At 50.3% G+C, this 51689-nt stretch overlaps 3 protein-coding genes and 2 pseudogenes across 3 annotated transcripts in view; 1 reads left to right on the top strand and 4 right to left on the bottom strand.

Moving 5' to 3' along the window:
- Positions 1-2786, bottom strand: part of FCMR (Fc fragment of IgM receptor) — a 15455-nt gene extending 12669 nt beyond the window's left edge. The window contains exon 1 of the mRNA XM_023758997.1: positions 1906-2786. Coding sequence (XP_023614765.1) covers positions 1906-1945 — 40 coding nt within the window. The 5' untranslated portion in view covers positions 1946-2786. The remainder of the gene's footprint in view (positions 1-1905) is intronic.
- Positions 2787-6158: 3372 nt separating this feature from the next.
- PIGR (polymeric immunoglobulin receptor) lies at positions 6159-22223 on the bottom strand. The gene is made up of 11 exons (XM_014460947.2): positions 22073-22223; positions 17316-17411; positions 16156-16497; positions 14162-14815; positions 12599-12937; positions 11557-11880; positions 10414-10654; positions 9891-10012; positions 9137-9274; positions 8717-8775; positions 6159-7706 (listed from the first exon to the last, which is right to left on the bottom strand). Exons 2-11 carry the CDS (start codon positions 17356-17358, stop codon positions 7611-7613), a joined length of 2358 nt encoding a protein of 785 aa, XP_014316433.1. The 5' UTR covers positions 17359-17411; positions 22073-22223; the 3' UTR covers positions 6159-7610.
- An 11998-nt stretch (positions 22224-34221) lies between these two features.
- LOC111827269 lies at positions 34222-34364 on the top strand (annotated as a pseudogene).
- Positions 34365-35386: 1022 nt separating this feature from the next.
- On the bottom strand, positions 35387-41396 carry FCAMR (Fc fragment of IgA and IgM receptor). The gene is made up of 4 exons (XM_023758998.1): positions 41358-41396; positions 38598-38658; positions 36455-36799; positions 35387-35690 (listed from the first exon to the last, which is right to left on the bottom strand). Exons 1-4 carry the CDS (start codon positions 41394-41396, stop codon positions 35521-35523), a joined length of 615 nt encoding a protein of 204 aa, XP_023614766.1. The 3' UTR covers positions 35387-35520.
- Positions 41397-45287: 3891 nt separating this feature from the next.
- On the bottom strand, positions 45288-48515 carry LOC111827253 (annotated as a pseudogene).
- Positions 48516-51689: the final 3174 nt, after the last annotated feature.

Raw genomic sequence — 51689 nt, forward strand, 5'->3', positions numbered from 1 at the left:
ATGTTTTAAGATATAAATAAAGCTAATAAACTGTTAAATAAACGGGGTTCTATCCCCTTCTCTTTACAAATTCACACATTCCTTGGATGTTCGCTCTAAAACATGGCTATAAGGAAAGAAAGCCCCCACGTCCCTGCCCCAGCCTCTTGCTTATCTCCCTGCTTCTCTCATCCCTGGCTTCTGCCAACACCACAAGGGTGCTGGTATATACATGATGGATTCCCCAGCTGGCAGGTATAATAAGCTCCATCTATCTCCGACCCAGGCAGACTCCTGTGCCACCCTTTCATAGGCCAACGGATAGAAGACCCTGGGATGGAAGTGCACACAGTCATTGAAAATGGGCCTGCAGACACTTGGACAAAGAATTCAAGGTCTAGAAGAGGGGGTTGGGGGTGGGGCTTGGCATGGTCACATCCCATTGGGCTTGTGAATTCCTCACCCTGTGGGTATGGGCACAAATGGAGAAGAACCAGGCCCAGAGCCTGGACTCCTCTGGCTCAGATAGAATGACGGTGTTGCTTAGAAGATATGACCGTGGTACAATTTAGGCACCCTTCACTCCTGGAGACCTTCCTTTCCCACCCAACCCCTTTTCCCCCCGAGGTCTGAGTTTAATTTTACTCACATTGTGTTCACTTATGCCTCACTACCTCTCACCCAGTCTGACGCTTCATTAAAACTCTGTTCCCTTGGGCTTTTTAGGGGTTTTTGATCTTCAACTTGACAAACATTTGACTTTCTTCCATACTCAAGCCATCAGAAAGAAAGCAAGTATGAATAAAACATCCATTTAGACCCTCAAGGAGATTACCATTTAATCAACAAAATGAGGTGGGCAACACCCCAAACCACAATACAAGGCAGAATGGGATCTGCTATTGGGTTTCAAAAGAGAAGGTTCTAGAAAGTGTATAGAAAGGAGGCGATGGTTGAAGGACCCATAGAAGGTAGAGGTGAGCAGAAGAATGTTCCAGGCAGAAGAAATGGAATGATCAAGGGCTGGTGGCAGTAAGTCTAGCACATACTCAAGAAGTCCTGTTTAGCTGGAGGTTAGGGAAGTGCTGGGGCAATGTACCGGCTCAGAAATACAGAGAAGCACAAGGGAGAGGTATATAATTCAGTAGGCAGTGGGAGGGCAATCCTATGATTGGAGTCAAGCTTTTAGGAAAATCAATCTGGAACTATAGGTAGGTTAAATTGCAGGAAGAGGGAAAAATAGGTACGAGATGACTGTGTGTTCTTTTCTTTTCCATTCCCCCCCCCCCCCCGTTACATCTCTAGTAGAGGCTGCCATTGCTTCTTATCCTGGTAGATGGAAATCTAGAAAGCACACGAATTGGCTATTGATTGAATCAAAGTATGGCTGGGGACAAATGGAAAGAGGTTGTGAAGAGCTGTTCTAACATTTTGCAGCTCATCTCAGTGATAGTCTAGAGAGATTAGCTGGTTTGGATGGTGACCAATGAGATAGCTGTAAACTGAGATACCGAGTTTGGGAAATGGACTAGGGCTACTGAATGGATTGGGGAGTCTTCATTTAGTGTTGAAAGTTGAAGATCAGGAGTGAGGGAGATCCAAAGAAAAAGAGTGTAGAGGTAAGAAGAAAGAACTTTGGTGGCACTTGCTTTAAGGTTCCAAATTAATAGGCTCTACATCTGGGCGAAGTGACACTTTCAGTCCTTGTGAACCCCACAGGAGATGTGTCTGGAGTGGAGAGAGGAGCACTAGCAAGGAGTGGGGAGGTTCTCCAGTGCCTCGTCTGGCTCCATCCATGTCCTGCCCTAGTATAGGCTGCACCTCATTCTGTCTAGAAACCTCAGAGCTGGAGACACCAGCCACTTCTCTACCCGTGGCCAATTCAAACCTCATCAGACATGTAAGCTCTTTCCCCACAGCACTTACCTGTGGGCAGGAAGTAAATTAACCAAAGCCAGAGGTCCATGGCTCCTTCCAGGACAAGGTCCCATTCAAGAGCCTCAGGAGCGGGGGACAAAGATCCACTGCTCACCCAGGAACTGTCACAATCTGGGGTTTGAAAGAGATTTCTGGCCCATGTGGGGATGAAGACTTGAAAATGAGGAAATGACTGCCCCTCTTATTTGCTTGCTAGTCTTAGACCAAAAAAGAAAACATCAGCAAACCACAACGGAAGTCAGGAGTTGAGAAAACATGTATTGCACGAGATTGGGTCATCAGGGTTCAAAGGGCTTCTACGCAGATCCTAAAGACCACCAGAAACTACCAGGCATGATATTTCTTTGTCTTGGGCACTTTCTCTTGGAGGGGCCTCCCATGCCTTATGTGTATTCATTGATGTCTTAGCCAGAGTCCTTCTACTTTTTTCTTGTCTTCAGGGTATAAGAGCCTCATCACCACTTTTCTTGGTCTGAGGGAGGCTGTGTGTACAGAAGCTTGTGCCTGAGTCAGAGGTGCTGGTTGTAGCCCTTGAACTTATTTGACAATTATTTGAGCATCTGCTATATGGGAATACTATGGGTTTTGAACCTCGATTTCTTTATCTAGAAATGAAGGTGGGAATAGATGATCCCTGGCATTCCCTCTTACAAAACATTGTTCCTGGGGTCTTAACCTCACATCAGCCACCCTTCATATCTCCTATATCTCCCTAAGGGGCTGGCTCTGGCAGGAGCCCAGGTAACTGTCCAATGACCTCAAGGGTGATGACAGGAGAGGGTGTGACAGGTCACACAGAACTCTGCCTAAAGTCACAGCAACTTAGTACAGCTATATCTTCCAGACCTCAAGTGTCCAAGGGCACAGCCCAGGAGCTGAAGGGAGAGACACTGAGGTGATCAGTCACGAGGTATCATGGGTTCCAGTCAGAAGTCCTGGGTTCTGGTCCTGCCTTGGCACTTTCTAGCTTTGAGCCTCAGTTTTGTCATTGATAAAATAGGGATGGTCCCTGCCCTGCCTACCTCACAAGCTTTCATGAGACCCAGCAGGAACCAAACTCATGGAAGTGCTTTAAGAGCCCTTGAACATGGCGATGTGCGGGCTGTCACTTATCAGAGAATTTCCAAAACTTCATTTCTGGATGTTGCATCCCAGGTCGGTTCCCAGGGCCACACCTCTGGGCGCTGCTGCCTCTGGTGCCCACGGGGGACTGAGGCTTCTTCCCACATCCTTCTGGGTGGATGTGGCTCACGGGCCTCCAGGCTCCTCAGTGGTCCTGTGCGCACCCCTCCCCCTGGCCCCTACACACCAGATTTATCACAAGCTCCTCCAAACACAAAACAATGACGTCCGCAGTGGAAATCGAGAGTGAGGCTCAGAGCAGGTGCAGAGGAAGCGTGTGTGGGGGCGGGCAACCTGCCCTGCCCACCCTATCTGTGTCTCTACCAGCCCGGAGCAGCTGTACTCGTGACTTCCTGCAACCACACTCGGCCAACGGGTCAGTGGGCAGCCTCAGGCTCTGATTAGAGTGAGTGAAGGCCAGAGGCCACAGGTCCCCTTAGCCTCCATCCTTCCTGACTTCGAGGGCTTTGCCACATAGCTGGGCAGCTATGGGTTCCATGTCTGGGATTGCCTTGGAAAGAGAGAGAACAAATGAAGGAATGTGTCATAGGTGTGATTGTGGGCGTGAGTGTGTGTGAGCGTGAATGTGTAGTGTGTAATGGGTGAGAGTTGAGTGACATATAGCTGTAATGTGTAAGTGTGTGACAGTGTGAGGTGTGCGGTGGAATGTTATGTGTGATGTTAGTGTGTGCATATATGATGTGTGGCATAATGATGTGTGTGTGTGTGTGTGTGATATGTGAATATGTGACGTGTGGCTGAGTGTGCATATTGTGTTGTATGATACGTGAATGTGTGCTGTGTAGTTTGAGTGTGTGATGTGTGAACATGTGGTGTGTGAAGATGAGAATTGTCTTTGCTGTGGCTGGGGCCTGCCAGGAGGTGCTGAGGATGTGTGGGATGAGTGGGTAGGAGAGATTTTCACATCTTGTGTGGCCCAAATAAAACCCTCAGAAAAACCACATTGGGTTGTTAAGAGCAAGAATTAGGGGTCTGAGGACATGTAGACAGGAAGTGAATGTTTCGAGTCTCAAAGCTTCAAGACCTTGGCTTGTCCAGTCTCTGCCTCCACGTTGCTGCCCCAGGGTCTCAGGGTTGAGCCCCAGGGAAGGCTGATGCCTGGCTAAATTGCAAAGTGGAAAACACTTACTGTTTTTCTCTTTACCCTCTCTTATTTGTCTCTCATTTAACCTCATTTCTCCTTCCTGATTCAGGGCTGCTGTATTGCCCTGGTGCTCCTGCTCCCAGGAGAAGATCTGATCAGCTGAAATACACTAATGGAAGGAGGCTCGATGGTCAAACATCCTCTAGGAGCAATGAGTGATCAGAAGGGATGGACAGGATGGAAACATTCAGAGCCCGATGACTGGTAGGTGGAGGCAATAAATATACCACATACACTGGTACCGAGGACTTAGAACACTTCTCCTCTGGTCAAATTTAATCTCTAGTAACTTAGGCTTCATTGTCCTCCCTATGTTACAGATGGGAGAAGAAGAATATTTCTCAGAAGGTTGTTGTGAGGATTGCATGGGTCAGCATTGCAAAGGGCTTCACACAGGGTCTGGAGTAATGTCTGAGAGCAGGGGAGAGTAGCCATTGTCATTAGGTGGAGATGGTCGTTATTGGTTCTGCTTGACTAATGCATCACCCTGCTTTGACCTCCCTGTGACCAGGCTCCCAAGGGCCATCTTCTGGGCCTTTTCAGACTGAAGGCTGAGATCCTCAAGTGGCCCTTTCCATGACCCAGTCAGAAGTCCTGGGTTCTGGTCCTGCCTTGGCACTTTCTAGCTTTGAGCCTTATTAGTATCCCATGTTGGCTATTAACCCACTTTCTTCTTCATTGAAGGGTTTCTCTGTCCAATAAGCTGCATAGAACCAGGTGCACTTTGGGGAGTACATTGTTGTACTTGCTATCACCTATTGACAGTATCAGTCAAGAATAATATAGGATTGTCTGCAGCTTTAGTGACATATCTTGGCTTTTGATTGTAAGGACTGATATAGGCTGCACAAGCTTAGGATTGGCTGCAGGTTGTTGGCATTAATATGGAAGCTGCACCTTAAGCCTCTGCCCCAAGCATGACCCTTTGGTGAGTCAGAGAGCAGTTTCCCAGGGGTAAAACTGTGATAGGGTTTGATACACACCTGTAGTGTTGGGGCTCCTGGACTGATTTGCTCTCATTCCGGAGAAGCTAGGTATGTATCCCCGTTGTAGAGGACAGAGAAATATTCCAGACAACCACCCCTCCCGGCCAGGGAGGAGCCCAAGGCTCAGGACTGGGCACTGGGGTTGGTGGGGCTGGAGGGGAGACGAGGAGGACTGATGTCTGAGTCCTGTCAAGGGCAGGCTTAGGAAGCATGTGGCATCAGAAGCATCATGTTCAAGGCCTGGGTGGAAGTGAAGGTTGTGCCCCACCCCAGGCAGGAGAGAAGGCTGGGAAGAACTCTCTCCCAGAGAGAACTCTCCATACACAGAGCCCGGAGGAGGAGTCTGGGCTGGGGTGGGCGCTTATAGGTTCTGACAAGTTTCAGTGCTAGAACCTAGGAATGGCCTTAGCAGACAATGGTGGTTTTTTGGTGTGTTTTTTAATCTAATCACTGTCCTCCAAGTGACTTTGGATCAACTATTCTAAAAGCCAAGCTATTCTTTAAGTAGCTTCTAGGTGATATTCCTGTGGAGGGAGTTTATTTATTTGGTAACTTGAGTTTTGATGAACAGTTTCTTGATCTTGGAGGATACCCCATTAAGGTATGAAATTCAAGGTCAAGTATTTTATGGATCCTTCACCAAGATTTTTTTTAATGCCTAAGAGGAGCACCGATTGTACCTGCTTTCAGTTTGTTCTGTTATAAACAGTCTTAATTATGTTCTATTACACAGAGGTTTGGGGTCTTGACCACTGGTGGTGACCAAATTATTCTTGTATTGAATATAATCTTGGTCCCATTTGGAGGGAATTTCATAGCTCTCCTCAGCCCAGTGATGGAGATAGAAGAGACTTTGTTTTAGATACATGTTATGGGGTGCCTGAAAGTGGGGTCCAAGCAAACTTCTCTGAAAGGGTTGTCTGGGAAACAGAATGCATGGGGGACAGATGCAGTCTAAGCCTCTTTGGTGGAAATCATAGTCTTTAATTATTAATTAAGTCACATTTTTATTTGGTAGCAAGTGCCAGCTGGTGGAGGTACAGAGCTCAGAGGGAGAAAGACCTTAAACCTTAGTTCTTTGGAGACCAGACCCTCCCTTGGCACCATCACATACCCTCTTATCTTCCCTTCCACTTGGTACTCTTCTAATACAGGGGCTGTGAGTGTTGGACCATTCTCTTATCCTCTTAGATTCATGTGAGTGACAGAAAGGGAACCGGTTGTCTTACCAGAGGTGGGGCTTGGGAAAGACCAGCCTCCATTTGCAATTTTGTCTTCCTCTCCCCCTCCCTCCCCTTCTGCTTGTTCTAGAATCCTGTTTTCACCAGGAGAGCAGGGGCTCTTGTAGAGAGATCCCTGGCCAAGAAAACAGGAGTCACCAAATCAGTGTAACTCATTTGGTGCCCCTAAGCAAACCTCTTCACCTCTCAGGACCTCAATTTTCTACCCTGTAAAGTGTTAAGAACGTGTATTTAAGGTTCATTGTATATATGCCCATGTTACAGGATCCCTAAGACCTCAGGACTCTAGACATTTTCTGATTTGTCCCAAGGTGGACAGAGAGGTGAGTATACCTGATGAGGATTTCAGGTCGTAGTGAGTACAATACACTGAGAGGAGCTGTGGCTTCCAAGGACTCAGTGATGTTTACACAAAGGCTGCATGCAGGCTGGGTGTGCAGCATCTCTGTTCATTCTGCTAGATGCCTGGGTTCTGGTGAGGATTAATGTGTGTGTGTGTGTGTGTGTGTGTGTGTGTGTGTGTTTCATTTTTATTTATTGATCGATTTGAGAGAGAAAGAGAGAAACGTTGATTTATTGTTCCACTTATTTATGCATTCATGGTTGCGTCCTATATGTGTCCTGTCCAGGGATGGAACCTGCAACCTTGTAGTATCAGGATGACGCTCTAACCAATTGAGCTATCTGGCCAGAGTTCGTATATGTATTTTCAATGAAGGAAAGAAGAAGAGAGGATGGATGGGAGGGAGGGGATAAGAGATGAAGGGATGGAGTAAAGAGGAGAATCCCATTGCCATCCCATAATAAGGGTACAGAGAAGCCCTGAATGGCCCTCCTTTCTAAAATTACCTCCCACCCTTCCTGAGCTCTTTTTTTCTTTTTTCTTTTCTTTTCTTTTCTTTTTTTTTTTTTGAGGAGGCCTTTCTAAAAATTCCTTCTCCTTCCACACCTTAGTTGTCGCATTAGAAAGAAGTTCCCTCAGGCAGGAACTCCTCACATCACCTGGCCCCCAACAGGAACAATGAAGCCAGGATTGGATGCCACTGAAGAGGGACTAGGTAGGAAAAGCCTGGGTGGGGTTGCGTGCAGGCAGCGAGCCCCCCGAGCTGAGGGCCCTAAGGATCAACGTGATTCTGAAGGTGATTGTCAAGGGTGGAAGGAGGAGGCAGGGCGCTTGGCCTAGGCTTCGCTGGGGCCATCTTGGACGTTGGTCGCCATGTTGTTGGCCTGGAGCAGGAAGGCAGTGTGGGCCATGTCAGCTTCCTCCTTGGAGGACTGAAGGGGAACGAGAGAGGAGTCAGTGTTTGGAGCATTCGCTCAGCAAGTGGGGTCGGAAGGAGAGGATACACTAAATATCCTGAATTCATAACCCTGGCCCCGCAACCCAAGCCTGTGTTGACTACCTGTGCTTACGCCAGCCCCCATGCTTACCAACAAGAAACGGAAAGTCACAGCTTCTAAAAATATCTCCCTCTGGTCTCACTACCTCCTTCCGACACATGGAGTGGAACCCTCTGCTGCCTGGGCCTGTCCCCGGAAGCTCTGCCCACACAGTTCATGAGGGCAAGGGGTCGAGGCGGGCAGCAGCCACATTGGGTGAGTGGTCCAGGCTTCCTCTACCCGCCCAGGGACACAGCACAAGACTGGAGGGGAAAGGCTGTCTCCAGAACTAACTGGTTCCCCTAATCGTTCCAAATGCTGGGCTTGGCTGCTGTGAGGGAGAGCAGACCTGATAAACGCTATCACCTTGGGATCAGGGAGGCCGAGGGGAGGGTGATAGTGACCCAAAGGCAGGAGTCCCCTCTGGTAGGGGAGTCGCACTTGGTTGGGGTGGGGAGGGACATCTAGTGACTATCAAATTGCCCACCAGCCTCAAATGTCTTCCAGGCCCAGGCGAAAGGCCCGTCATGAGCAAACTCTCAAGGGAGGGTGGGTGACATGAAGTCCATGGGCCCCCAGCCCAGGAGGAGCACCTGCCTAACCACTAGCCTTTCATATTTGACCTTCCCACGCTGGGGCCAAACTTCATGCACTTGCCTTGCTCCTCCCCAGCCTCCCTCCCTCCTGTGTGCGTTCAGCCTATACACATAGTGCATCTACCTGCCCAGCGCCACGCCAGTAAAATGCGTCTCAGCCTCAGACATTTCTCCTGAACACTGCTCATCCCGCCGCCCCTGCTGACACAGCCCTACTCTGAGGTAGTTATTCCTAATGTCTAACTGCAGTCCCTCATACTGTGTTTCTTTGTCACCGAAGGAGGCCTCCTTCCCCCTCCTCACCCTTACCCTCTTGGCCTTCTTGGGCTCTTGGGTCTCCACAGTGTCCTCGGTGGTGGCCGTGAGCTCTGTGTGAAGAGAAGGGGGTGAATTAGCCCTCACTAGCCTCCCATTCCCACCCCACGCAGAGTCAGCTCTAGTTCTTTTTTAAAAAAAATGTTTTCATTGATTTTTAGAAAGGGAGGAAGGGAGAGGGAGAGAGAGGTAGAAACATCAATGGTGAGCGAGAATCATTGATTGGCTGTCTCCTGCACACCCCATACTGGGGACCGAGTCTGCAACCTGGGCATGTGCCCTGACTGGGAATCGAACCGGCGACCTCCTGGTGCATAGGTCTATGCTCAACCACTGAGCCACACCTGCCGGGTAGAATCAGCTCTAATTCTTGCTCTCCTAGGGGTCAGGCATCCTCTCAAGTGAGGGACGTACCATCTTCTCCTCCGAGAGATGTCTCCTGAGTGATAGTGATCGTAGAGGCTCCCATGTTGTCATTGGTTCCAAAATCCCTGGAGTTCTCCAAGTCCGTCATGCTGAAGTCTGTCCTGTAGCTTCCAATCGAAACCCGGTCTGTCAGGGGAAAGAGGAGTTGGTGTAGGGATGGGATTGAGGACATATGAGAGCAGGGCGTGCTGCTTCTCTCAGAGGGAGCCTCCCAGGACAGCTGGGGGGTGGAGGGGGCAGGGTCTCTGGCTGCTCATCTCTATGACCCAAAGCAGAATGGAAGTGTTCTGAGTCCCCTCCCAGTCTTGGTTCATGAATAATCAATGCTCACTAATCCCTGGTCTGTTTGTCACTTTGAGACCTTTCCGTGCACAGCGCCTCGTGTTGTTCTCTCCTCTGCCCTCTGAGGTGGTATGATGATCCCTTTCCTGAACCGTGAGGTGTGAAATGGGACACCCAAAGTCACACATCCAATCAGTTCTCAGATTAGGCTGGAAGTGCAGGTGCCCGAGCACCCTGCTGTCCTCTTTAGCAGCTCTGCCTCTGAACTTGGACCTGAGCCAGCGGGGGGTGGCCTTCCAGAGATAGCAGCACTTCATGTAAGTTTGGGGCACCTGCGGGTTTATCTTTCCCCACCCTGCTTCCCCAGAACGTCTTCTTGAGTTGATGAAAGAGCAGAGAACATGGCAGCCCCCCACCCAAGGGGTGGGAGGTGGGGGGCAGGGAGCATCCCGGGACTCACCAACGTTCCTCCTATGCCGGGCTCTAACCACCGCCACCGCCATGGCCCCCAGTGCTAGCACCAGGGCCAGGGGCACCAGCGTGGAGACCAGCACTGTGGAGCTCCCTCCTTGTCCGGCAGAGCTGGAAGAGAGATTGGGTGCGTTCGTCATGGAAAAGGAAACCTGGGCGCCCTGCGTTGTGCTGGCTTTGGCTAGATCTTCCTCTCAGGTGGACCCAGTCCCTCCTCCTGATAGAACCCTCCAGCTCCATTGTGCTAAGAAACCTTCCCAGACACGGCAAAGGCAAGGGCTGGGCCTTCTCTGCATCCCAGGCCTGGGAAATTGACCTGGGCGGTAAACACTGCCCCAGCCCCTGGAGAAGGGCCGAGAGCACCAATGGCCTCTCCCAGTCACCACAGTGGCAGTGAGGGCTGCCCCATGATCAGGAAGTAGACAGGCTCTCCTGCTCAGACCTGGGGGCCCAGCCTCACTTCCTTGGCCTCTGAGATGCTCTCTGAGTGGGAGCCCCAAATCCTTCCTCACCTGCCAGTGTCTGCAGATGCTTTGCTCCTGTCCTCTGGTTTTCCACTATCCTTCACTGGTTTGTCCTCTGCAAAAAGGCTGGGATCTTTAATGACTTGGTTCTCGATCACCTTGACACGTGGCTCTATCACCTTAACAGGTGGCTCCATCACCTTGACAGGTGGCTCTATCACCTTGACAGGTGGCTCTATCACCTCCTTGCCCGGAGCCGCTGCGTTCACTTGGCTGACATCGTGGGATGCTGGAGAGAGCAGAGTGGGGCTGAATTGTGGCTCTTTCTCTACGTTTGCACTTCTGAGGCTAGGGAGTCTGAGGAGTGGGACTTTATTGTGACTCACAGGGTCAGAGTGAGATTTCAAAGCTGTTAGGGTAGGGACCAGGATGACACTAGACGTAGAGGAGTGATGGTCTCGTGTTTGTCACAAATGACCTCTGCCCCATTAATACCAAATTCATTCTTTATTCTCATCTACAAGGCTCCGTATCATAGATCCAACTGTGCATAAGGGCTGACCCACCCATCATTTGAGGACAAGGAGATTTTTCACAGCTTTAAAACCCTGCCCAACGCCTCCTGACTGTAGGGCTGGGTGCGATAGTGCTGCCCCCTGGTGGGAGCATGGCGCTTGGTTCCTCAGTGAGGCAGAACAGTAGGCCCCAGACAATTGCATTTCTAGAGGGACTAAAAATACCCGCATTAGGGATAAAACATTTCAGGTGACATTTAAGAAAGAGGAGTAAAAGGCCAACTTACTAGAAGAGGTTGCCTTAGCTTTCTTTCTCAGACCTTGCAGGAGAAGGCATCTGGCTGTCTATAGAGACCCGGCTTTGGCAGAGTGTATTGCATAGGACAATGACTTAGAAATTTCTATATAAAAAGGAAGATCTCTACATATAGAAAGGTTTTCAAATGGCCCAGAGGGGCAACCATGGGACTTGTCTTGAAGCTGAGGTTAAATGGCAGGCCTGCTATTTTTTTCTTGGTTTGTGTGTTTATTTGGGATGCCCCTTTTGGAGGGCTGAGACTCTGTGGGGGCTAAACCTCTTCTATCCCAGCCTCTTGGAGCCAAACCTGGGCCCCCACCCAGCAGGAGCCTTTCTCTGGGGTCCCGGGGGAAGCAGGCCTTGGCCTTGAAGACTCACCCTTCGCCTTCTCCTTGACCTCCACGTAGACAGCCACGGTGTCTCCGAATTGGGGCCCATCCTTCACCCCACACCAGTACCAGCCTGCATCCTCCTTGGTGACTGGGTTCAGGATCAGGGAGGTGAGCTGGTTGTTCGGGTCGCAGTTCACAGAGGCCTGCCTGGAGGCCTCGTTTTGGCTGGGCAGGACCTTGCAACCTTTGTTGCTCCACTTGCACCAGTATTTCTCGTAGGAGAAGAACTTGCATGGCGAGTGGCAGGGCACCTTGAGAGTGTCTCCCAGCCACGCAATGGCTTTCTCGGGTGCCTTGAGGTTTGGCTCTCCTGGAGCAGGAAGGGAGGGAGGGAGGGAGGGAGAAATAGGCACAGAAGTTGGCACTGGTGACGATGCTGCAGGGAAATGGCTGTGGTGGGGACCTTGGTCCACAGCTCATTTCCTTTTTGGACAGCATTATAAAGAATGGCATTATAAGACATGTAATTACATGTAATTATGCACCCAGGTAATAATTTTTAGGAGTGACCACCAGGAAGCAATCAGTCTATCACAGAACAGAGAACCTTGCACACTAGCTTCAGTTGGCTTTCCTTGCTCTTCTTTCCTGGACTCAATACAAAGGCTGGGCTCACGTCAGATAGGATGGATGAAGTGAGCCCAAGTGAAGGATGCTTGCTGCAGGTCTGAAAGCATGACCTCTCCATAGGCAGGCTCTCTCCTGAGGTCTGTCCCACCAGCATGGAGGTGGGTGAAGTAGAAGAGTGGTAGGGGGTGATGCTGTTGCTGACTGGAGGAGCCCTGGGCTGCCTCCCTTCCCACTTTTCCAGTTCAGCTCCTTTTTTTTTTAAATCCTCATCTGAGAATATGTTTTTCTATTGATTTTTTAGAGAGAAAGAAAAACATTGATAGGTTGCCTCCTATATATGCCCCAACCAGGGATTGAACTGGCAACGTGGGTATATACCCTGACCAGGAATCGAACCCACTACCTTTTGGTGCCCGGGCTGATGCTCCAATCAATCGAGCCACCCGACCAGGGCTTACCTTCCACAATCTTGAGCTCCACCGTGAACCACCAGCGAGTATCACCGCTGGTCAGACACCAGTAGAAGCCAGCATCCTTGGTGGTGAGCTGGTTGAGAATGACCGTGTAGGTGCCATTGCCTGGCTCTTCGTGCAGGACGAGCCTGCCCTCGTAGGGTTTGCTCTGCTCCTTAACCAGCCCCTCGTTGCTCACCAGCTGTGGGCAGCCACTGTTTTGCTCATCCCAGCGACACCAGTACTTCTGGCTATTTTTATCCTTAGGCTGGTAGGGGCAGGGCATGGCCACAGAGCCTCCTACCACACCTTTCATCACAGAGACAATACGCGGAATCGTCGTCTCTAGAAGGACAGAGATGGCATGGAAGAAAGTCAACATGGTCTGAGCAGGCTCTTCCCTGGTCTCATTCAGGGTGAGGTTCATACTAATGACCTCACCTGCCCCAGAAAGTGAGAAAGACTTTCCTAACGTCACCGAGCCTGTAGCTGGAGCTGCCCAAACAGACCCCTGTAATCGTCACCGCTAGTCGGGACATCTTGCTCCTTCCCCCACCTTATTCTGAGCAGGAAGGAATTTAAGGAGAGACTACCAGCTCCTCTCTTTGCCTTCTTACAAAATCTTCCTGTATATAACTTTTTGCCTGTTTATTAGCTTGTTCCACAAAAATAGCCTGACGCATTTTCTCCAAATTAAGAAATTATATTTAGAACGGTGTGATTTAAAATACAAACTCTGTAGCACAGATACGTTTAATTGTTGGGGACCCCAAGGGCCCTCCCAAAGAGAAGGACAGCCCTTCTCCAAGAAGTTCATGCTGAGGTTCAGCGAGATCCTGGGTGACTGGAGTGGATGAGGAATTTGGTAAGGACCCCACGCCGGACAGAGAAATGATGCCCAGGGGGTGTGAGCCCCTTAAAAGGCACAAGGGCAGTAAGTACTGGTTTGTTGTTTCTTATGAGGGTAACTCCATGCAGAGTGCTCTGGGGTGAGAAAGAGCAGGGATTTAAGTATTTCGCCATATTGGTGGCTCACCAAAGTAGAGCTTAGTAAGCCAGATCTTGCTGAATAACAATCAATCCTAAGAGATGTTGGAGCGGAACATTTAGAGGCAGGGTGTTGCCTTCCTGGGAAAGCTTTGAGAGCAACACAAGCCACTGATTCTATCATCTGAGTGTAAGTCAGAAGGAGCCATCCGCTAAGAGTTAGGGAGAAAGGACAGATGGGCCTGCAAGTCCTGGGATGCCATGTGGTGTCCTCACTGTGGCTCTCTGAAGCCCAGCCAATCTACAAGTCTTGCTTCAAGCAGGAGCTTCACTCTCCGCATGTCTATTAACCAGGGACAGCCATCAGAATGATGACAGAGAAGAACTAAAAGATAACACGAGGCAGAGGCTGTGTTTCCTAGCTGTCCTGTACAGCTGCCCACATAGCATCCAGTTCAGGGCTCGTCCGTGAACAGATATTGTTGACTGACAGATGAAGACTGAATAGACTCACCGGGAGTGAGCTAGGCTCTCACCTGCCAGAGCGCCCCACCTCTTCCCTCCCCCGCTCTCAAGTCTCACCTTCATTGACGAAGAGTTGCCATGCCTGCATGGGCCAGCCTTCCTGAGGTTCCCCATCAGAGTGGGCTCCACACAGGTAGCTCCCAGCATCCTCTTTCCTCAGGCCAGTAATATGCACACTGAAGGAGCCCTGGTTCTTGAGAGTAATCAGGATCCTTCCATCAAAGGCCTGAGCCCTTGTCCCCAGGGTGTTGATGACCACTTCACAGGCTTTATCTTTGTTCACCCGGCACAGAAATTTGGGCAGACGTGCCATTTCGGGGTCCACGGTGCAGTCAAAGGTCGCTGAGCCCCTCAGGTCTCCATAAAGTAGCTCAGGCTCAGGCTTCAGCACTTTGAGGTCGACATTGCTTTTGTCACCCCTAGAATCATCCCCAGCCTGGCAGACATACTTCCCGGCATCGCTGAGCCTGACTCGGTTGATGATGAAGCTGAACGATAGCTGGCTGGTGTCCTGAATAGTGATTTCAGCTCTGTTGCTGTAGTCAGGGCTCACATACCCAGTGGAGTCGGTGACTAGAACACACTGCTTGCCTGTCTTCTTGCACACAGACTTCCTCTGCATAGCATTCTCGGACGTGAAAGGGCAGTTGATGATCACTTTTTTGCCCACGTCTGCTGTATAGACTCGAATGCCGTTTTGGAGCCCGGGACCTGCAGGATGAGGAGCAGGAAGTGAGTTGTGGTTTCACTTTCTGGAGACATAGGACTACTCAGTGTTCCCAGTGAAGGTCTGGGTGAGCCCGTTACCTTTACTGCTGTTTCCTCCATGAAGTCCACCCCCTCCCCCCACCCCCCGCCCCACAAGCTGGCATTAATCTTTCCATCTTCTGTGTTCTCCTTTTACTTACATCTGTATCACATACATCCAGTCTTGTGTTTAGTTAATTATGTTCCCCACAGACTGGAAGTCCCTCGAGGGCAGATGCTTTACACATGTTCAACTCCCATGCAGGACCTAGCATGATGCCTCTACACAGTCAGTGTCCAAATTAACGTGCATTAAAATGAGCAGAATGAATGTCAGCACAAGGGCATGGATTTCAGTGTATTGTGAGAGAGTTTCTAAACTGTACAACAGTCTAAACATGGAATGCACTTCTTTGTGAAGTAATGAATTTCTGCCATTTATACTGTTTGACCGGTGGCTGCATCCCCATCATCTCCAATGTTCTCCTGGATGTCCTATATAGGGCCAACTTTAAGCTCTCCTTAGCCCTTAAGACTCTGATTTTATGAATCTCCACAATCACCTGAATTAACTCTTTATTGGGTCCACAGATAATACTAAGCACACCCCCAAAACAGAAAAACATATCTTTGGGAATCCCTCAAAATTTCCTCCCTTAAGACCTTTCTCTTTTAATTTCCCTTCATTATCTAAAATGCCCTTGTCATTGAAACCTTGTCACAAAAATCTTTATTTATTTTTTTTATTTTCTCAATTAGAACGGGCTTGTTCAAAGGCCCGTCCTTTCAGAGCCCTGGTCTTTGGAAAAGAACTGGCCATATAGTTTATGCTGAGAGTGTTGATGGACTAATGGGTCCTGGATAAAAAATGCATTTTCAAAGAAGCCTTCTGGTGACCTGAAGTCTTGATCTAAAGGGTGCACTAGTAGCAGGAATTTAAGGATCCCTCTACATCTCTCCCTGCCTTTTCTACATCCCTCAGCACATAGACCTCCCGTCCCACCTCACCAAACACTAGAGTTGTTCTCCTAATGCGCTTAGAAGCTAGGGCCTCAGTAAAACCCTAAAATGTAATAGGCCCCAAAGATCTAGAAAAGTCCATCTGCCACTCCCAGATAGGTGCCATCTGTCTCATTCTCATGTTTTGTTACCAAAGGTCCTTGCCTCCAGAGGGAGGAGGACGCACAGCCTTCCCCACCTCATACTAGGCTCCCTTTCCCTCTCATCACATTCTTCCTCTAGCCCTCCCATTGCACCTGGGATGATTCCCTCTCACTCTCCCACAGAAGCCCAAGGATCCTCACCTTGGATGACCTCCAGGTTCACATCAAAGTACAGGCCTTGGTTAACAATGCCTACACCACACTTGTAGTGCCCAGTGTCATTCTGGGTGAGATGGCCAATGTCTACCACAAACATGTTGTGCTCTGGAAAATCGGTGATGTTGGCTCTGCCCTCATAGTCCTTGGAGAAGTAGATGTCCGAGATGAGGGTAGTGCAACGGCCCCTGGCTCCCTGCTTGCACCAGTACTTCCGGGAATGCCGGTTGACAGAGGTGGCTGGGTAGAAGCATTTGATGGACACTGAGCTGCCTTCCACTCTGCTCACCTCCTGGGGGCCGAAGATGGGACTCTTCATGGAGACCACTGTGGGGACAGAGAACAGAGGCTTTCTGAGGTCGTGGGAGGTAAAACCTGCTGAAAGAATGCCGATAGCCCACCTTAAGGAGATGACATTTCCACCCAACTCACGGGCCTTCAGTGGATTATTTGCCTGTACTACAGCTAGACAATTGCTGCTATTGGGTAAAAGAAGTGATTAATCATTAAATTCCAATGATAATTTATTAATGATAATCATTCGAAGGACAATGAAATGTGAACTTATTTAATGACTAGAGACCCGATGCATGAAATTCGTGTAAGAGTAGGCCTTCCTTCCCCTGGCTGCCGGCACCAGCTTCCCTCTGGCACCCCGGACCCGGGCTTCCCTTGCAGCCCCAGCTTCGTCCGAAAGGACATCCGGTCTAATTAGCATATTATGCTTTAATTATAGATATCCCTTGGTTATTTAAAAAAAAACACTTTTGTAGGGTGCTAAACTTTTGCATTTACTGTCTGTATTTTCCTAAAAACACATTCTAGATTATTTTTTTTTCTAGATAAAAATATTGAGAGCCAGGAAGGATAAGTCATTTTTTCCCAAACCCCATTCATCTCATAGAGATGTTTGGCTCAAGGTCTAGGTCTTTTTTAAAATTCCCAGTGAAGAGCAGACCCCTGGCCTTGAAATGAGAAACTTCCATTTCTGTTCCTGATCCGCAATCTATTTTCCCCATCACCTGTGTGATCCCTTCTTGAGGGAATATACTTTTTGAGAGGGGCATCCCTGGGGATGGGCCTGATCTCAGTGTCCCCAGGGAACTGGATCCTGCAGGGGGTGGGCTGGGACCTGGCATACACACCTGGGAGGACAGCCAGCAGGCAGGCGAGGAAGAAGAGCGACATCGTTGGTGGCTCCCTCTGGGCTGCGGGGCCCAGGCCAATTTCTTGCTTGGATGCTGAAAGACAATGGCATGAGGGGATGAAGCTCCTATGCCTTCCAAGTCTACATGACCTTAGAGTTCCTGTAACACCAGTTTGGTGTTGTATCTCCAGTAATGGACATAAATCCTATTGAAAGAATGAATGACTCCGCCTTTCCCATTAGAACTCAAAGTCTTGTCACCTCACAGTACTTTTCGTTCCTCAAAAGTCATCATGTATATTTTTATCTTCTCAACTCATCTGCAACTTTCTCTGGGACAGGACACAAGTGCCATTTCTTCGGTATTTCCGCCTGGGAGGCACAGTCCTGAGCATGATCTGCAAGATCTCAGGAACGGCTCGCTGGATGGTTGGTTACTACCAACATGTGGTCCCATCTCTCCGTCTCAGCTGCCGTCCTGGGAGGTGGAGGGGGGCTGCCATATTTTATGGTGTGTTCATATGAGTAAACCAAGACCCATAGAGAAAGCTTAGTAAGGATTAAAGTTTCAAATGTAACAACGATGGGCATAACCACCATCAACTGTTTTCTTACATGTTCCAGGCACTGTGTGAAATAATGTAGGTGTATTGTCTCATTGAAACTTGATATCAGCCCTTATGAGGTAGGGATTCTTATCCACATCTTACATAGGAAGAAATGAAAGCTTAAAGATTAAGTGCCTTTCTCAAGGTCGCACAAGGATCAAGTGTGTGGGTGGGGAAGGTGGGCGAGATTTGAACTCAGCTTTGCCGGACTCTCAAATCCAAACTCATAATCTCTCCCACTGCACTGTAATTACACCTCAAATACAGCAGTGTGCTTAGCCCATGAGCTTGTTCCTGTTATTTATTTATTTATTTTGGTTAATCCTCACCCGAGGATATTTTCCCATTGATTTTTAGAGAGAGTGGAAGGGAGAGGGAAAGACAGAGAGACACATTAATGTGAGAGGGACACATGGGTTGACTGCCTCCTGACCAGGGCCGGGGAACCTGAAATCGAGGTATGTGCCCTTGACCAGAATCTAACCCGGGACCCGTCAGTCCGAGGGCCGACGCTATATCCACTGAGCCAAGCCTGCTAGGCCTACGGCCTTATTCCTGTTATTTTAGACTCCTCGTTGCTCTAAAACCCTGTCCTTTACACTATTTCTCTGAAGCTTCATAACTTCCCTTTAAATAAGACAAAACAGATAGAATTATAGCCATCTTATGCAGAAGAAAATCAAGATCTTGAGATGCTGAATGATACGCCCCTGATTCCCCCAGAGACTTGGTTCTTGCTATCCTGCCTGGAGCGCCTGGGCAGACGAAAGCCTCTCAGAGAGTGCAGCGCAGGTGGACCTTGTCGAGTCTGTGGACACAGCCCAGAGCTGGGGAGAGTTGAGGGTCCCAGGGCCCAGTCTGACCACAGCTGTTTTTAGGACACAAGCTGCAGCCCAGGGGAGGAGAGGGGAGTCCCTGCTTTCCCACAGACTCTGGCAGGCTTTAAACTTGCCAATGAACTTGAAAGCAAGAGTGTTGAAGGAGAGACGCATGTTAACTGAGCTTGGGCAATAATGAGCCACCCCAAACATAAGGAAGCTCAAAGCAGTAGGGAGTCGGACGGCTCTCCCAGGCTCCCCTTACTGCCCAGCCCTCGCTGCCCAGCAGCGACTCCCTTCGCTAGCCTGAGCCAAAGGCAATAGAGCTGTTTATCTTGGTTATTTCTTTTTCTTGGGGGAATTTCCCAGCAAGGAACCTTTCTATTTCCTTGTGTAGATAAAGGTACTCTGTTTCTCCAGTTCTTTGGAAGAGGAAGGGGAGCAGGATGGGGTGTTGGGGGGGCGGGGGGTGGGGACAGATATGGGTGTCAGGTGGCAATTTGAGGCTCTTGATTCTGGTTAATTGCCCTGGACCGTTCACACCAGGCCAATGATTAACTTCTGGAGTGGGGCCTTCGCCAAACGCCACATCAGCCTCACCCTGGAGGGGCTCAGGGGACGCTGGCTGGGGAACCACCTGTTTGAGCAACTGGAGTCACCGTGAGGGAGGCTCCCAGGTGGGAGCAAGTGTCAGAAGGCTGAGAAGTCTGTGTCCTCTGGGACACATGGCTGCAGAGTCTGGGGGAATCTACCACCTGCCATTTGCACTGGCCTTGGGTTCAGTGGCAGGTAGGAGGGCAAAATGCCACTTGCCGTTTTAAGAGCCACCAGCAGTGGCTCTCCGTGGTTCTGGTTCTCTATTTAGATAAGCCAGCTTCTTAATATTTCTGTGAGACTGAAGTGAGTCTTCCCATGGGCTGAGCTGGGGATGCAGCCCTCCTCGAATGGGTAAAAGCGATTCGCCCTGGTCACAGAGAGTCAGATGCCAGGGTTTGCAACAGGCATCCCGATGTTCAGCACAGGCTTCCTCTCATGTGTGACATGTTTGGATGGCTGTGGGTGTCCGGGTTTGGGGAAGATACACGCGTGTACCCGTGACTCTTTGCACAGCCATGGGCCAGAGATGCAAGCAGCAGGCATGCACAGCTGCAAGGGCAAATCTGGCAGAGGGTGGTCTTGGAGAGGAAACACAGTCTAGTCCAGCCGTGGACAAACTACGGCCCGCGGGCTGGATCTGGCCCGTTTGAAATGAATAAAACTAAAAAAAAAAAAAAGACCGTACCCTTTTATGTAATGATGTTTACTTTAAATTTATATTAGTTCACACAAACACTCCATCCATGCTTTTGTTCCGGCCCTCCGGTCCAGTTTAAGAACCCATTGTGGCCCTCAAGTCAAAAAGTTTGCCCACCCCTGGTCTAAGCTCTCTGTCACTATGCTATTCTGCGGGGCCTTGAGGTAGAGGGGAAACAGTTGGGAGAAGGAAATCCAATCGTGGAGAAGTTAGTTTCGTTCTCTGCCCTCCACCTTTCACAGAAGACTTAGTTCCAGCAGAGGGACACCTGAACCCAGAGGTAGCTGCCAACAAGATGTTTCTTCCTGGAAATAATAATGGCTGCTATTTATTGGGCACCTACCATGTGCAGGGCATGTTACAGTTGTTTCCTGTAACCAGACACTTGCCTCCAAAGCTTCTCTCTACCACGTCCTACTGTGTCAAGGCCAGGGTCTGGGCGACCGTGGCCTCAGCCCACTCAGAAGGGCGAGACACAGATTCGGGGAGTCCCTGCTGAGCACGTGCCTGGGTCATACTACTTTTCAAAAGTTGGTTATTTCGTTTCTCAGGTGATGTCAACATGTCCCCATGACCACATCAAATGACTGCGCCAAAATGTCATCGTTCGTACATGTGGGTGACCTGACACCACTCGCACTAGCTCATGGAGTCTTAGTTTCCCGACTATAAGATGCGATTGTGACACCCACCCTGCCTACCACCCAGGTGTGTTTCAGGCGGGAATGAGATTAGAGGCCGGGTAGGTGGATTCATTACGTGGAAGTTGCTGCTGTCACTCTCTTTATAAAACAAAGCCACCAAGAGCGAGGGCTGCCCAGGGACAGACAATGACCGCAGAGCTCAGATGCTCTCCTGACTCCTGGTGCATGGCTCTTTCTGCAGCAGCCCCACATCCAGGCCAGAAGGAGGCATGCAGAGCGCAGAGCTGCTCCGGGCAGACCAGACAGCGGCCTTCTACCTTATCCCAGGAATCCGCGCGTCCCCTCTCCAGATGCTAAGGAACCTGTAATTCCCCTCATGAAGGGGAGAGGGACGGCTGTGTCCAAAACAGAGCCAGCAGCTCGGGCGACCCCAGGCCTCAGACAGTTGCAGGAAGGGAACTGGGGCGGCGAGGATGGAGCTTGTGCTGGAGGCGCAGGGCTGGCTTGGGGACCCTGTCAGGATGGGCAAGAGGAAGGGCGTGGAGGAGAGGACTATGTCTGCAGAGCCAGGAATAGCATCAGGACGCCAGAACGCCAGCTGTCCTGGGGAGCGGGTTCTGTCCACCTTACTCGCTCACCCTGGGAGGATCTCATTTTCCCCACCTTAGCAAAGGCAGAACAATATGGTGCTACACCTCATGGAGCAAAGCTGGGTTGAAATTAGGCTCTCAGAGCTTCCTCGAAGCCCCGGAAAAGGGGCTGCATGAGCCCTCACCAGGAAGCTGGAGGAGGAGAAAGCGCCAAAGGCTAGAAGAGTCGCTGCTATGTGCGGGGCACTTTATACGCATTATCTTATCCAGGTCTGTCTGATGCTCACAAGTCCTTGAGTAACTGAACTAAATAAAAAAAAACACCCAACAGTTGTTACTTTTGCTCAGGAGTTTTCAAAGCAATTTCACACATATTTGAACCTCACATTTCAACCTCACATCCACCCAGGTGATGGGTGTTATTTTTATCCATATTTTACAGAGGAAGACACTAAGGCTTAGAGAGCCATGAGGGGACTTGCCTAAGGCCACACACTGCACCTGTGGAGGGGTTAGCAGGGAACTCAGGGCTCAAACTTGGAGAACAACCACATGTGCTGAGCACAGACATCCTTCTTCCCACCTGCAAAATTCCACAGACAAGGGGTGGGGGCTTCCACACTCCTGCGCCCCTACCCATCTCTCTGGGATCTGCACCTCTACTCCCCAAGCATGTGCTCAGTCCTCCTCGCCTGGCGCTGGGAGGCTGAGAGCCTGTGAATGTAGGGGGTTGCCTATGCCACCATCCCAGGCCCTTCCAGATGGTATCCCATCTGGGGATCCCAGAGCAGCCACACTTACTTTTAGAGACTTGCTTCTCTCGCGTCGAGTCAGTTTCGGGGGAACAGCCTGCTGGCGAGTCCACAACCCCTGCCTTCCTAGGAGTTGCCAGCAGGACACTGGGTGCTGCTGCCAAAACTGAAACTATGCACAGTGCTTGGCCCACACCTGGGTTCTTAAAGGGACACTCTCCCACGGGTGTGGCAGCCAGCCAGGGCCACGTGACTCCCACAGATCCTTGCTTTCCTTCCCCTTCAGCTTTCTGGGCTGCCTCCACTGCTTCCCCTTGACCTTGGGGCGACTGTTACTTGGGAAGCCCCACATCATTGCAGCTATAGGGTTTGAGAGCATGAAGGGCCCTTCTGCCACTTTCTAGCTGCGGGGCCCCAGGCACGTCACCTTCATATTTCTTTTCAGGTGGGAAGTAGGGACAGGAACACCAAACCTGAAGGTTGAGGGTATAACCCGATGTTAGATGTAAGACACCAGGCCCAGGCCGTGGTATGATATTGACATGCATTGGATGGAGCGCAGGTGGCAGGGATCGGTCTCAGCCCCCACTCACTCGGGAACACTGCCCCCCAGCCCCTAGGACACGGCCTGGATTGAGCGCCCTCTACACATCTTCTGCGGAGCCCCCTGACCAGTGCCAGTGCTTCCGGGATCTAGAGGGACCGCGGCTCTCTCCTTTCCACTCCTAGAGGAATGAAGACGCTGGCTGCCGCCGGGCTCCCCTGAAATGGTGAACCTCCGAGTCTTGTCAAGACCTGGGCTTGGGGCCACATCAAAGAAGGTGCCGATCTGTGAGCTGGAGTAGAAACCTCCTTCTCCACCTCAGCGAGTCCCTCGTGGCCTTCTGGTCATGACCTGGTCAGGACTCCCAGGTGTTCCCCAAATGACCTTGGCAGTCCTGGGTCACACAGTGAAGCCCCCTCCCCAACACACACACACACACACACACACACACACACACACACACACATGCCTCCCCCTTACCCCATGCCACACAGAATCCTGCCCCTTTCTACCTGTGCAGGGTTGGCCCGTGCTCTCACTCCAGTGTCCTGTAGGCCAAGCCTAGAGGGGAAGGAGAAATAGAGTCCCGGAAAGCACAGGGCGGTCAGAGCCCGGGGGCTTATTTTAGCTCACCACTCACTCACAGGTGGGAACCCACCCACCGTCATGAATTTGGATGGCAAGTAAAGAAATTGTATTTTCTATTATGGAGCTTAATTTCCGACCCTAAATGCACAGCTTGACTAATGTAAGACTTAAATGACCTAGTCACTTCCAAGCAAACTGGGTCCAGTTCAACGGTATCTCAGTTACTTCGTTCCCAATTTAAAACTCACTCTCATTCTAGATGTTCTTTCCCTTTTGTCTCCGTCTCTCCTCTGGGACTCATGTTAAGTCTGGGGTAAGTGGGCCCACTGAATACTAGGACAGAGACTAGGTGAGTGAGGAGGGGAGGACTAGAGGGGAGGGCAGGAAGCTTATCCATGAAACGATTGCTTCTCATGCTGTTTCGGGGGCCCCAGACCTTCTTCCATGTGCTTGTACTCTATGATGGTGGGGTTTCCTAGGTCATGACCCAGCGTGTGTTCCCAGGAGTCCCCAAAACTATCTTAGCAGACCGTGTCAGACACATATGCATGTGCACACACACACACACACACATAGATACTCACACACAAACACATAAAAGCACACACGTGTGAACACACACATGCACAGATACACACACATAAAAGTACACATGTGTGCACACATACACATACACACATGCATAGATACACTTCTAAAGCCCACCTGTTCTATGACCCAGCTTAGGGAAAGGGAAAATGAGAAGTAGAACCCAGGTAAGAACCAGGAAGTCAAAACCCTGCATCTTATTTTGGGCTCAGCCACATGCTGTGGTGTGATTGGAGTCCCCCAGCTTCCCCTCTCTCGTGGTGGTTTCCCCATCTGGGACTCGGTGCCCCTAAAAGTAACCCCTGCATCCCATTCCTGGGGGTGGAGGAACTGGCCAAGAGGCCCAACTGCCCAACTCAATAATAAGGATGGTAACAGCAGTCATTTACCTTCCAAAACTTACTTCACGTGCTTAAGCACTTCCTTCTCTTTTAAAATAATAGTATGAGGAGCATATAATAAGAAGTACAGCCTCTCAATTGACTTTCATGACTCGGGACTTGGCATGAGTCAGTGTGGGGACACGCAGAGCCCTGGCCTGGGGTCAGAACTCCTGGGTCCTGGTTCTGGCTCTGCCTGCAGTTTGCTGAGTGGCCGCTGCCAATTGCGTCCTCCTTTAGGGCTGTGATTATTCCAGCTGCTAAATGGGAGGGCTGGGCCAAATGGTTTCCCGGGGTTTCCTATTTCTAGGATTCTGTTTTCACTGAGCACCGCTTTAGGGTCCTGGAGCTGCTGCAACAAGTCACCATAACCACCGTGGCTTAAAACAACAGAAATGTATTCTCTCTCCGTTCCGGAGGACAAAAGTCAGAAACCAAGGTGTGGGTCGTGACCCCTTTGGGGGTCGAATGACCCTTTCACAGGGGTCGCCTAAGACCATCGGAAAACACATATATAATTACATATTGTTTTTGTGATGAATCACTATGCTTTAATTATGTTCAATTTGTAACAGTGAAAATACATCCTGCATATCAGATATTTACATTTTGATTCATAACAGTAGCAAAATTACAGTTATGAAGTAGCAACGAAAATAATTTTATGGTTGGGGGTCACCACAACATGAGGAACTGTATTAAAGGGTCTCGGCATTAGGAAGTTGAGAACCACTGCTCTGGAGGCTCCATGGAGAATCTGCCCGCCCCCCCTGCCCCTGGCTTCTGGCGGCTGCTGGCATCCCTTGGCATTCTTTGCCTGGTAGCTGCTTGTTCCAATCTCTGCCCTGGTGCTCCTACTGCCTTCTCTGTGGCTGAGAGGTTTCTCTGCCTCTCTCTTCTAAGGATGGTATTTGGGGTCCACCTGGATAATCCGAGGTGATCTTATCTCACGATCCTGAACTGAATCACATCTGCAAAGACCCTTTTCCCAAATAAGGTCACATGTACAGATTCCAGGTTTCATGAGATAAACATGTTTTGGGGGGTGGCATTTTTCAGCCTAGCATGGCATCTATTATGTTCAAGACCAGTTCAAGGTCCGGGCAGATTTGAGACATACAGGAATGGGCATCCCTGTTCCCCAAGGGCATATGGTCTAATTGAGGAGTCATCACATCGCTGCCACCACCAAGGAGAGCAGTCAGGTGGCAGCCAGTGTGGAGAGGCAGGGCAGCCTGTGGAAAGCTCACAGGCTCCAGGCCCAGCACGCCCAGGTTCACATCCAAGCCTGCCACCTGCTAGCTAAGGGACCCTGGACACGTTATTTATAAAACGGGGCTAATTATATTTACCCTGTATGTATGTTAAAAAGATTAAGTATAACGTGCATTAGCTGGCATCTGCTAGGTGCTTATCGATCAGCTTCAATAAATGGGACAGCATAGGCTTCCAAAGCAAAGAGTTATTCCCCACTGATCCATGAAGAACCAAGGGCAGAGAAGTGGAATGACTTGCCCAAGTTTACACAATGAGGCAATGGTGTAGATGAGGGGGGGGGGGGGCGGGGTGGAGCACCAAGGCCTCCCAGCATTGGGCATTTCCCCCGCTTCTAAAACTTTTGAATTGTGTGTTCACAGGCAGCAAAGGACTCCCTTTTGCCCCTTTGATTGATCTTGGGAAGGTTGGAGAGGACCAAACACACAGGCCCACACAGCATCAACCCTTCAGGGTGGCATCCTTAGTTTGATGCTTCAAGACCCTGGGTTGACCCAGCAACCAACAGAAGGGGAGACCACAGTCATACAGTTCCTCCCCACGTCCCCACTGCCCTCCCGGCACCCTTCACTGGGGATGGTTCCTGTGAATGTGGTATGTGAATGAGGTAAGAGGACGGATGAAATGCCTATCACTGCTGTTTACTGCCAGCTCTCTGCTCCCACATGCACATCTCTGGCTGAGTCGATGTTAAACCCCAGCCTGGGCTCAATGTTTAACCTCTGTCGGGAGTCAATGTTTAATCTCTGGCCAGTGAGCCCTGAAACCCAGCATTCCTCAGTAAGCTAATGCTATAGAGTCATTTTAGTATCAACCACTGTAAGACAGAAGTGTGACAGTGAATCTACCAAAGCTAACTAGCCAGCCCCCTCCTCCTTTCTTTTTTTTTTTTTTTAAAGGATATTGACTGTTTGGGATAATCCATGCCCAAGTAGTTTCACCCTTGTTGTCAACAGATAATGATCTGGTATTTCCTCACTCTAGTTGTCATCCATTGGCGGGAGTACAGCATCTACTCCTCCTGTTCTAGTGTCAACTTTTGGGCTGGGGGAGGGCATGGAATGGGGACTACTGCCCTTGTTGCTCAACTCAGTGCTGCTGGTTGGCTTTGTGGTCCCTCGTGTGGTTGCTGTTTAGAATCCACCTGAGAGAGTGGGGATGGGAATAGCACATTTGGTTGGCTGGACTTGGGTAAACTTTTAGGGAGTTTCTGACTCCAGACTTATGTTCAAAGGCGGGAGCCTTTTGTCAGGTGAGCTTCCCTGTTAGGGGGTAGGTAGGAAGACAACTGGCAGCATGTGTCAATGCCAAGAGCAACCTTAGTGAGGGACAAGGCAGAGGAAGACAGGCTGGTGGTGGGCATGTGGGGGTGTGAAAGAGGGGAGAGGGCTTGGCCAGATGAGCAGTTCTAGTCACTGGATAGTGTTGGAGAGCATGACATAGTGGCCAAATGTATGCATCTGAGCCTTAAACCATTTTTTTTTTACATGAACTCACTGCATCACCTCCTTCTCCCTGACCACCTGCCTCCCTGTGTCACAGCCCAGATGTCCAATCCCTCATCTGTTTTCCTAGCTCTGTTGACTCCCAACCAGAGAGTGAAAACTACATTTTTTTCTGGGGCTTCCAGGATGGGGAGGTGTCTGTACTGTCTATCCTTTTGGCTGGTGGAGGAGTAAAGGCAGAGATGGCTGTGTCTTGTCCTGAGGAGGCTGCTATTTGTGGAGAGCAAGGAGCGAGGGGTGGAACTTGAGAGCCTAGCAGTGGAGAGCTGGCCTTGGTCCACGGCTCTCCCAATTCCCCCGAAGCCAGAGAGAGCTTTCGAGACTCTGGTTCTAAGAGGTAAGAGCAGATGAAGCAACCCTTTCTGAGGTTACCAAACCACCCTTTTGCCCTCTCCTACCTCCATCCCTGGCCGGGGAGGGGAAGAAGGAGGAAGATTTTTGGAGCAGACATCCAAAGTCAACGAGTGGAGTGTCAGGTGACAGGGCCCACAGCCCCGCTCATAAGCCCTCAATATCTTCTAAAGACTTGCTGTTTCCTTGTTCCTGGTCTAAACCTGGCCTCTAGCCCAAGGTTTGCTTGGCAGGCAGAATATTGAAAATATCCCATGATCCCCTGCAGCCAGTGGCCGTCTGAGCTGCAGCATTCCCATCTGTACAATGGTGTGCAATCCACTTCTTTCTGGGGATGTATACCGTAATGAATTTTGAGTTGTCTGCACCACACACGTGAAAGAGAGTGCTGGCAAAATGAAGAGCGTCGACCCTTGCAGTCCTCCCCATGCCAGGCTCCGGAGAAACACACTCCCTGATGCCCCTTTCCTGAACATGAAGTACAGACGTGAAGTACATCCTCTTCAGACAAATTGTGGGGCAACTTAGAAAACAGCTTGGGTCATGGCCGTCCTGCTTCTCTTCCGCCTCCCTAAGATATTCAGGGCTGGGGAGCCAGAAACTTATAACATCAGGGAAAGAAGTGGCCCTTAACTGAGCCTCTTTACTCAGAGCAGAACTGTAGATCTAGGTCCAAGCAGCACATAAACGAAGGGTGGGGACTCGGCCAGAGGCTAGGAGAAGCAGGACACAGAAGACTCCTGCGACAATTAAGGAATGAGTGCGTGTCTGCAACAAAATGGGACCCGGGGGCAAACGGTGGCCTCCTGGCCCAGAGCCTCAGTGCTCCCTAGTGTGGCATTGGATCCTCCCTCTCTGCTGCCTGTTTGGGTTTCAGCGAAGCCCTTGAGAGTGGACCATAGGCGCCAGCTCACCCTCTTGCTGACAATAGAGGGAACAGGTTGGCCTGGGAGGGCCCGTGTGAGACAAGCTATGTCACTTTATGAGGGGTGGAGAGCTTTGTGGTGCTGGACGCTTCACGCAGGGTCGCCCACAGAATCTGTTTCCTTTGGTGTAGAATCTCCATTCTCTAGTCAATATTTGTCAAGCGCTTTGTCTTGGAATAGCTGTACCAATGAGAAACAATCACCTAATCCATATTTACTTGGCTGAAGTACACAATGGGTCTTTCCGTGGAAATACCTTCCTCTTTGCATCTGACTGAAGCGGCCATTAAACTGAGTCTGTATTTCCTGGCGTCGCTGGCTGCTGGAGGAGAGGAAGAACCCACCCCCAAGGTCTAAGTGGAGAACAAGGAACCATTGTCTGGGGGTCGGGCATCGGCCCTGAGTTACCTGAGAAAGATGGACCCCCGCAGGGAATGAAGATCTGAGCTCGGTTTGTACAAATGCAGGAAGGACCTCAGGGCTGGTGACTGAATTGTTAGCTGTCAGTTCCAGCTCCCTCAGCTTTTACACGCCACTTGGCCAAGACAGGAATATGCCAGTTAGGTGACTGAAGAGAACAAATTACTGGAAATGCCTATGAATCTTTCTACACCTGGGTCTAAAAGGGGAAAGCAAAGGGGGCTTTGGAAAGCTGAACAGGAAAGGACCTGACCAGATACCCAGACCATACCCACAATGGAGGAAGGCAGTGCGGCCTACTGATCAAAGATTTAAGCCGTGGGGTCTATCACTCATGTTGTGTTCAATTCCCAGCTTGCCCTTTCACTAGGAGTGGAACTAGTTAATGTCTCTGGATTCAGTTTTCTCATCTGTAAAATGAGAATTATTACACTTACCTTACAGAAATGTTGCATTCAATACAATAAGGGAATGTGAAAATACCTACGGTGGTACCTGCTGTGTGGACTCACTATAACAAGTGGTGGTGGCATTAAACATAGAGGGGAGAATGGAAGAGCTGTGCCCTGAGTCAAAGAACCTGCTGGATCATAGAGAAGTCAGTGGTTCCTGAGCCTGGGATTAGAAATCGCCATGGACATGTCCTGACTCCAGCCTGGTGGTGGATGTCTCCCTGCCCCATGTCCCCGTGTTGTGGCATCATGCCAGCAGGAGATATACAACGAAAAACAAACCACTGATAGTACCAAGTAGTGGCATTGGCTGGCTTTGCCTATTCTGAGTCTGATCCTTTAAGTCAACCACTCCTGCCCCATTCCATGCATCGATTAGTCCATAAAAAAGAAGCTATAAACACTCGGGGCTGCCCCACTTCCGTCCTGGCAAAGCTTTCACGCAGATCTTATCTCTGCCCAGTTCCATACTCGGCCCTGAGACTCTGATCTTGGCTCTGTTCTGGCCCTTTGAACTTGTACTGGCTCCCAACCACCCGTGGACCTCGGCGTTCCCTATCACACCTTACCTTGGCAGCCTTTTCTACTTCTGGGAGCTGCTCCTGACTTCAGCCACCTGGCCAACACCTTTGCCGGGCTGGTCGCCTTCTTCCCCCATAAGACAGGTGGTCAGGCAAGGTGTGCTAACTGCTGAGTCCCAGGCAGAAAGTATTAGAGGAGTTGGGAGGAAGGGGAAGTTCCTATGGAGCTTTTGAGGAAGAGTGGGGTCTGGTCCTTCCCACTGGAGTAGGTAGGAGTAGGAGAGTCTTGTTGGTTTTATGGCTTAGTGCAGGAACTGGCAAATTCCTGTTACTTGTGTCTGCAAATAAAATGTTGTTGGAAGACAAAGTCAGCCCTTCATGTATTGTCTCTGGCCACTTCCTGTGCGACAACAGCAGAGCTGAGTGGTTGTGATAGAGGCTGACTGCCTACAAAGTCTAAAATATTTACTGGTTGGCCTTTGTTAAAAAACAAAATTCAACTGAGTAAATTTTAAAGATCTTGGCGCTACTCAACAATTCATGAGTCGGGCAGGATCCTATCCAGCAAACAGAAAGGAGCTCCAAGGGACTGTGCAAAAATGACAGACTTTTATAGGCAGAAGGGAGAGGGACAGGTAAGTCATCCCAGCAAAAAGTGAATTGGCTATGGCAAGGCCATTGTCCTAAGGGGAACGGCAGGGATCTAGCAGGCAGATACCCTCACTACTGTTGACAGGCGATTCCTGATTGACTGATTTAAGACTCCATTTCTGGGAGAGGCTGAAACTATCATTAAGTCTCTTTTTGGTGATATGGGCCTTAGCATAAGTGACTCCATCTTGGGCCTGCTGTTTTGTTTTTAACACACTTAACTTTTTTTTTGAGAGCAATCTTATTTATAATAACCAGACCCTGGAAACAATACAAATGTCCACAATAGGTGAATGAATAGTCCAAATCGGGTATATGCATACAATGAAATATTCTTCAGCAATAAAACAGAATCAACTATTGGTACACACAACAACCTGGGTGAATCTCAAAAACATGTTGAGTAAAAGAAGTCGGACACAAACAAATACATATTATATAATGGAGGCATAAAGATAGGCATAATGATGGAAATCTGATGAATAGGAAGAAGGAGAAGAGGGGTTGCTGGTCATTGTTGACTGTCAAGGAGACTGGGGGTGAGGGAAGTGGTCTACCCACTTTTATTTATTTTTATTGAATTTATTGGGGTGACATTGGTGTGCTAGGGTGAGGGACTGAGGCATGGAAGGGTTACAGAATGTGCTAGGGTGAGGGACTGAGGCATGGAAGGGTTACCTATTGTATTAGGGTCCGGGATTGTGACAGAGAAAAATTGCTAGATTGTCTCAGAAAACAATGTATTATGATTCAACCCAGCCAGGTGTGACTCCGTTTACCTCCCCATTCGTACTTGTTAACTTTGTGTGAACCCTACCAGTGCCAGGAAATGCTTTCTAGTGTTGCAGATAAAAGGCTTTGCTGTGCCCTCGGTCGGCACTACAAGCTGCGAGGCTCCCGGGGAAGGGGGGGGGGGGGGACGAGGCTGTAGTCAGCTGGCCAGCTTAATAAAGGCTCCTAAATTTAAATTCTGAGTCGGTGGTCTATCTCGCTGATTGAACCCATAACAATTGGCTAATAAAATTATATAGGTTTTAGGTGTACAATTCTATATTATAACACATCAGCTGTATATGGTTGTGTGTGTTCACCACCCCAAGTCAAGTCTTCTTCTATCACCATTTATCCTCCCTTTACCCTCTTCTACCTCCCCTTACCCCCTTTACCTCTGGTAATTACCATATTGTTTTCTGTGTCTATGAGTTTTTGTTAGATTTTTTTTTTAATCCTAAACCTAACCCTAACCTTTTTCACCCAGCTCCACAACCCCCTCCCTTCTGACAGCTGTACAAAAAAGTTTTGCAGATCCCTGCTTTAGTGCATTAAGCTTTCCCTCAAAAGGGGTGATCAGAGGAACCCAGTTTTGTAAGATTACTTCATCAAAATGCAGCAGTCCAAAATGTTGGGGAAACAGATATAATGCTCCCACCTCCTGGGGCTATTCACAGTGCACTTTGGTGTATTGGAAGCTCTAAAATATCCTATGCAGAAGAAACGGTTTATTGTTTAACCCTCATTTGCCAAACTTCGTTGAGTTTCCAAATCTGCTTTTCCTCAGAATATCTCTTAACAATCCTGAGAAGCTAGCATTCTGTGGAAAGCCTGATAAATGCTAATTAGGTAAAATGATTTTATATTACCTGGTTCTCAGCCCGTCCCTGCCTCTAACGAGCTAAGTGACCTTGGCTCAATTACATATCCCTCAGGGCCTGCTTCCTCATTGGCCGAGTGGGATAATGTTGGCTGCTCTATCTCTCTTACAGATTTTTTTTAAGCAGGTCACTGAGATAGTGTGCATGAGAATGGCCTGGAACAAGACAACTTGGTGTAATTGGTTTTTTGATTAGTTTTGTTTTGATATATTGTTAATCATGGTGATGGTGGAGCAGGCACTAAATTAAGGTTCTGAGTTCCCTTTTCTGGTTCTCCCTCTGCTATTACTAACTGGGTTAACTGAGTGACTTTGAACAAGTCGCTCCCCCCACAGGGCTTCAGTTAGCTCCCGGGAGGCTGAGGGTTTTAGAGAGGTTAATCTCTAAGGACCTATTAGCTTAGAAATGCAATGATTCCCTTTGGTTACATGCATACAACTTCCCTACTTATCCAAAAACAATGGGTCTCTCTCTTTCACAAACCAGGAAGACAGCATCTCCTTGATTTTCTTAAGAAGGTGTCCGGGTTCAGACTCAGCAATGAGGAGGTATTGATAAAGGGTCTCTGATGCCGCTGACAGCTTAGGAAGCAGGGCTAACGCATCTGGGAATGTCTACCTGACAATTCTCATTCGCTATCAGAGTCTTTCTTTCCCTGCTCTTCAATTGCTCAAAGGCTTCTCTGCCCAGACATGAAGCTCAGGCAGCCGGTTAACAGACATGGCAAAATAAAAAAGCAGAGGTAACTCCTGAAAAGACAGTGGGACCAAGGATGGAGCAAAAGTGCCCCCCATAGGCATGAGATGAAGTGGTTATAAAAGCAGAATTTACATAAGTTCCATTTGGCCACTTTCTCTCTTACTCCTTCCCCCGGCCCCCTCAACCATTTTCTAGCCCCATCAACATCCTTGCTATCAAGGGTTTAGAAGCAGTGGAACAAGAGAAGCTTTGTGAAAAGGCGAGAATCTACTGAAAAATGCCCTCCTCCTCCACAAATTTAGGAAAATCCCAGAAAATCTTGACTGGGTCAAACGGTCTACAGCATGAGTATGGGGCCAAATGGGGAGAGATGATTTGAGGACTGGCTGTCCTTTTGGTCTCTATGTAAAAACCACCAGGGCACTCCTGAATGAAGGGACAGTCAGAGCATCTGCATGAGGAGGGTCCCCAGAGGCCACTGAGCCTGTGTCCCTGCAGTCAGCCATTCAGTCACAAATATTTATGGGGGGGGGGTGGGCTACTGGAATGGAAGTTCTCTGGGGGCATCGTGAGATAAAACACAATTACTGCCCTAAAAGAACTTGGAATTTACTTGAGAAAGCAAGGCTAGTATACATGGATATAATTCAATGTATGCAGTAGGCTGAATGCTAACAGATGTCAGAAAAGAGGGCAGCTGGCATGGGCTAGATGTGATGGTTGAAAATTTGTAATTCCTCACACTGATTGAAAACCTCTTACATTTTGAAACCTCCAAGAATGGAAATTTCACATTTTTCCTAGGTGACCTCCACCAGTATTTAATAAATCCTTTCTTGAAGCCTTTTTTGAGTCACACTGTCATCTTTGACTGTGGCCAGTTCATGACCTTTATAGGCCAAGGGTGGTCAGCTTTGCTTCCCCAATAAAGCACCAGCTCCATTCACTTCCTTGTGTACCGGAGGAGGAAGAATGAGAAGGGGTCATGGTGTTTGGTCCTGGTTATCCTTTCATTCCTCAGGGTCCAGGGTCCCTCTCTGGGACCCTCATGGTGGCACAGGCAGGAGAAGAACCCTCTTGGAGTATCTTCCTCTCCACATGGGGCAGCTGATCTGGCTGGAGGCTCAGCTCCAGCAAATGTGTCATCTGAATCAAGGTGACTCCTGGGGCCTTTTCTGTCTCCTGAGCTGCAAAGACAGAGACACTGTGAGGGCAGTGGGCACTGAACTTGATTCCTCAAGAATCCCCCCATCCACCACAAGCTTTCAAGAGTGTCCTGAGCCCTTAGGTTGACACAAATTGGGTCTGAGAATCTTAGTTTCCTCCACTCGTTCCCCCAAATCTCACCCTTTCTTTGCCAAATTTAAACACCTCGAAGTTTAAACTCATTTTAGGGATATTTAAACCTGAGCATGTTGCTGTAAGAGACTTTCAGCTGAGCCATGCCGAGGGTACAAAGGTAGTCTGGTCCCACATCTGAGCCCTGCACTCCTGCTATCTGCTGCTGGGGTTGCTCATATGGTTCATACGCCTACGGTTGGCATAGGTCTTGCCACCTTCAGAAGAGCTTCTCCGTAAGCTCTGGGATGCCACTGAGACATGAGGTGAAAGATGATTTCCCTGTTTGATAAAGAAACCCAGGCCAAAACCCCTGGCAATGGGCAAGGAGACATGATTGGTGGTGTTGCTCTTATATCAATCAGGGGCAAAGCAGATGTACAGTTCTTAGTTCATCCTAGCTTGATGCCTGTGTTGGTGGCCAGAGCTGTTTCATGCCTGAGGCACATAAAATAATCAATAAATTATATATATATATGGCATGATGCATGAACTTCGTGCAAGAGTAGGCCTTCCTTCCCCCCCTCCCAGCCGCTGCCGGCACCTGCTTCCCTCTGGCACCTGGGACCTGGACTTCCCTTGCAGCCCCACTTCATCCGGAAGGTCGTCCTGTCTAATTAGCAGATTGTGCTTTTATTATTATAGATATATGAAACCAAGACCAAGAATGGTTAAATGGCTCAGGCTAGAACTTACCATTTCTACATCTAGAAGTCCTGGCACCAACTTTGACCCAACCCTGTCCTGAGGGTGTCAGATGGGAGCAAGCCCCCTCCTCCCCACCCTTGGGGCTACTTAAACTCAACTCACAAGTCCTCTTTCTCTGCAGCTTCCTTTGCAATAGAACAAGAGCCACAAGCGCAAGCGGGCACAGCACCGTGGAGACAGGAGTCAGCATCCGAGAGATGTTTTTCTCTTCTGGAGAAGCACTGGAGTGCAAGCAGCAGGGGTCCTGGCTTGGTGCTGTTTGGGGACCACTGCCTCCAGCTGGCATGTCTAGGTCCCCTTCAGTGCTTCCTTCGGCAGATGATATCTCTGTGCTGGTGGGCCCCCAGGCCCGCACACCTGCAGCTCCAGTAGTTCCTTCAATGGAGCCCAGGGCTGGTGGCGTTGAAACCAAGCTTGGTTCTTGGCGGGTTTCCCACACCCGTTTTTCTGAGGCCAGTGTTGATGGCCCAGTGGTCTTTATGACGGTCCAGTCTGTAGCCAGGGCTATTCTGACCCTTTCTGCTTCCTCTCTTAGCCTATTGGCCTCAGTGGTTGTCTCTCTCCCCTCCTCTCTGGCCCCAGCTCTGTTTGTTGCTGAGCTCCTGGTGCCCCAATCACGTTCCGCTGTATCGGGCATCCCTCCGACTGCTGAAGCCGGACTCTCCGGAATAGGGATGGTGGCCCAGCTGGAACTCTCTACCTGGCTAACTGTCCCTGCAGCTACCAACCCAGGGGTTCCTGGGGTTTGCATTCCCTTAGCCGAAGCTGTTCTTTTGCTGGTTTCTGGAGTCAGAGCAGCTCTGCCCCATTCTGTCCCCTGCCTTTCTCTAGTCTGGGTGGTTCCTGGGGCCCATCTGTTGGCCGCTGGAGAGGCTGTTCCGAAGGCTCTCCTGAGGCGCTCACTGGCAGCTGACGTTGCTCCGGGGCTGGGACTGGGAGAGCCTGTGTGAAGGGCAGAAGGAAACATGGGAAGGCTCTCTGCGGCCACGGGGTTTGGCAAAGGATGCCAGGCTGCAGGTGTTCGCTACATGCAATGCAACCTCACAAGGTGATACGGTCTTGGGCCAATCTGTTGGATAAAATTAAAATTTGGGAAAACCAGACATATTCTCTAGTCTGTTGCAAATATTGACATTTGATGGTCCTGTCTCCCCTTTTCTGCCCACATAGTCTCTAACCAAGCTGGTGGGGCCTGCGTGCTACTCCGTTTCCCAGAGGCCCACAGCTCAGCACGTACTGTCATCAAATAAGAAAAAAAGAAGTCCAGTCACAGTAGAGCAGCCAGTCTCAGCAGGTGGTTACATCACAAGTGACACCTAATAAATAAAAGAAGTCCATGGGCTTGATACGCCATCTCTCCTGTAGACTGGTGGTCATAGCCTTCCTCAGACTCGGGGTGCCTGGCTCAGGGTCAAGTCTCCAGGGCCCGCCACGCAGGGCACGGACCTGGTAGCGTCAGGTGTCAGCTGAGGGGCTGTCTTAGGAAGAGCCGGGTCCTGATTCTCTGTCTGGCCCGTCCTACCTGCTCTTCGCGTCTGAACAGAGACACCATGGCCGTAAGCAGCCACATTATCCAATTCATTACTTTCTTGGAACTCTCCCTAAATGTACAGGCCACACATTGCAGGGGGGGGAGGGGGGAGATGGCCAACGTGCATCCTGTTGGGCAGTTCTCCCTGGCATCTGCCTTCCTTCTGATGGTGGTTTCCTAGGAGATGAAGCCTTCTTCTCAAAGTCCGTGCCTCGCCCCAGCTTTCCCTCATCACCCCCTCTGGGACCCCTTCCTTCCCTTACACCTGTTTCCTGGCACCCGCTTCGTCAACCTTGACTCACCCATCCCTGTGGAGATGGCCAGGTTCATGCTCAAGAACAGCATGTCGTTCCCGTTTCCGATGCCACAGCGGTAGGACCCCCCATCCTCCGGGGACAGCTGGGTCAGCCTCACCACAAACAGGCCGCGGTGCGGGAAGTCCGCCAGCGCCACGCGGCCCCTGTAGCGCCCGTGCGTGTAGTGGTTGGTGGACACGACGGTGTGGCAGAGCCACGTCAGGGGGCTCAGGCGGCACCAGTACTTCCGCTGGTGCCTGTTGATGGACGTGGGGGTGTAACGACACTGGATGGTGACAGCGCCCCCAGGCTCCCCAGACACCAGCCTCGGGCCCTTCAGCGCGTTGGCAGCTGCAGGCAGAGAGAGCAAAGTCTCAGGAGAGGGAGTGTCATGTCCAATCCAGCTCCACACTCTGCAGGATTAGGGGGCAGGTGAGGAAACGCCTCCTTAAAAGTGAGGCAAGAAGAATCAACATAGAAATGTCAGAACTTAGCCCCCAGGCGAGGAGTCGTCTCAAAATCTGGCATGAAGCTACATCCAAGGCCCCATCTGAGAGACGGGCTCGCAAGAAGCACCTTAGCCATGACTTAGCCCACACTCCTCATGCGCCAGGTGTTCGCACACACACAAGTCCGTGCAGGGCCTGGGCTGCGATGCAGATGTTTAAAAGGCTGCCATCTAAGCATGCGTAAGAGGGCAGAGGGGATATCTGATAGAGGACTGCGGTGTATTTGCATGAAATGTAAAGAGAAATGTTCAATAGTAAGAACAGATCAGCGCGCTTTCTGCTGAAACAGGGGTGGGGGTTGGGCGTGGGGAGGGGACTGAAACACAAGAATTCTGGGCGGCATGGCGGGTCTCTCCCCAGACCAGGGGTTGCAAACGTGTTCACATGGCCACCTTTTGGTAGAAACGGTCACAACCACCTGCCACGGCGAGGCCCAGAGGCTGGTAGTGTGACTACGTCTGCTTTGGCAATAGGCGTAAATCCCAGTCGAACCACCGCATGTGGCCTGTTTACTGAATGCCTTAAATTTGATCGGTGCCAGCAGAAACAACGCTTATTCTTTCTCTTTCTGCCTCTTCATCCTCGCTCTGTGGACTTCTCTGCTCCTTGAGACAATCTCAGGCATGCTTTCGTGCACGGTGGCTTTCAGTCTCACCCGGGTAAGAAAAGCCCAGCCTAGACTGGTTGCATATGTAAAATCATGGAACCGGTCCAGTCCAAAGACTGTTTCCACCTCCACTCTCTGACCCAACTGAAGCTATTCTCTTTCTTTCTCCCAGTTAGGTTTGGGGGCCTGTGTGGAGGAAGGGGACCTTTGGGGGTCTCTTGCTTTGCTCTACCCCCAACTGCTCTTTTAGGCCCCTCTGGGAGTGGATATGGAGGAGAGCAGAGAGAGGGACAGTGGGGGTCTGCTCTGGTGCCCTCTGGACATGCAAATGGCCAGAGCAGCTTCCTTCTCTGCTGCCTCTGTCCAGGCCTCAGGCTGCAGTCCCTTCCTTGTGAGAACTGCCTCTCCTGCTGGCCTCCTGGGACCCCACCACCACCATTCATCATCTGAGCCTGATATGTACCTGGCCAGCCTCACCTCACCTGCTGCCAGCGCCTTTAGGGAAGGGATTCTGCCTTTTATCCATTTGTCCCTAGTGCCTGGCACATGGCAGGCTCTCCATAAATATATATCGACTAAGTAAGTATTTGCATAGATACAATTTTTATTTATCTATCTAGTTTTTTTTTTATAGACTCTAACTCTCTTGTACGGGGCCTTATTGTAGAGTAAGTGGTCACAGAGCCGTGCTAGTTTTTTTTGCACATCCTGGAACCTTGACCTTACAAATGCAGCCGACTTCCAGTCGTTACGTTGAATGGAAGAGAGCAGAGAGTAGGGAACATCAGAACAGCGAATATTCTGGAAGCCATCAAGTCAGGCATGTGCCTTCTTCCTCGCTCCCCCGGGGCCCAGATCTGACCACTCCCTGGGCCCGCTGCATGGCCTTGGATGCCAGGAGAGAAAGCCACGGCGGTGCCCTAACTACCGAGGGAGCACTGACTGCCACCGAGGTGCCCGACAGGAGTCTCCGCAGCCTGGAAGGCTCGGATCTGACTTTGCAAGCTCTGCCTCTGGGCTGTTTGGGACTCACCTTGCAGCAGGCACAGTATGAGGGCCACCTGCATTTTCCATCCTGCCCTCTGGTTGGCGACCTGCAAAAAACACTGTAAATGGAGAGGCCTGAGGAGGAAGCGAAGAGCTGGAGTGAGCAGCAGTGGGCCTGAGTTCAGTACCTTCTCGCTTTGGGGGCTCGGTCTGCTCAGTGTGGGCCGGGATGGACATCTCTAAGAGCAGGACAGGGGCCGCCCTCTCTGAACAAAGCTGGACTCCGTCTTCACACGCCCAAGCACACATGCTTGTCCTGGGCCACTGCCACCAAGGCTACCACTTCCCCGCTCGGCCGTTTCTGTGTTCAGAAGAGGCGGAAGGCCCTCTGTGGCATTCCACCCTCTGCACCCACTTGGCAGTGGGAGCTCTGGGTTTGGGGAGCTCTGGGTGTGGGGAGCTCTGAGCTCGGGGAGCATGGCGCAGGGGGAAAGACCATATGCTGGAGGTTTAACCCTTAGTGGCCCTGTGGGAACTGGACAAGGGAAAGAGAGTGCGCACATGGGGTTGTTACACGACACCAATGAGATTGCGTTGGAAGTGCCAACAGTGTGCCTGGTACAGAGCAGCGACCTCCCCCTCTCCCGTCCCCTTCTCTTTTGTAGAACAGATTCCTCATGGGAAACTTTCTGCTCCGCTGATCGTGTGCCTCTGGTCGGTAACAAGGAATTAAAAATGAACTCTCAGCCCCAGGATTGTCTGCACGAGGGTCCTATTCTGTGTCTTCTCCACAGCTTCTAGAAAGCTCTCCCTGTCCCCCCATTTGCACCCATCTTCCCTGTGGTGTCTCCCACTGGCCTGGGGAGCTCCCTGCAGACAGGGCTGGGCCTCCTCTGTCCACCTCCAGGCTCTGAAGCGGGATCCAGCTCAGTGTGAGCGGCTGCTGTGGACAAGACCACTCTTGATAGACCCCATACTGAGCATGGCAATGGTCTCTTAGTGCCTGCCCATTCAGAAGACAGTGCACATGGTACTTCTTTTGTACCCTCCATGGTTTTCATGGATGCTTTTCGATGAAAAATCTGGTCTTTGAATCTATCTACTGCCTGCAGTTCCGAGGACCTATCGATAACAAATAAGGCAAACTGCCCTGGCTAGTGTGGCTCAGTTGGTTAGAGCATCATCCCACATTCCGATAGGTTTCAGGTTCAGTTTGCGGGTGGAGCACATATGGAAAGCAGCCAATAGATGTTCTCTCTCAGATTGATGATTCTCTCTCTCCCCCCTCTCCCTTTCTCTGGAATCAATGAGCATATCCTTGGGTAAGGATTTTAAAAAAAAAGGCAAACTAAAGAGCCATTGTTTTCTCCTTCCTGCTCTCACATCCCACACCAATGCTAAGAACAGGCTCTGCAAGCCAGCGGTCTGGCCCATGGGCAGGAGCCTCCTGCCCCCCCTGCCCCAACTGAACCTCTGAGCTACACGAGGTCACTGGCCAGTCCAGGACACAGGCTACAGGAGGAGAAAAGGGAATGGAGGAGAGGAGACAGGAAGTAAGTCAGAGAAAATAAGAGCAGTGGGAGAGGAAAGGAAGGGTGGGAGTTGAAAGAAAAAAGAGAGGAGAGAACACGAGAAAAGTAGAACCCTAGGTTTGCCCTATAGCTGCACATTGTCACGGCAGCTTGGCTCTGCCGGCCTATCCAGATAGAGCCCTGAGCGTGGTCGGATTTGAAGCAGTCCAGGGGCTCCTTGTGCCCGTTCTGTGCCCTCCTTCAGCAGCCCCCCTGTCTTGGGCACAGCCTTGGGCCTCCCCTGCCTCCCAGAGCTCCGGCTTCCTGCCCTGGCCTGGAGGCTCCCCCAGGTGTGCCCGCACCTAGTCCATTGTTTGATTAATGTTCTCTGAGCTCAGGCTCATTCCGAGGCTGGCACCAGGCCCCCGGTTTCCCTAAAGAGCTAAGTGCTGACGCTGCACGCATTGGGGCCAATTTCTTCGGGGGCACAGTGGGGCCGCGTCTCTGCCTCAGAGGGGCAATGAGGAAGCACAGCGTAGAGATTAAATGTCCCTGGGCAGTTATCAGCCTTGATTGGAGGCTGCAGGATAACGCAGCGCCATGTCTTGGACCCTGCCAATGACCTCCAGAAAACCTTCCTCCTGGGCAGGGAGCCCCAGCTCAGCAGCGGGCCGCGGGCCTGTGACAGCGCACGGCTTCTCAGGCGATGAGGGATGCTCGGGGCTTCTCTTGTCCCCCGGTCCTGCCGGGAAGAGCATCTAGCTCACCTCCAGCACAGGCTGGTGTATGGCCCCCACATCCTCCCGCCCTCCTGAGAGCCACTTCTCTCCTATCCTCCCAGCCCTGGGGACAGCAGACAAGGAAGGAGGGAGCCAGTGAGGTGTAGATGGAAGCGAACAGAACAGAACCAGGATTAAGGAGGGTCCGCCGGAATGGCCTCAAGCAATGCGCCTTCCATCTCCGCTGCTACAGCGGAAGAGCGCTGATTGCAGGATCTCCAAGTTTCCTTGGCTGTCTAGCACTTGTTGGTTCTACATGATGCAAGGGGCCTCCAGGGAATCAAGGTCTGGTGGGAGGGAGAGTGGGAATGAGCAGAAGAGGAGGGGGGAGGAGGAGAGGCTGAGCCCTGAACTCCAGAGTCTTCCCTGGCCTTCTTGGGGGGGTGCGGGGGGGGAAGGGGGGGGAAGCCCAGCTGCTCTGGGAAAAGCACTTGACAGCCGCCCACTGCAGCTCGGCACCCACATTCCACACTCGGAGACCAGACCCCGACCTCTGGGGAGAAAGCCTCATCTCACCTTTTGTCCTCCAGGCGTGGTGGGGGCCTGTCCATCCATCTCGGTCTAGAAATAAAGTCCACTTGCACTCTCCTCTTTCTCTCTTTGAGATGCCGGTGGTTGGACCTCTTCTAGCTGCTTCTCTTGAGACCTGTAGACTGAGGAGGCAGCACGGGCTGGGAAGTGGCCGGAGGCAGCCCTAAGGATGGAGGTGCAAGCGCAGCTCTGCCCTCACCCCCACCCTCGCCTCAAGTCCCTTCGCCCTGGGCCTCGGGTTTTATCCCATGACGAGGGAGCCGGTCCCGGCCCCTTGGTCTCGCTGTCCCTGATTTCTGTAGAACTTCTCCTGGAGCGGTGACAGTCGTTCCAAAGAAAACACACTGGTCATAGCCGTCCACCACTTGTCACCCCTCCAGTCCCGGGTCCCAGACCTGTCAGGATGCCCCAGCTGAGCCAGCCCATGCAAGTGATGCAACCCCCGGGCAGGAGAGAAAATTCAGGAGAGGAATTCCCCGGCTGACCGGGGGCAGCTGGTGCCTCCGAGCTGACCTGGCCCCTTGGACTCCCCTGCAGAGGCCGTTTGGGTCACTGACTGCAGTCCAGCTGCTCCCTGGCAGTGACTAAGTCATGCCCTGGACAAAGCCCCACACAGGGAGGAGATGACCTCGTGCAAAGAGAACACGAGGCTTGTCTGGCTGGATGACACGCTTGAAAAATCCCCCAATAGTTCCCTTTGGAACGATGTCATGGGTGGGTTTTGTCTCCTACAAGATGTGACCTGCCTGCTCTGCTGGTTTTAAGCTGACCTCTCAGTGGCGGGCACAGCCCAAGCCCTCAGCAGCCAAAGGGTTCCTGGGACGGAGGTGCTGCAGACTGGAGTTAAGGACTCTCACCAGGACCTCGCCGACAATGTGGCGCCCTTGGGCCAACGAAGAAGGACCCTTCTTCCTTAAGAAGGTACATTGCTGAACAATTTGAATAAACACAGTGACAGCGTGTACTTCTATGCATTTCCCCATCCAGGTAGGAAGACAGGTTGGGGTGGGGGGTGGGAGTCCCTGAAAGCAAGGAAAGGAGCAACTGCCCAGGACACCTGGGCTGGGACGAGGTGGTCTCGTGCATGTGTGTGCCCAGGAGCGCGCACAGGTGCCTGTGCTACTGTCCCAGGGCTTGGCTGGGCGCCCCAGGCTGGAGCTCAGCATCTTCACCAACACTCAGCCTCCCGTGGACAGTAGGCCCCAGCTACGCCATGAGCGGCATCCCCTGAGCGAGGCGCGCTTGCTCAGGCGCAGGGCCCGTCAGAGGCTGTCCTAGGACAGAATGACCCTGTGCAGGGGGAGGAAGGCTTAACGCCTGGCGAGGTGCCCCCCTCGCAACTTCTCGGGGAGCCGCCTGGTATTTCGGTTGATCGATCCATGGGTTGATCACTAGACTTTGGAATCAGACTCCCTCCAAGTTAATATCGCAGCAACCCTCCCTTTTTACTGAGAAAGTGATTACAGTCAGATTGTTTACCCTCCTTGAGCCTTGTTTTCCTAATCTGTAAAACAAGAGGTGATAGCACCTACCTCATAAAGTTATTATGGGGAAGAAGTGTGATAGTGAGAAAACATTAGCTGATAAAATGTAACAGTTCAGCTTGCAGCAGCAGGAAGCTGGTGTCTGTCTGGTAATGATCAAACCTTTAAAAAAAAACGTCCTTTTTGCCCTGCCGGCGTGGTTTGGTGGTGTGAGCGTCGACCTATGAACCAAGAAGTAACGGTTCGATTCCTGGTCAGGGCACATGCCCGGGTGGCGGGCTCAATCCCCAGTGAGGGGCGTGCAGAAGGCAGCCCATCAGTGATTCTCTCTCACTATTGATGTGTCTCTCTCTCCCTCTCCCTTCCTCTCTGAAACCAATAAAAAGTATATATTTTTAAAAGTCCTTTTGAAGGCTTTCATCTGTTCAGAAGTCTGCCACTTTCTTACATTTCTTTGTTCTTTTGCCATTTCCTTATTTTGGCATTGAACGATTAAAAAGAAATCAATTGTTGGGGACATGTCTGAATTGATTTTGTATATTAAAATAAGTATCTATCAAATGTGTATTATCCTATAAACAGTGCAGTCATTTTACACCCTTGGGGCTGTCTTTTCTATTTTGCTTACTTTTGGACGCTTTGAAGACTATTTAGTTACTAAAGACACCAAGTACAGTAACGCCAGGTAGTTGTGAAGCACTGGGCCAGTTTCCAGGGTCTTGTCCCCGAGCCTGGACGGCTGAGCCTGGAGCTTTAAGGGCGATAAACTGCACTGGCTTCTTCTCCTGGGGGTACATCCTGCCCAGCACAAAGCCACAGGTGGCCTTTATTTTATTTTATTTAGTTTTATTGTTAATCCTCACCCAAGGATATTTTTTCATTGATTTTTAGAAAGAGTGGAAGGAATGGGGAGAGACACAAAGAAAGAAACATTAATGTGAGAGAGACACATCGATTGGTTGTCTCCCACACATGGCCTGGGGCTCAAGCCTGCAACCAAGGTACATGCTCTTGACTGGAATCGAACCGGGGACCCTTCAGTCCCAGGGTCGAACCTCTGTCCACTGAGTTAAACCAGCCAGGGCCAGGTGGCCTCTTTACAAAGGCTCATGACACTGTGATCTTCTGATTTCAGGTCCCAGACTCCAGGAAACGGCTAAGTAATACTTAGACCAAATGCCAGACTTGGGAAGAGCTTTATCCACTCCCCATCCCAGTTTTAGCAAAGGATTTTACCTGCTAAATGGACACACAAGGGTGAAAATCCGCAAGCAGAAAACTAACCAATGCAAGGAAAGCCCTTTGTGGTATAAAATGACCCATATTGATCCCTTCTCTTTCCAAAATGTTTCCTGGTGAATAAATTAAGAGCAATGTACAGAGACGTATTGTGCATCGATGTGGCTGGCACTCAAGGCTTACATTCTCCTTATACATCATTGCAACGTTTCCTGCTTACTCTGCCCACATATTTGAGCTTTTTTCTATCGGGAGAGATGCCCCCCCCCCCCCATGCCAATTCCTCACCAAAGCTCTGGTCAGAATACCAAATGCAGAAGAAAACACTGTTTAAAGACACTTGGGTTACTACAAGTCCTACAAGCCTTGATCATTTACTTAGAAACTCCTAGAAGAATGTAACTATGACACTTGTCACTCCTCCAAACGATATCAGAAGGAAGTATTTGTACAGCACAAATAATCATTTCAGAGTCGTCGTCCCCCCCATTACCTATGATTTCACTTTTTGAGGTTCAGTTACCTGCAGTCAATTGTGGTCTGAAAAGATTAAGTGGAAAATTCCAGAAATAAACAATTCATACTTTTAAAATATATATATATATAATCTCAGAGAGGAAGGGAGAGGGAGAGAGAGACAGAAACATCAATGATGAAAGAATCATTAATCGGCTGCCTCCTGCACGCCCCCTACTGGGGATCCAGCCCACAACCTGGGCATGTGCCCTGATTCATGAATCGACGCTTAACCACTGAGCCACACCAGCTGGGTCAATTCATACATTTTAAATGTTTTAAATTGCGCATCATTCCGAGGAGTGTGATGAAATCTTGCGCTGTCCTGCTCTATCGCAGGTGGGACGTGAATCCTCCCTGTGTCCAGCGTCTCCACGCCACAGACACTCTCCCAATAGTCACCTAGTATCTGCCATCTTGGTTACTACATGGACTGTCGAGGTAATAATAATAGTCTAACGCTAAGTCCCTTGCCTACATCACTCACCTCACTTTATCTCATCACCTAGGTATTATGTCATCTCACATTATGACAAAACTAGAGGCCCAATGCACGAAATTCGTGCAAGAGTAGGTCTTCGTTCCCCTGGCTGCCGGCACCGGCTTCCCTCTGGCACCCGGGACCCGGGCTTCCCTTGTAGCCCCGGCTTCATCCGGAAGGACTTCTGGCCTAATTAGCATATTACCCTTTTATTATTATAGATGAAGAAGGGTGAGTACAGTACAATAAGAGATTTTGAGAGAGAGACAAGAGAGAGACCCCATTCATATAACTCTTATTCTAGTATATTGTTATAAATGTTCTATTCTATCATTAGTTATTATTGTTAATCTCTTCCTGTGCCTACTTTATAAATTAAGTTTTATCATAAGTATGTATGGGTAGCAAAATACATTATATAGAGAGAGTTTGATACTCTCTGTGGTTTCAGGCATCCACGGGGAGTCTTGGAACGTATTCCCCTGTGGATAACAGAAGACTGCTGTCCAATGGCACTTAGCAGGTTTGACAACCTCCGCCATCATGTGGCTGATAGTAAAGACTGCAATCCGGCATCATTAACACCCCTCCAGACACAACAGGCATGGGGAGGCGGCAGGAGAGCGCTGTGGTTTATGTCCACACACACGGCTGGTTAAAGCACAGGGTACAGAACCCTAGCTCATTTCCTAGAACACAGGGGCATGTTGTCTAAGACCTCAGCTCACACTCATCTCCGCATGTTTTGGGGACAAAATTCAACACAATAACAGGGGGGACAAAAAGAGAAAAGAAAAGAGCTGACAAAGTATCACCTGGAAAACAGTTGTTGGACACACCTGAGCAGCCTGTACCTCCCAACCTCAGAAGCTGCTGGGAGCAGGGTCCTTCCCAGGGTGTCCCCGAAAATGCTTGAAACAAGTCTGATTTTACGAGGTGAGAGAGGCCAGCTTCTCACAGCTGCCAGTACGGTCGTGCCATCTGTCCCATGGCAGGGGACGGACCAGGTGATCCCCCCAAATCCTTGCATTTTAAGGCACCCTCGCGGTGTTAGCTTTATTTGCAGAGCTGTAATGAGTTACCCCAGGGGCCCCTTTCTCTGCTACAGATACTGGAACCGCCCACAAGCTGCGATACTTTTTCAACTGTGAGAAGATGCTGCCACCTTGTGGCAGAAAGATGCCATGGCTCCAGTGACCATGTACCATTACTCAGACTAGGACACTTTTTAAAGTGAAAGGGGGCACTTTTAATCACTGTGGTGGGACAGCAGGTGTAAATAGAAACAATCATAATTGTTCACATTAGGGGAATGCTTTTTTAAAATTTATAAAACAATTTATTTTTTGAACTTTTCCTTCTGCAGAGCCGGCCATTCACCTTCCTGTGTAATCAGGCTACTTCACGGTTCCTTTCTTTCCGCATCCGCATCCGTTCCGTGACTTCGGAGAGCTGCATCCCAGCCGGGAGCTGGTTGTTTTTGCGGAATGTTTCTGGGACGGGACGGCTCCTTTAAATTCACAGTTATGTTTGTGGGTCAGCCTTTTCCTTTCTTGCTCCTCCTTCCTGCTTCCCTATTTTGTTCCAAACTTGAGGACTTGACCAGCAGGGGGTGCCGAGTATGAGTGGCACCGGCTGGCTCTGCTCACAGATCCCTGGCTGCTGGCACTTCCCTGGGTTTTCCTTTTCTGTTCCTCAGCTTACAGACAGCTGCTGGAGCCCGAGCTGCAGTGGGCCAGGCGCGATGTCAGGAGGATTTCCAGGGGCCTCACCAGCCACGGAAGGATGGCCACAGGCCATACATGAGCACACGGCTTTTTACCTGAGCCAGACAGCCCTGGCCGGGCCTCCAGTCCCCTGGCCGGTGCAGGGAGAGGTTTCTCCTTGGCCATGATGCCGTGGCCTCCTCTTCACACACCAGGAGCAACTCCTAGCTCTTCCCACGAGCTCTGAAAGGCTGCATCAGAGCGTGAGCTTGGCTTGGCTTGGTTGGAGCCACTATGTAAAGAACCCCAAGAAGAAAATTAGTCAGCTAGGGTCGAACCTCTGAGACAGAGACGCGTGGTCCAGGAGCACACAGCACACCAAGAGATCCCTCACGGCCTCTTGGAGACACAGGACGCGGCACTGTGCGAACAGCTGGCCATCACACCAGAGCAGGAGCCACGACGGGGAGCCAGAAGTCAAGGCTGAAGACAGCATCCCCCCAACATTCAAATAAATGAGCACATCCAACCCTGAAATGTTTCTGGGGCTTTCCTCTCAGTCACCCCTTCCATCTCCTGCGAGGCATCTCGGAGGACGAACTGTAGGAAACATCTGGCAACAAGCATAGAACTACGCAACCAACTTACCCATTACCCTGAGGTCTGGGAGGTCATCTGTAGCCAAATCTCCAACATATTCCAAAAGGAAGCCGGCCAGCGTTCTATCATTGTTTTGTGTCCGGCTGCGAGATTTGGGTGGTTGTATTTCTGAATTTGCTCCATCACCAAAAGCTGCTCTCCCACTGGTTTTCCTGATAATAAAGATTTCAGTTCCCTATGGGGCTCAGGAGCTGCCAACGAATAGGGCAGCTCGGTTCTGACAGCTCCTCGAGCTTCCTCACCCTCACTGTTGGCCCGCTGCTCTCCTAGGCCTCTGCCTCTCCTCCTCACCGCCTTCCTTAGATTCCAGGTCCCAGGGGCTCTCTGAGCCGCCACTGTCCCCTGAGACCCCCTCGCCCACCCCTTCCTCCTCGTCCTGCCCATCACTGGCTTCCCTGCTTTGCTCTTCCTTGACGTTCATCTTCCCATCTCAGTAAGAAAGCAAACACCTACCATCCCTGTCCAATCCGAAGCCACCGCTTAAGTCATCCGCTGACATATGTTTTGGTTTCTTAATATTTTCATCCTCATCCTTTCCATGAATTTTTCGGAGTCCTTCAGCCTCCAGCCTCTGAGCTGCCTCTGGTCCTGCCCATCCTTTTCCGCTTCCACGGTTCGAGGGCTGTGCCTTCATCTCAGAGCCAAGCTCCCGACCCGTCATGTCATATGCACCAGGCCTGGGGGTCTCCTTTTATCTCCAACTCGGGAGCTCTGGGGGCCGGGAGAGACGGGCTTCTTTCCGGTCTTGGTCCAGCTTCCCCAGAGCATCTGCTCCTTAAACTCGTCTCTCCCTCTTCTCTTGCTTTGGCGTGGCAGTGAGCTCTTCAATCAGTTCTTTGTGTGCTTTTGGTTTCTCCCCACCCCCTTTCAAGGTCTTCTAAGGAAGGAGCTCGCCGCCTCCAGAAAGGGCCACCATCAGCTTGACTCAGTAGGAGAATGATGACATAAAACACAGGACAGTCACTTGAGGGGGACACAGTCAATTACAATAATAACGGTTGTTGCGAGACACGAAGGAACCTTGTACCGTTGTAGCGTGTATGAATCTTACCTGCATACCCAATTGTGCCAAAATAGTAACTTAAATTTTCTATAGCGAGACGTACTTTCTTTCTCAAGCCCCAGGACCCTGCGTGTCCTGCCCCCGGTGTGCGCCAGGGGCTGATCCTGGCAGTCTCAGGCAATTCAGTCTTGTCACGCCCTCCTGCCAGCGCTTGCTCTCCCAAGCGCTGTGCCTGGTAGTTTGCCATGACCTGCTCTCGCTGGCACCCGCCCAGATGCCCACTGACTCCTCCCCTCTTTGGTCCTTGGTCCCTGCAGAACCTGTGTGCCCTCCGACCCTTAATGCAGAAGTTTCTAGTCTGTACGTCTAGTTTATACAGTTGGCCCTTGAACAACACAAGCTTGAAGGGCGAGGGTCCAATTATCCATGGATTTTTTTCTTTCTTTTCATTTTTAAATATATTTTTATTGTTGATAGTATTACAGATAACTCCCATCCCTCCCTCATTCTCCCCTCCTCCCAGCCCCTACCCCTCACACCCCCCCCCAGGTCTTCACTACCCTATTGCCCGTGTCCATGGCTATGCATATAAGTAGGTAAGTTATTTGGTTTATCGCTTCTCGTTCCCCCGACCCCACAACGAGGTATGTCCGTCTGTCCCATGCCTTCCTGCTTCGGATCTTATTTTGTTGGTCAATTCATTTTGTTCATTAGATTCCACAAATAAGTGAGATCATGTGATATTTGTCTTTCTCCGTTTGGCTTGTTTCACTTAGCATTTTCCAGGTCCTTCCAAGCTGTCCCAAAGGGTAAGAGGTCCCTCTTTTGAAATGTTTTCAGTAAGTATATAATCCGTCCTCCGCATCTGTGGGTTTTGTGAATTTGGTATTTTTGATCTGCAGTTGGGAATCCACGGATGCAGTGTAATGGGGTGACCCTCGGAGACGACCACCAGGGACTCAGATCAAGATTTAGGAGCCTTTATTAAGCTGGCCAGCGACTCCAGTTACAGCACCCTGCCGAAGCAGAGGCTGAACTTCAGTGCTGACTACAGGAGTTACAGCATTTTTATTTGCAAAAACCACAAAGTCAGTTACAAAGCCTTGTTTACACAATTTGTTCCCGACACAGTACAGTACCAGTACAGTGACCACCTTCTTATCTATGTGTTCTAGGAACAGAGAGCACAGCGTGACCCACCTGGCCAAAGCGCCAGATATGCAGCCCAGCACATTTTAATGTTTTAGAAGGCCTGTGTGCTAGGAAGGGGCCATGAGACCATATCTCAAGGCCTGGCCTGGTGTCTGGGTGTCAGCACTGACAACTCTGTCTAGGGCATAGTTTACGGCCTCTCTGGAATGGGAGTAGTCTTATTGTCCTTATTATTTAAGACAGCAGCCATACTATCAGGGTTAAAATTTCAAACAGCAGTTTTTATATAAGATGGATACTTCAGCATAGGGCTGACGGCACTGGGCTACACATTTTATAGGAGGGACTTGACAAGCACTTGTGGATTTGGGTATCCATCAGGGTTTCGGAACCAATCCCACACAGACACTGAGCGCCCACTGAAGATTTGGGGGAAGTCGAAAGGTATACGCAGATTTTTGACTACGGGGTCTGCCCTCCTAACCCCTGCGTTGTTCAAGGGTCAACTCATCATCAAATGCCTCCGGGCCGGGAGAGGTTGGTTGGGTCCTCAGGTCTCAGCTGGACCTAGAGCCACTGCTGCTCCATGTGGGGGCCTCAGCCACACCCGTCACTCCTGCAGGCGCTTCTCAGGAAGATGGCCCAGCCTTGCCCAGGAGGCCCTGTGGGGGGGCGGGGGTGGAGGGGGGGCCCTCACAGGCACCCTCCTTCTGCCTCCGCAGCCCTGCCCAGCTCAGCGCACTCGATCACATTTCTGAGGTCAGGAAAACTGGTTCTGGCTGTTTATTTACCTTCCATGTGTTTGTCTTTGGCCTGCGCCTCAGCTTTTGAAATGGAAAGCCCATTGTTTGATGATTTTATTATTTGGTTCTGCTGCACCACAGCCTCAGATATAAGTGACAACAGCACAAACCACAGTAAGCATGCAAACTCATTGGTGTATGTACCCCAAGGCCCACCACCAAACGCTAAGAGAAGCAAACAACCCCAGAACGGCACACGCGACGTCATTATAACCGCGTCCACATTATCTGTGCATTCGTACAGAACCGTAAGGCGACATTAAGCTAGATGATGTGTTGGTGAGGGGAGGATATGGGTGACTTGGGGAAAAACACACACATTTCCTTTATGTTTGCTTTATGTAAATAGCAGCCATGTTGTTTGAGAAAAACATTAGATTATTTTCCCTCTAATAAGACAGATTCTCCCGAGTTCCTGTGCTTCCCACCTGGGCTCCCATCAGTCTCCACCTGGCATCTTCCCAGGGGAGCCTGTGCCCTCACAGCCCACGCGGGCCGGCCTCTGTGCCTTCTCTGTGCCTTCGCTGAGCCCAGTGGTTCCCAAACTTTCGCTGCATCAGGATCACCAGGAGGCCTGGGCCCCACCTCCAGAGTTTCTGATTCCCAAGGTCAGGGGCGGGACCTGGGACTCTGCATTTCTAAAGAGGTCCCAGGTGATGTTGTGGGCTCGGTCCCCAGTAGGAGGCTTGCAGGAGGCAGCCGATCAATGATTCTCTCTCATCATTGATGTTTCTATCTCTCTCTCCCTCTCCCTTCCTCTCTGAAATCAATAAAAAATATATTTAAAAAAGAAAAAGAAAAAAAGAAAGAAAACAAAACAATGCATTGCTTAAGCCTTAGGGGCAGGTGCATATGTGGATAACACAGAGAAAAGCCAGGGCATGATCAGAATGTGGGCTGGGGTCACCTTCGGGGGAGGGGGAGAGAGGGTCAGGGAGGGCCCCAGAGATGTCGGAGGAGCTGCTAACGCTCGCGCGGGGGCAGGTGAGCGGGTGCCTGTGGTATTACTTTAACAGAACACATTATCCTTTAAAATGAGTGTCAATGTTCTCTCCGTCTATCTCCAGTCTATCTATATGTCATCGATCTATGTAGATATACATACTCATCTATGTGTATGTTTCCTAATTTCTGAAAATTAAATCCCTTTTTCCTATCCTTACACTTAGCGTTTACTAGTAGTCTGTGGCCTTTTTTAATGGCTGTAATCAATATCGCTGAGGGTATTCATATTACATATTTTAAAATTTTCCTTCCTGTCTAAATTTCCATT

This window comes from Myotis lucifugus, unplaced genomic scaffold (genome assembly GCF_000147115.1).
Source record: "Myotis lucifugus unplaced genomic scaffold, Myoluc2.0 scaffold_145, whole genome shotgun sequence".
NCBI lineage: Eukaryota > Metazoa > Chordata > Mammalia > Chiroptera > Vespertilionidae > Myotis > Myotis lucifugus.

What these genes read in the sequence shown, in the direction of transcription:
- PIGR (XM_014460947.2), bottom strand. Translation starts at nt 17,358, where the DNA reads ATGTCGCTCTTCTTCCTCGCCTGCCTGCTGGCTGTCCTCCCAG. An exon ending in CCTGCTGGCTGTCCTCCCAG is followed by an intron (nt 16,498 to 17,315) that starts GTGTGTATGCCA and finishes CTGTCCCCACAG; the next exon opens with TGGTCTCCATGAAGAGTCCC. An exon ending in CCGGCATAGGAGGAACGTTG is followed by an intron (nt 9,275 to 9,890) that starts GTGAGTCCCGGG and finishes TTCCCCTGACAG; the next exon opens with ACCGGGTTTCGATTGGAAGC.
- FCAMR (XM_023758998.1), bottom strand. Translation starts at nt 41,396, where the DNA reads ATGGATGGACAGGCCCCCACCACGCCTGGAGGACAAAAG. An exon ending in CATACTGTGCCTGCTGCAAG is followed by an intron (nt 36,800 to 38,597) that starts GTGAGTCCCAAA and finishes CTCTGCCTGCAG; the next exon opens with CTGCCAACGCGCTGAAGGGC. An exon ending in GGCCATCTCCACAGGGATGG is followed by an intron (nt 35,691 to 36,454) that starts GTGAGTCAAGGT and finishes TTTATCCAACAG; the next exon opens with ATTGGCCCAAGACCGTATCA.